At 37.3% G+C, this 72,089-nt stretch overlaps 1 protein-coding gene across 1 annotated transcript; it reads right to left on the reverse strand.

Moving 5' to 3' along the window:
• Positions 1-16,827: 16,827 nt before the first annotated feature.
• LOC149166668 (uncharacterized) lies at positions 16,828-19,895 on the reverse strand. The gene is made up of 3 exons (XM_089431385.1): positions 19,639-19,895; positions 17,695-19,101; positions 16,828-17,111 (listed from the first exon to the last, which is right to left on the reverse strand). Exons 1-3 carry the CDS (start codon positions 19,703-19,705, stop codon positions 17,077-17,079), a joined length of 1,509 nt encoding a protein of 502 aa, XP_089287511.1. The 5' UTR covers positions 19,706-19,895; the 3' UTR covers positions 16,828-17,076.
• Between the last annotated feature and the right edge of the window lie 52,194 nt (positions 19,896-72,089).

Consider the following 72,089-nt stretch of genomic DNA (forward strand, 5'->3'; position numbering starts at 1 on the left):
AATTATATTCTCTTTTCTTTTAGATATAATAAAAAATATGTTATAAAATTAAATTCAAATAAAATATTAATAAAATATTTTGATTGTAAAATGAGAAATGTTTTTGGGCATGTTGTATTGATGAGCCAAGGTATTAGCCCATGGTATTGTAACAAAGCCTATTAACAAGTTAATAATATATATGGCAAAGTGGATGTGAATATCCATGGTTAAACATAATGTTATATTGTAAATTTATTGTAACTATTAAAGTTTTAATGTGTTTATTAATTAAATTTAACTATGGTTACAGAATCATTATTCTACTCTATAAGGTAAATTGGAACTTAACTTATTGTTGCTACTTATATATTCTAATGTAATTTGTATATTATGATTTTTTAATCTAAAAATTTGTTCTTAATTTTATTAATAAAAAAAAATTACAATGTAACAAATTGAATTGTATTTTATTACTTTCAACTTTTTATGGAGACTACAACATCTCCCCCTATTGGGCTCTATATAACTTTTAACCAACATGTAAATGTTTACCAAGCTTTTACGTATTATAGATTGAGACATATTAATATAAATTCAACATATTAAGCCAACATATAACAATGTTTACAAGCTTTCTTACATTACACCTACACATCACCCCTACACTAGGTTCTAGATTGACAACTTGTCATTGCTCAATAAAACAATGCACTAATTCCCAATATACACATTTTTTTAAAATATCCCCTATAATATTGTTGTAGTGTTTTCTTCTCAATGATATATGAAAAGAACCCACTTAAGAGTGTGGATGGCAAACAGTCTCAACAATATAAATGGCTCTAGATTTGAGACCTCTGTGGTTTATATCTTTTAATTAAGAAGCCAGAGAACCCATAGTAATAACTATTTTTCATCAACGTTTCAAATCCCAACAGGGATCCATCATTAGGACATTCTTGAATGATGATAGTAGAAGAGCTTAATGAGGGTATTAAATAGTTTATAATAGTAAGAAGTGGGAAGATATGTTGGCTGTTTTTAATCATCATCATCATCATTATTATTATTATTATTATTATTATTATTATTATTAAGAATTTTAAATTAATTTTAAGAATTTTAAGGTTTATAAACATTACAGATCTGCAACAACTGATGGAAACAAAAGTCCTAATCTATACCACAATCATAGTTATACAACAAAATGGAACAATAATAACTCCAATAATCCAATGGAAACCAGATATGCAAAGAATAGATTTTATTATAGCACCTGGGAAGGGAACAAATAAATGTTACCAATCCCCCTCTATGGGATGGGTTCTTGGCTATCCTAAAACGTCTTCAGCATTTTGATAGAGTCTCTCTCCTCTATAATGTGTAAACCCAACAAATAAAATGTTTGAGCTCAATGGGAACTCAAATGGAAGAAAAATGGTGTTTGACACTGATAATAATCAGTTACACTAGTGAGTGCAACAATGAAAATAATCAAAAGTGAATATTGAATGGAAAACCTTCTATTTATGACAAAATATTGAGTTATCCTCGAATAATGAGCAATAATTAAATATTATTAACCCATTCTTGGAATATTTTATTATATTCGATTAGGAGGGAAAAAAATATTTAAACTTTTATTTAGAAATAATAAATAAATAAATGATTTATTTATCATCTCAAGAAATTGGTTAAGGAATAATAAACAAATAATGATTTATTTAATTATTCCTAAGGAATTTAGTCAAATTTGACAAGGAATAATAACTAAATAGTGATTAATTAATTATTCCTAGAGAAAAATAAGATAATTAATCATTTATCTATTGATTTTTCGTAATTGGGTCAAATATGACAAGGAATAATACTTGACCAATGATTTAATTAATTATTCCTAAAAGAAAATTAAATAAATAGTGATTTATTTAATTATTCTTCACGGGTTTAATTATAAATTACTTAACAAAGGTGGTTTATTTAGTAATTTCTCACAGTGAAAGAAAATTTACTATGGTAAAATTGGCCTTACATGGTGTACTTCGGTCCATCTAGTAAATTAAGCTAGATGATCAATTTTTTTGTGATAACAGATTGCCCCCCAATGTATGAGTGTTATGAGAAAAATGTATGACCGAAGTATGTTGTAAAGACACAATCACTAGACAACATAGTGGAGTTAGAGAGAGAGAGAGAGAGACCAATAGAGTTGAAGCAAAAGAGGATAGGGACAGAGGGGGTGAGACCAATGCAAGTCTCCTTTTATGTTGTGGTACTGGACCTCAATGAGGCAGGGGAGGCATACCTATACCCGCCGAGATAACTTAGTACAAAAATAATGGTGCGCCCAGAAACATAAAACTGAGCAATGAAGTACATGTTGAATGGTACATGACATGCTGGCATAACTGAGCCAGAAAATAATACAATGTGTCCCATATACATAATGCACCTAGAAAAAACATGAGCCAGGACTGAATACAATATCATCTGAGTACATGAGATATAAAGGCCCTTTGCTTGAAAAATGGGTGGGAGGGAGGGTAGAACAACCGAAGAAGCCCTGTTGAATAAGGAAGGGCTCTACAAAACTGAATGGATCATCTAAAGGAGACATGAATGCTATGAACACTTCGATCGGTAGGAACCGAACCCATTAAATATGCGGAACTACATCTCAGGCTGTAGCACAATAAGAATTCTTTCGAGCATGTGGGGGGCTACCTAAAGAGCCACCCCCACATGAGGTTTAAAACATCTCACACACACCCAGGAATCACTGGTACAATTTGCTGCATCACTGGACCATCAAGTGTATGAATCACGAACATGAAACAACCAAGTCAAAGTGCAATAATGAGTCCCTCTGCTCAATTTAAGGCATTGAACAAGAATGGAAGCTGGAACCAAGATACACCACCCTCTAGGCCATTCTTCTGGAATGAATAACAGAATAGGGCCTGTGATAGGTGAGGCAATGAGGATTCTCAACTAAGGCACGAGGGGAAATAGTAATGTGACTGGTGGACTGACACCAGGGACAATGGAAAATGTGGGACTGAGGGACAAACAAACAACTTCCCTTGTCAGAGCATAAAGTGCATGGTTGACCTGGCAGCGACTGACTCAACTCTGAAGGGGATGGGGACAGTATGACTGGAGGCCAAAATGGGCAACACAAGATGAATGGTATGAAAATATGGATGGAATATTGTGACATGATATAATGGGACGTGAAACAAACTCCATGGATGCAAAGGTGACTCATCACGGATGCTCTAAACAAGGGTGACTCGATGACGCTTCCACACAGAATAGGTTTGGTGGGGACCATGAAAACATGAGTAAAATATGGTTACTCATGATGAAAATCAACACATGGTATGACAAGTATTAAGGGAAGGTGGTATCTAAAGTACAAGTGTCATTTGTGAAGAAATTCGATTTTGAGAGGCGACGAAGTGACCCTTCTTGGAAAAATGAATTCCTGGTGAAGTGTCAAATCATCAAAAACTGAGGAAGACCCATTATAGTACTCAATGAGAGATTTCCAATGGTGTTGACGTTTCATCAAACTAAGCTACGATTTGGTCGCAATGGGCGATAGAAAATTGTGGATTTTTCTATGAAATGATGTTTTCCCTCCAATTTGAATTCATTTGCTAGGTGAGCTATGGTGAATTTGGAGAGGAGGAAAATGCCCTAAATCTTGTGGAGATCATAGCAGACAAACCAACCGTTGGAATTAGGATCTGCGACTTTCAGGTAGGTGGCCTTACTCGTCTCTTCAATTTTAGTGGTTTGATTCCTATTTTTTGACACCCGACAACTCCCTAGGAGACCCTTGCTCCTCTTCACAGTCGCATCGCACTCTTTGGGCCTAGAAGTGAAATCTGGCTCGCAGGAAACTGGTGAAAACCTACAAGCTCGCTCTTTCTGGGTAGAAAACTACGATTTGGGGTTGAAAAGAGGGGTGGTCTGCTAGCTTGGTGGGGGATGTAGGTTGATTAGTGTAGACCAGTGTTTTCTTCTCTGGACTGACAAGACATGTGGTGTTTTGCAGGCATGGCAAAGCTGAAAATCAAATGACATGAGTGAGACTTGGATACCCTTCAATCCGAGATTCCGATGGATCAGGGGGTTTGAGGGGCATTGACTGGCTATGGGGTTCTGAAGTTGGTAGAGAACCCATTGGTGAGGGCAGGTGAGCCCTTGCTATCGAGAACTATGAGCTATTGGGATCCAAACCAGGAGGCATTTGTAGTGCAGGGGCACAAGATTGGGCTCACATTACAGGATATTTATTTCTTGATCAAACTCCCTCCCCTCAAAGTGGTGGGGGATATCCATCTGGTGTTGCCTCGTGGGAGGAACATTACAGAGTTTGTGGAGTGCCATTATCCATGGGATGTGCGTGTGAAGGGCACGACCATCCCAATTATTGATCTAGATAGGCTAGAGACACGGGTTGTTGTCGCAACTATGCTATGGGTCTTAGGCAGCGAGGCGTTCCACCACATCACTAGTGGGAAGATGATGCTAGTTGAGAGTGTTTTGGCCAGGACCTACTATGGGTGGACCCAGATGATGTTGTCGTCGGTGAAATGATAGTTAAGTCTATGCAGGAGGTAGGTGAACTGTGACTGTGCTTTTGGTATAGTGTTGTGTGCATTCTTCTTTGAGAAGATACCCATCATCCGTCCTCATGTACAGATTCGAGATGGGGCGCACAGGGGCCCAGGATGTGTCGTTGGGGCAGCTACTATGGAGAGGAGGAGGAGGGGGAGTCAGATGGGTGTTCTGACCTGAGTTTTTCACACATTGGGATCAGATGCCCCTCTACATTGACGATTATCCTTATAGCAGGATGAACTATCAAGGTGATCCTGACTTACCACTTCCACCCAGGTGAGCATGGGGACCAGACAATAAGTGTTAAGTTACTATTTTTATGGTGCATTTCATATTTTTATCACATGTATATGGTATTGAGTGTAAAATATGTGGTATGCAGACATAGAACCAGTAAAACTGGCAGGATATATAGGACGAGCATAGCGCCCGAAGCTGCAAATCGGGGAACCTTGTCATCACGTCAGGGTCCAGAGGATAGTGCGCTACTCGCTAATATACACTATAGGTGTGAGGTACTCTTCATCAGAGTTTCAGAGTGCAAATGGCATGAGTTAGACGATCAATACATGGATGAGTGTACTACCTTCCCTCAGAGTGGTGAGGTATCATGTGGTGCATGGTGATGGCTGGTCAGGTAGTACGTGATCTATGTTCAAGTGGAGTAGATCCTTTGGTGCGGGATCCGCTAGACAGTGACTAGATATGGGGACATGTGGGTCCCTTTGATTTTGATTCTTGGAACATGTTATGGGCATGTTTGATGTATTTAGAGCTATGGGCTCAAAACACTTATATGTTTTATGTGATACATAGTATGATTATGCATTTTATATGACGGTGATGGTTCACCATGTGTTGTTTTTCATGGTTTTCTTATGTGGTATACATGTGATAAATGCCAATCTAGAATATTATGTGCAATGGTATCTACATAGTTATTTTGGGCTCTAAAAGTAATGGTTTCAAATTCATGTACCAACAACTTAACTCGTAGGTATTTTCTAAATAGGACTTGGTTATGCACATGATACACACCATTCAATTACATGAAAAATAGTAAGGAATCTAAACGAACATGAAGATGAAGGATGCAATGAGTGAGGGCATCGACTAACAAACCTATCACTGCATCATAGCTGACATGGTTATTGGTGGCAGATCCAATGCACACGTCGTTCGAAAGGACTAATGTATGAAAGGGGGTAAAAATGGCCCCGGCTGCTGAGGCTAGATTCCTAGAGAAGTGACTCACACTATCGACATGACTGATATACGGTGTGGATGGTGGATCCATATGAAAGGTGAAAAATACAACATATGAGATGATGTAGCCTACCTAACTTCATGACAGAAATAAAGACATGCAAATCAAAGGGATATGCTATGAGAAAAATTTCTTGAGGTAGAGTGCATTGGGAGAATTAGGAAGGAAATGGCCTTCAAAATCCTCCAAAAAATATGCCCCCTTGCCTAAGTGCAAGGGTAATCAAGGGTAGACATAGCTTCCATGATGTCCTTATCAAAATGGAAGATGGACGAACAGGAGGAAGACTGACTACATGATGCGGCGATGGTACCTGGTGCATTAACCTGAGAGAGAAGGTTCACATATGCATCATCTAGAATGGTAGACAGCGAGCTAGTAGATGGAGGATCTACGAATGTTGAGACCTGGGATTCTGCCAAAAGAGGTTCAATAGAAGTGTGTGCAGAAACCTCAAAAAGGTTTTCCTACGAGGAACTCAAGGATGATGACATGTAAATTATATGGCCCGTGGTGTCCATTATCTTGACATCAAGGGGAGGGACCACAATGGTGCGACTGGAGCCCCCTTGTTCTAGTTTACTAGTGGTACCAGAATCCATGGGTAGAGGAGTAGGAGTTCCACTACAAGTGATCTCGTATTCGCGAAGCACCTCACGGCAATCACAAAATTCGTCGAGAAGAGGGAAACACTGGGAGTAATGACCATGATGATAACATTAGGCACAAGGACTTCAGGGATATTTGACTCAGGGAATGTTTCATGAACCAAAGGTTTAAGATGAGGGAGTTCAGGGCAATTATTGGTGGCGTCCCCAACAACTTTACACAAAGCTCGTGGAGGTGACGACTTTGGGTCTTGGGGGTTGGAGGAGCTTGGGGAGCCTTGTCCTTAGGTTCTTTCCTCTTATTTTTTCCCCATGTTCGAATGCTTTCGCGGTAGGAGTGGGTTCTTGTTGAGGTTGTGATGGAACTGAAGCAACGGCAAGGGCTGTAGGGACTGGTTGAACCAGGGTCAAAGCATGATAAGGTCTTAACTGAAAAAGAGGAATGTTTGTAGGGGGGTCAATGTGCCATACTGGGATCCCCAAAGTCATGTTAGGAAGGACCAACGAAGCCATGACAGGGATAGAAAATATTCTTGGAGGGGGGAATAAGAATAGTATCTGAACTGCAGGGTAATGTCCCGATGGAAAAACTCCTGGATGGTTAAGACCTAGAGGAATAGTTCCTGGTGGGAACATAGGAGAAGCACCCATGAACGAAGGAGGTCCTGGGCGGGTGGATCTGGATGAATCAGCTGGGAGGGTAACAACAAGGTGCTGAGGAGCTGGCTATTGATCAGATGTACCAGACTTCTTGAGAGAAGCCCGTGATGCTTGTAACATGCAAACACTCGAAGAGTTATGCTCTGAGATGAGAGGGGGAGGACTAGGGAAAGCACCCAACAATGAGGAATATTTGTAGACTCTGAGTGAAACACTGGTGAGAGGAGTTAGAGACTGATTATCTGACACCGATGAGATAATGGACTCGAGGGAGGTCACGGATGTCGGCTCGTAGTAAGTCAACTGATCGATGGTAATGATTTTCCCTTCATGGGTGAAGCACATCTTGTGGAAACCTGCGGATGCAACGACTGTCATGGCATTTGTGTAACTACAACCCAAGAGAATGTTGTAATCTAAAGGGGCATAAATAACCTCAATGTCTACATGGGCAGTCTTTCCCACAACAGTCACTAGACAGTTGCAGTACATGCTGAGAGGTTGGGAGGAGTGTTCATCATAAGAACACAAAGTGATGATGGAGGGGTACACCTCAAGTGACTTAAGTTGTTCCCAAAGGGTAGTGGACATCACACAGGTGGATGCACCTTCATCAATAATGCATCAGGAGATGATGGCATTACAGACTCAGACTGGTATCTGGAAATAAATGGATGAAAGAAATGGTGGATGTTCTAATGTATCAACAAGGAAGATAATAAAACTATTGTCAGAAGGATCTACTGCACACAAAGTAGTTAGTAGAGCTTTCTTTTGAGATGGGCATGACTAGAGTACTTCCAGCGTCGACATGGCGAAAAGTGATTGCACCAAGTTGTCTACTATACTATATGGGTAGCTCAATTAGAAGTCGTGTTACGGTGTAATGGTACCTTTGGGATATTGGGAATTGCCTCAACTTGAGGGATCTGTAGTATATCATTTGGTTTCGTAAGAGGCTCAAAAGATGCTTTAGTTTTAGACTCAGTGGCGAACAAAGTCGATGGCTTGTCATATTGATGTGACCGAGTTTTAAGGTTGATATCAGGGGGGTTAACCTCATCATAAGGATTTGGTAGTCACTAGGACCAAAAGGTTGGGGGGGATGTGCTTCTTGACCTAGCTAAGGTTGAGAAACAACAAATCCTTGTTGAGGGAAAGGGTTTGTAAGCACTACGGTTGAGATGGTGCAGGATTCTGAGGCAATTGTTGACCTCTAGAAGTTGCTTGAGCTTCTAGACATGCTCAACTAGTAGAGATCCAAAACTTTATGGTCGCACTGGTAGAGGTCACAGTTAGATTATCTGCTACAACTGTGGACAGACGGGGCACTATGCACAAGATTTCTAGAATCCTACACACCTATCATGTCAATACTGCAGACAGTTTGACCATACCATAGAAGAATGCTCAGTGTTAATAGCTAATATGTAAGAGAAGAAGACGCAGCCTCAGTAGCATCAACATAATTTACAAATGATGAGGGTTGAGCCCTACAAGGAAGATCAAAGCATTAATATTGTGCTGAGAAGTGGAATGATGACTGGCACTGATAAAGGTAAACAACCAGAAGAAGATAGATAAGTCCGCAAAGGTCCGGAGAAAGAAGGCAGCTTTGATCTGGATCATGCTAAGGAAACATTTGTGGAAGCCAAGAAGAGCTTCGTTGAGGCCTCTACCTCAGGAAGCCAGGACAAGATGCAAGAAATCAACGCGCTTGCAGAGGTTGATCCTTTTGTACTCACTACGTTTTTGGAGACCTACATGAAGATGTTGTGTGATAGTAAGGTTGTGGAAGGATTGGAGGAATTAATAAATAAATGCAGCAGTAAATAAAAGGCCCCTGATGAACATCACGCAGTCAGAAATATTGGTAAGCATAAGGAACGAATAGGGCGAGAGATGCGGCTAACAGGGCAGATAGGTGATTATGAAATGGATCAGGTCATCTTGGATCTAAGGTCCGATGTGAATGTTCTACCGAAACGGACATGGGAAAGGATGGGGAGACCTACAATGCAGTGGTCTTCGATTCATCTCAGGATGGTGAATCAGCAGAAAATCATCCCCATGGGATGGTTATATGGAGTCACAGTTGATATTGAAGGTGCGAGTGTAGTAACAGACTTTGAAGTTATAGAAATAAATTTAACATAACCTAATAAATTTATCTCCCTTAAAACATGAGTAAATGATGGTTACTCATGACAAAAGTTGACATATGGTACGACAAGTATTAAGAGGAGGTAGACTTCAAAGTACAAGTGTCACTTGATGACGAAATTCGATTTTGAGAGGTGACGAAGTGACCTTTCTTGGAAAAATGGCTTCCTGGTGAAGTGTCAAATCATCAAAAACTAAGGAAGACCCATTATAGAGCTTGGTGAGAGATTTCCAAAGGTGTTGAAGGTTCGTCAAACTAAGCTACGGTTTGGTCGTAATGGGCAACATAAAAATTATGGATTTTTCTATGAATGGATGTTTTCCCTCCAATTTGGATTCATTTGCTAAATGAGTTGTGGTGAATTTGGAGAGGAGGAAAAGGCCCTAAATCTTGTGTAGATCGTAGTGGACAAATCGCCCATCAAAATTAGGAATCTGCAACTTTTAGGTAGGTGGAATTACTCATCTCTTTAACTTCAATGGTTTATTTCTTGATTTTTCGCACTCGGAAGCTCCCTGAGAGACCCCTGCTCTTGCTCACAATTGCATCGCACATTTTGGGCCCAGAAGTGCGATCTGGCTCGCAGGAAATAGCTGGAAACCTGTGAGCTTGCACTTTCTCATGAGTTGTTCACATGGCCATGAGTTGCATTGAACCCATGAAGACTTGAAGACCTCAATATACCCATTACATTTGTATCCTCTATATATGGGGATACCCCTTATTAGTTACTAAGTTCGATCACCACTAATGTGACTCTTTCACTACTCATTCAGAATAACAGTTAGAACATCTTCCATTTAAGTAGATTTAGAGATCCACTATTATATATGGTCTTCTATGACCATCATTGTAATTTGTACTTTCCTTTGACATTTACCACGAGAATGGAACATGCCTACCTTGCTTGTATCAAGAACTTATATGTGTGTGTGTGTGTGAATATGTATATGTATATGCATCTGCATATATGTATGTGTGTGTGTGTCACTTGTATGTACTAGTTTACACATATGATTTCTCTCTTAATCCCTTGGGTTTGTTTAAGATCTCACTCTCTCTCTCTTCAGAAGCTTCAATGGTTCATAGTTCAGTAGTTCCGTACCAGTGTCGTACCAGAGAGGGAACTGGAAATATAAGAGGAATGCTTTAAAAAGTGTCACGAAAATGGAATGAGATGCGGTGGAATGGTCTACATATCATTTTGCAATGTCTTTAGTGAGCGTGCATTGGAATAGCTACAGATGAATGGATTCATTGGTAATGGAGTTGGATGAACACCATTGTAGAAGGAGCAGACATGATTAGTAGGGTCCTCTCTAGAATTACCCTCAAAATTTGGGATGTCTGATGGAAGCTTAGTCGGCATAGAAAGACAAACAACGTCGTGGTGTATACGGTCATTTATCAACTCACTAAAATCCAGGAGACTTAACCCAACCATAAAAGGGAGCATGGGGGCTGCCAGAACAGTTCCTGGGACTGTTTCGCTAGATGTGACCACCAAAGTAGAACCAGAGCCAACACCAAGTTAGGTTCCTACCCCATCTGTGGGTCCAAACATGGTGACGATATGCGATGAAGGAGGCTTGAAATCAGATGAGGAATCAGATGAACCAGGAGAAGAGTCGGTATGGGGACTCGGGGGACTATGAAATCAAACCTTGTGGGGAGGAGTAATATGCCCAAGCGGAAATTGGGGATGGAGGCCTAAGAGTCTCCGCGACAAAAGCCTTGGTGGCGCAATGGTGGTAAGACACACGTGACATGGAAGTGGTGAAGGGAGATCAACAATATGCCTTTTTCTCTGTGAGGGGAGATAAATTTATTATGTTAAGTCATGGATTGGTGATGTAAACCAAGCTCCCTTCGCTTAATGTGTGCTTGTGCGTGCAAGTGTGTTTATTGATTAAGGCCAGATCATGTTTTGAAAAAAGCAAAAATCTTGTTGAAAATAAACTGAAATTAACAACAGAAAATGAACAACAAATCAATTAACTAAACCCCACTCAAACTAGGTTTGCAAACACTGTGCTAGTTGGTGGAGAAATGGACTAAAAACACACTAAAAAGGTCAAGATATCTAAGTGTCAGTGTGACTAGGATCAAATGACACTAGGCTACTAGAAAGTGGTACAACTACCACAAAAAACTAGAGAGGAAGATCGCTACAAAAAGATAGGGAGATGGGTGAAAAACCTAGGGAACCCAATGGGACCCTAACGCCAATGACCAAACAAGGTTTAATATGAAACTATGGATGGACACAACCTATCTTTGAAGATCTAAAATAGAAGAATACAAATCTGGAAAATATGGTTGAAAGTGCTGCAGAAACTCGGACTTATTACTCAACTAAACTCCTCCTATAAAGGTGGAAGTGTACTAGAAGACATAAGGGGCTAAATCCCACTTTGACAAGTAAATTTGAGTAGATCAAGGCCTAAGCAGGATGACGCAGAGGTTAAACAACCCAGCAGACAGCCCCAAGCAAAACCCAGAAATAGATCTGATAAAAACCCTAAAAATCACAAGTGCTGACCTATTTTCAAGGGGGGGTCGCTTTTTTGGGCTGAAAGGTGTGCTTTGGACTCCAGATCGCACTTTTTGGGCAGAAAAGTGCTATTTCTTCTTCTTGATTCCCAATTGGAAAATATCAAAAAAAATTGTCGTCTCTATCACGGCTGGTTCCTGTCATCTGCGGAAGAGACCAGAAAACTTGTGGAAGTCAGAAATTTGAAAGATCTAGGGTTAACAAGCTAGTAAAAAACATTAAGATACTAAAAAAAAGAAGAAACCCTACATTGAAAATTGAAGGTCACCCAAGTTTCTGGATTTGAAGTAAAATACTAGCAGAGTTGCCAATTTTTTTGTAGTGTTTTCCTCTCAAAGATGTACAAAAAGAACCCACTTAAGACCGTGGATGACAAACAATCTCAACAATATAAATGGTTGCTAAACATTGTAGATCTACAACAACTGGTAGAAACAAAACCTACCAAAGTCTTGATCTATGCCACAATAACAGTTAAACAATAAAATGGAACAGTAATAACTCCAATAATCCAATGGAAACCATATATACAAAAAATAGGTTTTATTATAACACCTGTGAAGGGAACAAATAAATGTTACCAGTCCCCCTCTATGGGATGGGTTCTTGGCTATCCTCAAACGTCTTCAGCTTTTTGATAGAGTCTCTCTCCTCTATAATGTGTAAACCCAACAAATAAAATGTTTGAGCTCAATGGGAACTCAAATGGAAGAAAAATGGTGTGTGACAGTGATAATAATCAGAGTTACAACAGTGAGTGCAACAATGAAAATAATCAAAAGTGAATAATGAATGGAAAACCCTTCTATTTATAACAAAATATTGAGTTATCCTAGAATAATGAACAATAATAAAATATTATTACCCCATTCTTAGAATAACCACTTGGAATATTTTATTATATTTGGTTAGGAGGGATAAAATATTTAAACTTTTATTTAGAAATAATAAATAAGTAAATGATTTATTTATCATCTCAAGAAATTGGTTAAGGAATAATAGACAAATAATGATTTATTTAACTATTCCTAAGGAATTTAATCAAATTTGACAGGGAATAATAATTGAAAAATAGTTTAATTAATTATCCCTAGAAGAAAATTAAATAGATAGTGATTCATTTAATTATTCTTCATGGGTTTAATTATAAATTACTTAACAAAGGTAGTTCATTAAGTAATTTCTCACAGTGAAAGCAATTTTACTATTTTAAAATTGACCTTACATGATGTACTTCGACCCATCTAGTAAATCATGCTAGATGACTAATTTTTTGGTGACAACAAATATGTTCAACAAAATGAATATATATATTCTAAACTTTTATTTTTAAATTTGTAAAGAGATAATGAACATTCTCTTTTAAGAGTTGTTTCTCTGTTATTAGCATTGCCAATACTTTTAATAATTATTTTTATTTATTTATATTTATTTAGCTGCTTTTATTTATTTATTATTTTGTGATATTAATACAAAAAAATTGGAATGTGAAATTAAGGCATTGCTATAATCTTTGGTAAGATTCAATTATTCTGATATTATATAACTATTCATTAAAAGAAGCGAGTACATTATTCATTAAAAGAAGCGAGTACATTCTTCTAAAGAGATTATTATTTTGCAGTTAAATTGTCAAGGTTATTAAATTGGGTTGAATGACTTTACATTTTATATTGTAATATTGACATCCCACCTTTTTACAAGTAGTGGATACTCATTATTTAAAAAATTTAGAAGCATAATTTTTCAGCTTAGCGTTTTTGTCAATTTTAACCAATCAAGGTTTCTAAGTCCTAGAATTCAACCACTCTTTCACTCCTCATACATATTTTATGACCAATAACATTGATAGTATTCAATATATATGAAACTACTTAAATGGATATAGAACGCATAGGGAATTTTAATTATTAATATTTTTATTTGTACCTATTCTAAAAATGGTATGATTACCATGATTGTTAAATTTGAAGTCAACATGGGTAACCTGAATTGGTGAGATTCATGCGTTCTTTTTAGAGACATTCATGTTTAAATGCCATGGAACACATGTTTACGTGATAAGGTCAACAAAATATAATATGTAACCAAAAGTGATCAAGACCAATTCAGTTAGTACTTTTCGAAGCTAATTCCTCCATAGCATGATGTTTATAAGCATGATTCAAACCTTTGAAGAGGGATTTTAGTCAATGTGATAAACTTTGTAACATACTTTGTTAAGAACTACTCGACAAGTATATGCACATACATTATGCTTCATGGATAAATGTTCCACTTTTCTTCATGTTTTCATATTTTTATTCATGATCATCCAAAAGATTTGAACTTACAAGAGTATATTTTTCTGCATGACTAACAAGAAGCTAGATTCAATATTAAATTACACAAAGAGGGTTTTAACCAAATCCTAAGATCCATTTTCTAGGTTATTGAGGCACACCTCCTCCATGGCTCTCTTTCCTAGTCAACTCCTTTATCATTGCCTTCTTTTCGAGTGTCCTCACACTGTAGAGAAACTCTTTATAGCCTTGGAGAGTTCTTACACAACATAAGGAATTTTTGAAGCAAAGGAAATGATCTTTAGTGGTGAATTTTCACTTATTGTCCATTTTTACCATATTTTTCAAAAAATAAATTCATTAATTCACAATATTTGGTTTAAAAATTCACTTTTTTTATATAAAAATGATTAGGTTAATAATATGCATAATAATTATAAGTACTAATAATAAATTTTATATACTTATTGAATATACGCTACAATTTGTATGATTTTCAAATCAAATTGTTCATCTAGAATACTATACATAGATATAATACTATATTCCTTAAAGTTTTCATTACCACAGTTTTCTATAGTAATTTCTTCTTAAAAAACAATTCCCAATGCAACATGGATATGGGATTATAATGGGTTGTCCTATTTCTTTATGAGGGTTTTATGGATAAAGTGGTGAGGGGTTCTTTCTCACATGCATCCAAATTAGAGATTTTTCCAAAGAAGTTATGAAGTGGTTGTAGAATGGTAATGCCTCTTGTAAGGGAGGTTTAGTCGACTCCTCTACAACACTAAAAGCTTCTGCCTCTATCAAGGTTATCTAATGTAAACTAGTATCCTTTAAAGACATGGTTTTATTTTTAAGATTGTCCTCGAACTGTGCTAAGGCCACCACTGCTCTAACACCCAATAATGCCCCCTTTCCCTTTGCAATGATTGTTATCTTGTCATTCTATGCAAATGCCAATGTTAGTTCTAGTTTTCAATCTTGATCATGCATAGGTTAAGGTGAAAGAGGATTATCTTCGTAAAGACAAGATGATTTCTATATTTAGTGGTGCATACCATCAATGAAAAATTCTACAGGCATGGATTTCATAGTCCTATAGTTCTTTCTCGAAGGATATGGTCGCAATCCATTCATATATGAAGGGTTTCTTTATTTGGGCTTTTACTTTGAGTTATATCATTAATAAGATGTCAATAAGGCACCTTGGTTTATGGACAAAGTTGGCCTCTTTATGTTGTTGTGGGTGTCAAGTTTATTTTAAATTTGGAATTGTTATTAGAGGTCTCAATTTGGAACGATAAACATCCCTTTTCAAAATTGCAGCTGCTATCTCGTTTTCCCATTGGGGACACCCTAAGTAAGTTCCTTGAGACAAAAATATTATATATGCCCTTTATGTTGAATTAAGCAAAAGGCTTCCTCATAAAACTGCATTTAAAAGCAATAAATGCAATTAATCATAACCACTAGATTATTAACATATTACTTTTTGTTAAAGAGTCTATTTCAAGTATAAGCATGGGGTGGCTTATGGTCTAAAGAAAAGACTCATCAAGATTAGAAAAGGAAAGAATAGCAAATCCTCTTAATGGAAGGACTCATTATTAATTCATAATTCATTGATAATAAAATGATCGTATCACACCCTTAAAAGTTGTGATAGAGCTATTGATTCAAAGATAACTCATTAGTTAATCCATTTACTACTAATATTCTTATTTTGTAAATTAAATGTTTTTTCTTTATTTTACAAAAAGGTCGTCTTATTTGACTTTACAAAAAAAACTAAAAGAATGCATAAGATAAAAAATTAAATTGAGATTAAAAAAAATTAAAGAAGAAAATAACAATCCATTAATATGTATGATCATCCTTAACAGGCCTATTTAGAAGAATGTTCACATATATATATGGTCAAGAATATGTAATTTCCCACAAACAAAAGATGTAATGAATCATTATAATAATTAAATAGTTTTTAAAAATTCAAAATTTTAGAATATACTAAGATTTTTAATAATTAAATTTAAATACAATTATCATTTTGCATAGTTAAATAGACATGTAACTGTTCAAAAATTTAGAAAAGAAAGTAATTATTTTATTAAATAAAATATTAAAATGTGTACATTTTGAAAAGTTTCAAAATATATTTTTAATAATTAAATTTTAACAAAAAATTATTTTACATATATTGTTAAATAGAAAGAAAGAAAGAAATTATCACGAGGTTAAAGATAATTTATGGGACAGTTTGTTTTTTATTTGGTTGATGTATTTGGCCTTTTACTTGTGAAGTCTTAGAATAAAATCTCCAAGCTTCTCAGCAAACCCTTAACTAAATAGATTATCTCAAGAACTAAATGCCAGAATATCTGAATAAGTTTCCTCTTATCTTTGAAAGCCTCACATTCTAAAATAAAATGTTTTTAAATTTCAATTTTTCAAAAAAAAAAACAAATATAAAAATATTTTTTATTAAAAAATTTAAATTATATATATGAGATATATAAAAGCATTTAGCAATTATTTGTGTTCATAAATATGAAAATAGCATTGCCATAAAAATACCTTATTTAAAATTTTTCATTAATAAGTTCCTTTGCAAAATTCAACATGAATATGAACAGATTTGCAACACTCTGAACCAGAACCATTCACCAGCAAAATGAACTATTTGAATATTATCTGGTTGTTTATAATTCTCTTGTATTCCACATGTCTAAGAAGGTCACGATAGAAGGCATTCTCCATAGCCAAGATCGTCCTCTTATTGAGATCACACAATTCCACATCAAAGCAGGGATTGCCTGCTTTAGCCGGCCGCTTACATATAATCTTTCTTATATATATCACAAAAATAATAAGAATGGATTGCTTCACTCATATATATACTTTCTCATTCCTCCCAGAGAATTTCACAAGTTATAAACGAAATGGCAATTGTCATAGCCTGCAAGGTTGTGAGAAACAAAGAAAACAGTGTTTAGGGCTCTTTTTCTTGGAAAAGTATGAAAATAAGAATGTTAATAAAAATAATTGTTGTCTGTAAATAAATTGCGTCACAGTTTGTTTATGATAAAATGCATCACAGTTAGTAAAAATTGTGGAAACAAAAACTAATTTGAATCCAAAACATAAACAACCACCTATATTACATAATGACACTAATCAAATCCCCAGTCAGTGTACAGCGAAGAATTATCAAAATCACTAACTCACACAAACGCATTGATTGATCTTTAGCAGGAATACCTCTCGGCCTTATACTGATGAGGGATTTGATAAGTGAATACCTCATCAAATCTCTGAACAGTGTAGCATGGAAAGGTGTTCCTTTTTTGAAACCAATCAATCTAGGATTGTGCGACCTACGTTTTAATAACTTGGCGCTACATTAATCAGGGATTTGATAGTGTTAGTACCGCTGAGCACACTCAGTGAGGGCAGACTGATATTTTAAGAACCATTTCATTAGATTTGGAATGGTTTAGTTGGAAATAAGTAGAAAGCAACAGTGCAGATTGTGTTCTTACTTGGATCCACTGTGACCACCATGGCTGTCCCTGAAAAGTCGCAAGTCGCACCAGAGGCTTTGCTCATCTGCCAATAACTGTTGAAGGCATAGGAAGCATGATTAATCACTGTGTCGGGTGAGAAGCAGGCACCATTGGGTTGGATAGCTTGACAGTCAGCACCAGCACCACAGGCAAAATTCATAGCCTGCTCGATTTCAGATGCTGGTATTGTAGGCTTGGCCACACACCAGATTCCTTGACCTGGCGGTGTAGATGGAGTGTAGGGAGGAGGGGGGTAGGAAACGGTGGGAGCAGGAAATACACCAGGAGGAGATGGTAATGTGGGATTGGTTGGGGCAGAGGGAGCAGAATAGGGAGCGGGAGTTGTAACAGGAGGGGATGGTATTGTGGGATTCGTTGGGGCAGGGGGAGCAGAATAGGGAGGGAGAATTGTAACAGGTGGGGATGGTAATGTGGGATTGGTTGGGGCAGAGGGAGCAGAATAGGGAGGCAGAATTGTAACAGGAGGGGATGGTAATGTGGGATTGGTTGGGGCAGGGGGAGAAGAATAGGGAGGGAGATATGTAACAGGAGGGGATGGTGTAAGGGGAGTCTCAGGGGGGGATGGCATATATGTAACAGGAGGAGATGGTATAACAGGCGTAGCAGGGGGAGGGGACATATATGTAACAGGGGGGGATGGCATATATGTAACAGGGGGGGTTGGTGTAACAGGCGTTGTAACAGGGGGGGATGGCATATATGTAACAGGGGGGGTTGGTGTAACAGGCGTTGTAACAGGGGGGGATGGCATATATGTAACAGGAGGAGATGGTATATATGTAACAGGAGGAGATGGTATAATGGGCGCAACAGGGGGAGAAGGCACGTATGTAACAGGAGGAGATGGTATAATGGGAGAAGAAGGAGTAGTAGGAGCATTGTATGGAGAAGGAGATGGCATATATTCTACAGGAGGAGATGGTATAGCTGGCGTGGTCGGGGCCGGGGGGCTAGTATAAGGTATAGGAGTTGGTGGGTTTGTTATGACTGGTGATGGGAGAGGAGGTGTGGTAGCAATTGGTGCAGGAGGGGGCATATCACGATCATGACAAGGAGGCTCAGCAATTACGGTAGGAGAAGAAGGGGTGGAAGGGTTAGGGGGTGGAGGAGCAAAGGCCGGAGGAGCCGGGGGATTGCCTGCAAAAGGTGTTTGGGAACCCGATGGGGTAGAGGGCGTTGAGGAAGAGCACGGGGCGCAGGGACTAGTATTATACCACTTCTTGGATGTTGGTGTGGATTCAAGGAGCTTCATCCTGGTCAGTTTGAGGCCTTCTGTGAGCCTGGTAGCTTTACGAGTCGATGCAGAATTATCCCTGGGATGATTGTTGGTGATAGCCATGGATACCCCTCCTCTCCCAGCCTCTGCAGAGAAAGAAGTTAAAGGCATTCAAAATTAAACTGTTAAGAAAAACATATACAGTAGCATAGATCAAACTCCTGAGGTCTGAATACCCCAGAGACTTGAGATACATTGAGGTCCGCTAGGTTAAAGATGAATCTATCTAGTGGCACTCATGCTATTATTGTAAAAACTCATTTGAGGTTTGTATCTAAAGGGTTAAATAGGACTCTGTTAATTGCATTTGTAGAACCATTTCAAGATTGTATTGAAGGGTTTGTATCTAAAGGGTTAAGTGGGTATCTGTTACTTGCATTTGCAGAACCATTTCAAGATTATATTGAAGTTTTCACTTCAAAGTAAAGATGGATTTATACTAATAATAAGTTTGACTTTATACTGATTATAATATCTTAACAATTACCATAACATACTGATATCTACTTGTAAAGATAGCTCTGAGAATGGATCTATCATAGTTGCAGTGACACAACTATTGCAAATAAACCAACATAAACTTCTAACAGACTGGAGAAAAAAACAAAGGAACAGATGATTACCTGTGCAATGCAGAATGGTTGCTGCACAAGAGATGTAGAGCACAAATAAACAAATCTTCCTGGCCATCCTGGAGTGCAGTGTGCTAGGCTACAGGTTTTTCCCTACTACCCAAAGATCCTCTCAAACTCCTATATCCTTTCTTCATGAGCATTCCAGATTAAATAGGCACTTGTTCTACCAATACTATTAATCTCACATTACATGGGGAAAAGCGTTTTTAGACCAAAAAAAAAAAAATCACCATAGGAGCTCCCAGTGAATGCACACATGAAAGTCTTATTCTTATCAAACTTTACACTGCATGACAAAAGCAAATCAATATTCCGAAAGTAAAAGAGACATCCACTGGTACTATAAAGAAAGAAGGAATAATTAAATCAGAAAATCTATCACAACCTTATACGCATATTATAGCGTTACAGACTGAAACCTTTTCTATCTGGCTTGTTCCCTGCAATAATTCCAGCTAGCTGGATGGGAAGATTCTGAACAAATTTGCTACGAAAGACAATTGAATTTGCATGTAACTCCCCAACATTCCTTAAGTTTTATATTTAATCAGTCCTTGGCAATTTAATAATTGAGATGGACGGACACTAAAGAGATTCAAAGTGAAAAATCCAACTTCATTTAGGCTGATTGTCTGCGAACTTCTCTATGTAGTTGTATGGAAGATTGTAGAATGTATTGAAGTTTATGATACGACCGCTTTTTACTTTTCTTTAGTACGGCCGATGGCTTAGAATGTTGGCCAAGGATATATGCTTGCTTGTTTGAAACCTCTATCCATATCTCTTTTAGTTCATGCATGCATTTTGTTATGCTATCAAGTATATTCCTAAAGAACCGCAGTGTTATCTTAATAAGAATTTTTTCTTAAGTCATGCATGCATTTCGTTATGCTATCAAGTATATTCCTGAAGAGCCCCAATATTATTTTAACCAGAATTTTTATTATTTTAACAAGATTTTTGTGTTACTGAGATCCAGAGAGGAAAAAATAGTCTTCTTATATATATATATATATGATCATATAGAGCAAATTAATTCTCTCACAACTTAATATTTCCATTAAAAAAATAGTTTTAAATAATATTTCCATTAAAAAAATTTGTTTTAAAAAAAGTTGGGCATTGTCAATATCTAGGTTTTTTTAACACCAGTTCAAATCTCATATCTATCATATGAATATGGTATATTATGATAAAGTTAAGCTTTGGAAATATAAGAAACTTGAATATAAGTGTTGGAGTAAAATTAATGGAATTAAGTTTTGAAATATAAGAAATTTAAATAAAAGTTTTGGAACAAAAATAATGGAATTAAGAGGTGGAGGGTTTGGTTGATGTTTCAAGATGGTTTATGATTGTGTATCTTTAATGATGTACTTAGACAAGTGTTTAGTCTTTTCACAATAAATTTGGTTATTTTAATGATTTTTTATTAATAGTTATATACCTAAATGTTATAAAGTATATATTGCATTCCAGCATGAACCCTTTTGGTTATTTTGTGGTCTACCTATTAATATTAAATCATTCATTTTGTTTTGCTTTGTTGAAAAGACATATTTTCTTAAACCAATTCATCATCGCAGTTGGATCTATAAAAACCTATTATTCATTTTCTCCCCACGAAGTTAATGGATTTTTGTTGATCAAGTAACCCAATTATCTTACCCAGTTTGGGTGGACATTTATGGTGTCACAATGCATATTCAAACTTTTTAAAAGCGAATCTCAACCCCCATTTATGGTGTTATTTATTATGATCTTGAATTAAACCCTAGTTGGCATCAACATAGGGATTGTCTCAAACTTAACCTACCCAAGTACCTAAAGGATTTTGTCCTCATTAGTGTAGGTGATAAAATGATAAGACATCCAATAAGGTATGCCAATTTCCCAATATATATTTCCAGTATTAAAGCTTAAACCATTGCATTTGTGGTCACCCATTGATGTCTTAGTCTAACTACATGCGAACTTCAACCACTCTAGTTCCTTAAGCACAAATAGGTTCTCAAAGGTGGATAGATCCAAGTAACATGTTGCAACAGGAATAATAGGCCTTAGAAGGCCTTGGTGCAAAAGGATTCAACATCAACTAATCTCAGTAGGTATCAAACTCCTGTAGTTGACAAGCTAGTATTGTGCCAATTCAAATGCCTAGTACTTAACGAGGAGGAGACCAAATGACCCATACCCCACATTTGCTACTAAACATGTCAGTAGATGACTCAATGGATGACCATTAGAAAAGGACAAAGCCTATTACTTTGGACAAATATTTTTTCCTAGGAAAAGTATAGAATTTTTAAACCATTATATTGCCCTCGAAGGCTTGAAGGATAATAAGGAAGAGATGTAAGGCATGGTAGGTTCCCAATCAAATTTGCATCATGGGATGTGAGAAGTCTAAGTGATCCTTGTAGGGAACATACATTATCTCAATAAAGACTTTGATTGGTGGAGTGGATATTTTATGTTTGTAACATGTCAAACTTATTGGGTGTCTATTAAGTACGGTTGTATCAATCATTTGGTTAGGTGTTGCTTATTTTTCTCAAGCCATACCAATGGTAAGGGTGGATTTTTCATTTTCATCTTGTCTTAGTTAGCTTATGTTGTGGTTGGGTGGGAACATACCATACTAAAAGATAAGTTTGGTTACACCTAAATTTAGATGGTCATTTGTTAGGGTTGTCCAACATATATGCCTCTAATAATGTCATTGAGATATCATCATTTAGAAGATGGATGACTAATGAATTTCTAGAAACCCAATGACAGGGGAAATTTTAAGGATATAAATTTATCTTAAAGTGTAGAAATTATGGTGAATCTTATTTTTCCTTAATATGCAAATTGTGTTGGGAATCAGGATAAAACTAAGAGGGGGAATGTTATATAATCTTTAACAATTATTTAACCATTCAAACACATTCAATCACGTCACGAAGCAAAATTCACATAAGATGTTAAACACAAGGAATTAACATGGAAATCCATGTAGGAGAAAACCACAAATTCTTTGTTATTATGATGTAATTGCAAGCACCAAATTCATATTACATCAAGTTATGTAGGCACCAACCTACAAGAGGATCCAACCCCCTTTTCTTTGCAAGCACCAACTTGCTGGAAGCACCAATTCCCATTGTTTGTAGGGACCAACTTGCTGGAGGCACCAACCCCCTGATCTTTATAGGCACCAACTTGAAGGAGAGTCCAATCCCCTGATCTACAAGAACCAAACTATTGCAACCTCTTAGATCCCCTTTTAATCTCATTTTCAAACTCAGATCAAAGGCCATCTTAATTAAAATATTGCACTTGCATAGCTGTTAATACTTAACACTTTGGATAAAAAATTCGCAAGCTCACAACAACTCCAGATCTCAACATATTTGCACACTTAGCCTTTAACCAACACTTGTCTTCTGCTTTATCTCAGTTCTGCTGCACATCAATATATTGTTCGACTCCCCTTTTCTCTCCTCAATCAATTCAAGTTGTCTGTGCTTCTACGTGTTATAGTAGCTACAATTCTTTCATCAACATGGGAACAACTACACCTTACATTGTGTCCTTCTTTCCTTTTATAGACATTTCCAAACTAAATATTTAATTCATTCAACCTAATTCACTAAATTTGGCGTCCAAAACAACTTTATGCTCTAACAAAATTTGGTGCTCGAATGTCGAATTTATAGTCTTGTAACCCTTGATGGTTAGCTTCCAAGTGCACACGTCCGCGAGCCCGAACCATAAGCTTAAGCCCAAAAGGTGCTCAACCTTGGTCTGTTGTGGACCATCCACTGGTTAAACCAAAAACACTTTCTAGAGCTCGCCAGAACGATCTTATGAGTTGATAATATCTAATGACATATAACCCACTTCACGCCCCCCTTATTTTCCAAGATTTAACAAAGGAGGGGGGGCTTGTGATTTGTCACATATGCAACTTAACTCATCAATTCATTCCCCAACGGAATCAAGAGATCTTGTAAGTCGATCAAATCTAACTACATAGAACTCACTTCGACCCCCCCAACCTTTCAAGCTTTATCAGGGGGTTTGTGATCTTTGCCGTATTCACCTGTGCAATGTGGTACCATGAAGAATAATGGGGCCCACTTTCCTAGCACCCAGTATTCAACTTTCAGCCACATCGTTTACCACTGTTGAGCCTTAGAAAATTTCTCCTTAGAAGAAATCTCAAGATTGCTACCTCACCTGGTAAATCACTGCCATGTCATCTCTGCCACCTATTGTTCCTCATCACTACCACATGTCACTTAGAAATGGGCTACTTGGCCACCCAAAAAGGTCAAATCCATCTGCCATGTGTCACTACCTTAGTGTGCTACATCATCACCTAGAACCACGTCATATTTTTTTCACTGCCAGATGTACTAGGGTCCACTTCGTTTTGGTGTTGGAAACTATGTCATCTAGCCTTTTTCTTCGTGTCTCGCTTTTTACACCTTTATGAGACTAAGATGCCTGGAAGACATTGAAGCACGGTTAAATCCAAATGATCGAGTGTTTGGCTATTCTAATTGTGTGACTAGTGAATGCGCCCCTAGAGGCTCAGATGTTTGGATGCCTTAGTGCATATTGAATGAGTTTGGATGCCTAGATAAATTTAGATGATCCAATATCTGACTGTTTCAGCCACACAAAAATTGTTTGCACCTCAAATGTTTTGGATGCCCTGAATGTCTGGATTATTCTAACATTTGCCTAGTTCTGCCAGCTTCCAACTGGTTGCACCCCGAATGACCTGAAAACCTAGATTTTTTGAAACCATTTATGCCTGCTAACACTGCCTTTAATTCAAAAATAATTTTCTCCTCATTCCTTAATATTTTGATCAAGTGCCATATACCATTGGAAAGAACTTTGAGAGGGCTATCCAACCAAGCACTTTTCATGTTCTTTTGAAGTTGTTACCTATAAACAAAATTCTTTCAAATATAGGCTACACATCAAGTAGCTAACAAGCACAACACACATAAATAATAACATCAACAAGCTCCCCTTGAACTTGTCATCACTTGACATCAAAGACAACAATTGCCAACTTGCTCAACAAATTGTAATATGTCCAGTGATATTGTTATAAAAATACCCAAATTTCTAAGTATCTTATATAATTTCTATAAAATTTTGGTGACTTAAGGTTAAATAATTTTATCCTATATAATTTGGGTGAATATGTTTTAGAAAAAATGGAAATTGGAAATGCTTTTGGGAAAAAGCATGGACATTTTAACATGGTAGAAAACTAAGAGGATAAGGAATGTGCCCTATAGATTCAAAATATACATGGATAGAAAGAAGCCTATGTGGCCCTAAAGGTTTAACAGGGGATTTATGATCCAATAGGTTTTGGCATCATGGAGATGCAGAGTTGTGGTTTACTTGGAACAATTTCCAAAAATGCTAAGGAAATATTCTTTAAAAACCAAATAAATTTATGCTTTTTAAATAAAATACTTTCAACTTTGACTATTTGAGTGGGAGGTTTCTCCATGTAAATGGAAAAATACTCTATCATGTAATTAACCTATTTTGTTCATATATCATGGTTTGATAAAAAAGAATTGCAAGGACATAAAGTGATTCATCTTGAAGTTTTTGTACCTATACAACTAGAGTTGTATAGATTGCATCAAACCATTTAGAATTTATTTCCCAAACCTTAAGGAGAAGACATGTGAATTATTTGGTTGGAAGATGATATCTTCAAGATATTCTCATTCCATAGAGACTATGGTCAATAAATAGATTTATCTTACACGACCAAAAAAGGTTATTTGAAAAGAATTTGAGACAATTCATGTTTTCTAAGAAGTTTGAAAATAAATCTTTAGAAGTCAATGATTTAGAAGTGTTTAGAATCATCATTGTGCTCATTTCTTTGATTTCACATTTACTCTTTTTACGTAGGTAAACTCTGTTTCTATAGCTAAATGATAGATATCTTTTAAAGTAATTCTTTATAAGTAGTTTAGAAAGTAAATCCCACATTTATTTTGCATAACACTTCATGAGTTTACAAACTCGGATTGATGATTAAATTTAATAGAATTCTAGAATCAAAAGAATTACCGACATTTTTTATGCCACTTCTGGGGAAGTTTCAAAAGGAGTTAGTTTCTAACCTAAGTATCCATTAACATACAATTATTTGCATAGGAAAAGCATGATAAATAGGATGCATTAATAGGGAAAGAGATTTTAGAGGTAAATATGTTAGAGGTAGAATCATCCCAACAATTCATCCACCAATCACATCAAACAGTTCAAAATGTGGTGCAATAAGAGCCACATCAAATTAAACATCATGCATCCCAAAATTTGTAGGTAGAAGAAGGTATCCATAGGAAACTTCACAGTTCAGAGGAAAATTTAGAAATCAAGAAGAGTATTCAACATTAGTTGTATTTTATTCACATCCAATAGGAGAGGCATTCAATGGACAACAATTGGAAATACCAATTGAAGAAACTATAATAGAAGAAAGTTAGATGAAGAAGAATAAATCCAAGAGCAACTAGTTGAGAAAAATCTAGTTGAGGAACCTACATACTCTCATTCATCAAAAGAATTGATGGTTGATAATAGGCAAGAAGGCATAGGAGAAACATCCATTGGAAGTAGACCAATAGGAGGAGGAAATGGACAAAGAAGACTAGTACATCATGAATATGAGGAAGAAGAAGAAGAATAATTTGGATTTCCTATTTAAGATCCAACAACCAATGTGAATATGAAAGTTATCTCACCATCGATAATACCCAATTTTCATGGTTTGAGAATGGAAGATACTAAAACTTTTTTTTTTGAGTTTGAAGTATTATGTCAAAATTATGGTTCTTCACTAGACACTCAAAAATTAAAGTTATTTCCAACCACTTTTAAGGATGGTTTATGGGGTTGGGTACAAATTCTATTAGAAATTAAGATGAAATGCATCAACTTTTTCTTGAAAAATAAAAATACTATTGCATAGATCATGATCTTAAAGAACATGTTTTTAAATTGAGTCAAAAGGAAAATGGACCTCTTGAAGATTATGTGGAAATATTTTCCTATAATGTTAAAAGATCTAAACAACATCATATAAGTATTGATACTCTTATAAATATTTTACTTAGAGGCATTAGAGATGAATGTATAAATCATTTAAATCTATTGGGAAAAGGAGATGTATTTTAACTAAGTTTTGCAGAAATTTGTGAATTGTGTAAACACATTTCAAGAGGAAGATCAAAATATGATAAGGGACCTATAGGTCCTACCATCTCTAGGGTAAGTAAATCAACATCAGGTGGGGTAAGTAGAGCTAAACTGGGTAATTTACTTGAAAATTTTAAAATAGATATTCTTGGAAATCTTAGAGAGAAATTAAATACATTGAAAATCCAAAATAAACAAAAAGAAAAAAAATGCAGCATTATCAGTTTTTTGTCCAAAATGTAGAAAGAATTATCCTTTCCATGAATTCCCTTTAGATAACAGTGAAATATGTACACGTTCTATGTGCAAAAAAACATGCAATAAATGATTATCGATCTTTGCTAGGATTGAACATAGTTTTTTTAGGAGACAATGAAGAAAATGATGCTTTAGAGCAACTTTTCTATGTTGCACCAAGGGGACCTTGGCAACCTTGAGATTGAGGAATTACTCAAGATCCCACACAACAATTCAATCCTTATCAATAATATCCACAACATATTAGTAATACACCTTTACTTTGGCAAACATGACCACCACAAACCAAAAACCAACCTTGGAAACAAGTATGGTGAGGGGTCCCTTATGGAAGTATGACAAATTTTCTGCAATGTCCATAAGAATAGCCCCAGTATCCACAAAATCCACAAAACCCACCACATTATCCTCAATATTCTTCTCAACCTAAACAATCTTATCCAAATCAACCTCCTTTAAAATCACAAAATCCATAACCACAACAATTACAATTATCTTCTATCCAACCTTTACAATTTCCTTGTACCCAACCTCATCAGAGGCCTACCCAACTACCTACCAAGCCCATTTCAAATCCAAATAATAAAGTATCATTTCCTGCCTACAACACTGAGTTACAAAATTTTCCAACCTATATGATTACCCCTATTAATATAAATGACATTCACCTTATATCATAAAGGGTACTTGATAGGGATTCACATATTATCATCAAAGAACAAAATGAGGAATAAATTCTTAATCCAATAGTAGATGATACAACAATAAAACAAACTTCCTATACTCTTCCAATAAATCAACCCTATACATACAAAGATCCTCCTTTTCTATAAATATTACATATAGAGAAACAATTGAATGTAGAGCAACAATTAATATCGTCTGATTATGATATGTTGGATGAATTAAGGAATGTTTGTATTCACGTTCTGTTATTGCAAGCAACAAAAGATATTCCAATTTATGCAAAAACAATAAAGGAATTATGCTTAAAGAAACTAGGAAGAAAACAAAAAGATCCACAAATGGTACATACTATTGGTCAATTAGCAGATATCATGATGGGAAAAACATATATTGAAAAATACCTTGATCTAGGAAGTCCCATAGTCCAAATTCACATTAATAATGTTGCAAATCCAAATACATTAATAGATTTATGTGCAACAATAAATGTAGTGACAAAAATTATAATGGATCATTTGCAATTGAATAATATTTATTACACACCAACTATCTTACAATTAGTTTATAGATCTACTATTAAACCATAAGGGGTGTTAGAAGATATTCAAGTCACCTTAGATTCTATTATGATCTGTGTGCCTTAAAAATGATAAGAAACCAATAGCTATAGCCAAATTCAAGGGAGAAACTTCCACTTATAATAAACACAATTAACTTGACAATATGTTATGCTCCTAAGACTAGGTCTCCTTAGTATATATATACTAAGGAGACCTAGTCTTAGGAGCATCAAATATTGTCAAGTTAATAGTATTTATTGTAAACAAAGGTTTCTCCCTTGAATTTCACTATAACTATTGGTTTCTTATCATTTTTAAGGTGCAAGGCTAATAAAAAAATGTAACATGACATGAATATCTTCTAACACCCCTTATGGTTTAATAGTAGATCTATCATCTAATTGTAAGATAGTCTAATATATATATAGGAGACAAAGGGTACAATTATAATAAAATGGGACCATGAGACATTTTAGCCTACATGTGAAGATGAAGGCAACTCTAATTTGTAAGCCAAACTTCCAATCCTCTGCAACACCTTATAGAGGCCACAATTCCTCGAAACTAAATTATTTTCCTTCTTTTTTTGCTTTATGGACATTTGTTTATATGCTTGTAGGCTCACAAATATCCAATCCCCCACTTCAAATTCCATTTCACTATGATGTTGATTTGCTTGTTGTTTCTTCTACTACTTGAGCTTTTATAGTCCCTTTCAAGGGTGATGAGATGGATGGAGGATGATAACCATATAGTTCCATAAATGGTGACATCTTTTATGGAGTATGGAAGGATGTTCCATACCACCATTCTACCAAGGGAAACCATTTGACCTATTGTGTTTTTTAATTAGATGCAAAATAACATATATATCCTTCACATTTATTCACAATCTCAGTTTCTCACCAGATTGGGGATGGTAAGATGAGTTGTGAGCCAATTGAGTACCCAAAAAAGAAAATAATTTAGTCCAAAAATTTCCAATGAAAATTGGATCTCTATCACTTACAATAATCTTTGGTATTCCATGTAGCTTTTGGATTGTTTCCATAAATGCTTTTGCCACAATACTTACTTTAAAAGGATGAGAAAGAGAGGAAAAGTGGGCATAATTTATTATTCGATCTACCACTATCATAATGACACTCTTTCCTTCATATTTGGGTAAACTTGTAATCAAATCCATTGAAACTTCTTCCCAACGCTGCCTTGGTATGGCGAATCACTGAAGGAGCCCTAGGGTCTTAATCATCTCTCCTTTATTTTGTTGGAATACCACACATTCTGCCACAAATTTTTGCACATATGCTTTAAGACCTTCCCAAAAAAATATTTCTTGATCCTATGGTATGTCTTCAAGAACCCTAAATGTCCTCCTATAGGAGAAGTGTGTAATTCCAATAGGAACTTCTATTTGAGTTGAGAATTCTTACATAAGTATAAGCAATCTTGATACCATAACAAATCATTTTTCCATGTAAATTTTTCTATTGCATCAAGGTCCTCCTATAACTGTTGAATAATCTTGCATATATTTTCATCTTGCTGCCATTTTATCCTTTCTTCTTCCACCCAGTCAGATTGTGGAATGGAAATAACACATAGTAAATTATTAGTGTCTTCCTCTTTCCTTGAGAGTACATTTTCCATGATATTTTGTTTTCCATTTTTATAGATAATTTTAAAGTCATAACCCAAGATCTTTGTGACCCATTTTGGTTTCTATTTTGAAGATAATATTTGTTCTAAGAAGCACTTCAAACTATCATGATATTTTTTTACTTTGAAGTGTCTGGACACCATTTCTTAATTACATGTAATATGACCAACATTTCTTTCTGATAGATGGGCCCAACTAAGTTCTTTCCTTTAAGTTCAATATTTTCAAAGGAAATGGGGCTTCCTTATTGCATCAAAACTACACCAATGCCATGGCCTAAGGCATCACATTCCACAATGAATACTTTTGTGAAGTCAAGTGTCACAAAGAAGGGAGTTGTACACATAGCCTCTTTAAGTTCTTCAAATTTTTGGTTTCTTCTTTAGCCCAAGAAAATGCTTCCTTCTTCGATAATTTTGTTAGAGGTGTTGTTATTTGACCATAATTCTTGACAATTTTTTGATAATATCCCGTTAATCTTAAGAATCCTCTGAGTTTCTTCAAGGTATTAGAGATTGGCCATTCCCTCATAGATTTGATTTGTTAGGATCCACCTTGACACTATCATGTGATGAAATATGACCAAATTATTCCACTTCTTGAACCCCCAAAAGGAACACTTGGAAGGATTTACATATAGTTATTTCTCTTCCAATAGTATCAAGACCATGCCAACATGTTGTACATGCTCTTCCAAAGATTTGTTGTAAATTAGTATGTCATCAAAAAATACTAGCACACATTTTCTAAGGAAGGGTTTGAAAATAGAATTCTTCAAGCTTTGAAATGTTGAAGGTGCATTTGTAAGTTCAAATGGCATGACCAAAAACCCATAATGATCTTCATGTGTTATAAAGGTTGTTTTAAGAATGTATTCTTGCCTCATTTTGATTTGATGATTTCCAGAACAAAGATCCAGCTTAGTAAAGAAAATTTCTCCATCCAATTCATCTAACAATTCATCAATCAAAGACAAATAGGAAACTTATGTTTGATTGTCATTTTGTTGAGTTGTCTATAGTATGGACACATGAGCCATGAACCATCATTTTTTATAACCATCAACACTGATGAAGAGAAAGCACTCTGGATAGGATTTCGTTTCTTGCCTCTAATATTTCTTGAATTGTACACTCAATGTCACTCTTTTGTGCATGTGGATATCTATAAGGTTGAATGTTAGGTGCTGCACTTCCAAGTAACAAATGAATAACATGGTCATGATCTTGGATAAGTGGAAGACCCTTAGGCATTGTTGGCCCAAAAGGCACACTAATAAGGGGAGGTGAATTAGTGTGAAGTCAATTTTACAGTTTATCAATCTCAATTAATCTTATATTCATTTAACTATGATCATAAATATAATGTCATCATTTATCACAATGCATTATCACATAATCAACATAACTATATACAATACAAGAAGGCATCACATCACAAGGATACAAATTTTTTTAGGTGGAAACCAAAATGGGATCAAACCACCAAATCTTCTTTTGATTAATCTTCAATTATTTACATCAATTTCCAGGCCCTAACATGCCCCCCAAAATATGCAAGTTGCCACTTGTGGTAGGCTACAACCTGATTGAGGCACCAACCTCAAAGATGTAAGAAGTTTCTCATTGTAGGCTACAACCTAATTGAGGCTCCAACCTCAAGAAAGTGTAGGATCCAACTTAATTAAGGCTCCAACCTCTATAATGAGTGGGCTCCAACCTGCTCTAGGCTCCAACGTTAATAATGAGTGGGCTCGAGCATCCTTCTTCAATTTCCTTGTGGACCTCTATTATTTTACATGTTCAAACTGGATCCACTATCATTATATACCATTGAATCCACATATAAGGAAATTGTCACAACTTGCAAACACAACTTGCAAACATTGCCACTACCATAACCACTACAATTATCCCAATCATTGTCTCTGCAACCTACACATGTTGTCATTGTCATAAAAATTGATGCTAGGTGTCATATTGTTGCCAATAAATTATTGCATTCAATTCATCAATTTGATCATCCAAACCTCTTTTTTGAACTTGTTTACTTCATGTATCCAAGATACCTACAATATGCTCATAATCACTCCAAATGCACACAATAACTTCTGGTCATGAAATAAGAGATAACATCATTCCCCTTTAGTTGCATCCATCTCTGAACCAATTTGAATAAACAATGACACCACAAACTCTAAATTTCCAAATGCAACTATATAACTAATTAAATTCTCTACAAAAGAGGACTTCTTGTGCACTTTTCCGAATTTCGACGTCGACCACTGTTAACTACAAATCATTTTACAAAATAAAACTATGGCTGAAAAATAAAAATTAATTTAACCACCGAAAGATTGAACCCTTGACCACACATACAACATACATTTCTCACCAACTACATTGTAGGATGTGACCTATAATAGAGTCGACCCGATTTTATTTTGTTTTAAGTAATGAGAACACAAAGGAAACCACAAGGAGATTTACTTAGGAACCCACATCACGATTCAATATAAAAATATATCAATCTCAAATTTGTTGACCTGCTACATATGCAACACAATTTATAACTTGGATCAATCACTATGTGACTTAACATTGACTCGACTTATGAGTTTTTCACCCAACGTGCCCAATCCACTTGGAACCTTCGTCGTTTAATATACCTTATTCATATTCAAAAAATACAGTGATATGAGGTTCAACGGTAAGTTTCCGGGGTGTAACCCGCAAGATGAGGGTTCAAATATCATTGAGTATATATATGACCTGTTGTGTCTTGGCTAGAAGAGTAGGCGACCCCATAGCGGACGTCTCGGCTCTTGTTGAGGCACACGTTTCCTGCTATTGTGTAGCTTGCAAGCGGTTGCACGTAGCCTAGGTTTATAGTGGCAACCAGTTAGATTTGATCCTGGGTCTATTCAAGATAACTCTCACCAGTTACCGATTGTCTTAGATTTAAATATATATATATATATATATATATATATATATATATATATACCTTATTCTCATAATGAGTTTATCACCCAATGTACCCAATTTACTTAGCACCTTTGTCATTTAATACACCTCAATCTCTCAGCCTCAGTCTCACCTCAACCTCAGTTGAAAAACCTCCATTGTACTTTGCATAGTTCAACCTTCGTTAATAGATCCCTCATGTGCTTTTGACCTTGAGAAATAGACCTATATCATGCTTGGTATAGATCTGTCTCGACCTTGCCCTCCATCATGCTTGGTATATTTATGTCTCATCCTTGACCTCCGTCAAGATCAATATAGTTGTGTCTAGGCCTCGACCCTCTGTCATTCTTGGTTTAGTTATGTCTTGGCCTCAACCCTCTTTTATGCTTGATAGAATTATGTATCAGCCTTGAACTTAGTAAACAAGCCTTTTTCATGCTCAATATTGTTATGTCATGGCCCCGACCTTAGTGGATAGACCTATTTCGTGATTTTAGCCTTGATCAACAAACCCTGGTATTTGCTTGGCTCAGTGAAGCCTAAGTGAATAGACCCTCATCTTTTATTGGCTCAATTGAGAATCGACCTCAACTTTGGTGGGCATACATACATAGCTACACATCGACCTTCTTCATAACCAACGCATTCATGCAATTGATTCAAAGCTTGGAAACACATTTCACTTCATGACGAAGACTCATATATATGGTCAAAACTTGGTTGATTCAACCATTCCCTCACATGATATGCAGTTGATGCACAATATAAAAATATTGCAATCCATTAGTTGATGAAATCAAATTTACTGATCCACATAGCTTATTTCATATTCGTAGTCTCTTGAGTGATGCCATCATTGATCAAAATGGTATTATGCATCATGCTACGATCATAACCAAGCCATATAAAAAACACACTCCATGATACTACAAACATAAACCAGAGTGAAGATAATATAACCAATCTCATAATTCAAACATTTTCACTTCAAATCGGTTAATTTCACGAAGGCACGAACATGGCATATATAATCAAATATCAGGTTTGGGATTTCTTGCGGACTAACCATAGAGTCTTTCTTAGAGTTTCGAAGGTTGTAACCAAATGACCTATTCATGCTCTATGTCTAGCCCTACAACCACAGTTGTTGATCTAGCACATTATTTATTAAGGAATTAGACCGTGTCTCACATTTGACCATCAAGCATGACTTTTAATTAAAAAAATTGCCTCATAAACATTAATAAATTATTGGTGCATAAACTTTAATAAAAATATATTGCCCCATAATCTTTAAAAAAAATATCGCCCCATATTTGGGTCTTCTAATGATGTATTTTCAACAAACCATGATTGTTGTTTTGAGAGGCATTTTTCAAGGTATAATATATCATTGGAAAGGTCTTGATGGAGCCTATCCACTCATGCTACCCATAGACTGATTAGAATGCCATAGTTGGATCAAAAACTTAGTTGACTTCAAGCTCCTTTAGCATCATTTATTACTTCATAGGTAATCCTACTAGTCATCATAGGATCACTTCTATCTCATACATATCTTTTGACATCAATGACATCTTGTTTTCATCATTGACAACACTATATGCAACAGAAATTTCTTCAAATACCTTAGCATGATTGTTGATAACTTTTTGAAGATCCATGGGAGAAGATCAAGATATAAATGTTTGAACATCCAATGAACGCAATTGCACAACTACACCTTGGTGTCCTTTTTTTAGCAATTTTTTCATGCTATTAGAGCTTATCACTTTACTGGATTTTCCTTGGATGCCTCTAAGATTAATTTATTTTCCTTCTAAGAAAACTCTTATGAAAAGATCTTGGAAATTAAGGGCCATTGTTCCCAATGATTGTAACCATTGGACCCATAACAAAATATCAAAACCACCCATTTGGATTGTAGTTATGGGACTAAACAATAAATATTCCCCCATATTCAACTTAATATTATTGCACTTCCCTAAATAATTTATGGTACCTCCAACTACACTTATCACTTGAAATTCTAGTGTTGGATATACATCGAAGTTAAGAAGTTTGTCCATTTTTTAAGTGATGAAGTTATGGGTACTACCTGAATTAATCAACATTATTACCATTTCCCTTTTGATATATCCTTATATCTTGAGGGTTTGTGGAGTACTAATGCTGACCAATGCATAATAAGAGATTATTGGAGCAATCTCTTCTAGCTTTAGATCTTGTGAAGTTTCCAGTTCTTCATCTTCTTCATCTTCATCGTCTACGTCAAATAATTTCTTTTTACAACAATTATGCCCTTTACTATACTTTTTGTCACTATCGAAACATCACCCATTTGCTCTTGTTTCATCCATTTTCTAAGGATTCAACCTTATGAGTTTAGAAAAGGGAGAATGAGTTTCTTTATAGTTGTTAGTGACCAATTTTCTAGTGGCCATATTTTTACTTTCGACTTTCTTTTCCAGAATGAAATAATGCTCTAGAGATTTAGGTGCAAAGATAAACACCTCATGTTGGATGCCTTCATTTAAAGTTCCCATAAATAGGTCTAACAAGGTATCCTTTGAAATATTCTTTACTCTCAAACTCAACTTTTGGAATTGTTCAATGTGCTTTATAACTAGAACTTTTTTTCGAGGATTTACCAATTGACTAAAGAATGTGCTACTCTTACTATCCCCATAATTTGTTATCAATTCCTCTGTAAAAATGGACCAAGATATAACATAATCCTTTTTTCTTTCACAAAGCCATTGATACCATACATGTTGGTATTGTTCTAAAAACATGGATGCAATATTTACCTTTTGTAAGGATGCCACTTGGTGTAGATCAAAGTATTGATCCATTTGAAATATCCATGTTACATGATTAGTTCCATCAAATTTCCTCATATCAATCTTTGAAATGTAGTAGTTCCTCAGTGCTAAATTGAAGCCCAATGTTGCAGATCTTGGATTGAAAATTCATGATTATGGTTTTGCGATTCAAAATTTGTGCTCTCCAATTGTGATAGCATACTCCCCATATGAGATTGATTCTCAAAAACATGCTTCTCCTTATGTTCATGATTTCCTTGGATCTCCACATCCCTTTTAGGAAGCCTCTCCAAGAGAAGATTTTCCATGGAAATCATGGATTTTTGTATTTCTTCCTTATTTTCATTCATCTTCTTTTCCATTTATCTTTTAATTTTTTCTTGAGAACCTAAGAAATCCACCTTTTTCAACATAATACCATCCATTTAATTAAATTTATTCTCTAATTTAGATAACCTAAATTCTAAGGCTTCGCTTCTGTAATAGCCCTGGTGAAAATTCCATGTAATAAAAGTTAATAAAGGAAAAATAATAACCATGGTTGATGGGACACTTATTCCAAGATGAATGTTAGGAAAAATCCTAGTGATGGAGATCACTTGTGATTGATTAATGGCTAAGGAAATTGGCAAAGGCAATGACTAAGGATTTGGAAAGGCAAAATGACATTTTTGGCACATTTATTTAAGAAAATAATAGAAATTAGGAGAAAAGGGAGGTGAAAGGTCATAGGTTGCATGTGAGGAGGAAAATGAAGAAAATAGAGGCCTCATTAATAAAAGGGCTTATGAGGATCATTTGGTAACCTTTTGTCAGTTCCATTTTGGAGCTCTTTCATTATTCTCCCTCTCTCATACTCTTGGGTACTTAGAGTTTTCTTGGAGCACTCTTGCAGGGTGTGTCATACTTGGATTTTTGGAGCAAGAAGTAAAAGGAAGAGAAGGAAAGCGCAAGAGGACATTGGGATCAACGGCTACAACAAGATTTTTTTGCAGGTACCGAGTTGCATGTGTGTCTTCCTCACTAGTTTTGGCATGCATGGCATATGCATGTGGATTTTTGGTCATGATCTGTCACTGGCATTGAGGATTGCCTGGATTGGCAGTGGATTGCCTAGCCTTGCCATTTCTTGGATAGCGATGGAGATTGTGGGTTTATTTCATTGGTTTGTTTTGGTTGGTTCTCATGTTTCCTTAGCTTGGGTTGAGTTATTAGTTCCTAGAAGCCCTGGTTGGACAACTGCTCTAGAAGCTCTGTAACAGTTTGAGTTGAGTTAGTAGTCTGGAAGCCTTGGTTGGACAAATGCTCTGGAATCTCGATAGTAGTTGTGGATTGAGTTACTAGTCCTGGAAGCCTTGGTTGGAACAAATGCTCTGGAAGCCCTGGAAGCCTTAGATAGAGACCAATCTGATGATGGTTTTGTGATGTCCAAATGTGAGGTGGAATCATTGTTTGATGGGTTGAGGTGGATGGCCTCTGGAAGCCCTAGATGGTTTTTGATTGATGTGTTCTATGAGATCTCATATTCATTCTTAGAATATGGAATGGGGGTGAATGGATGAAGAGAGATTTGGCTCAACCATTCTATGTTCGGGTGGAACGTGGAAGTCCCATCCCAAGTTTGGATTTTGCATCATCAATATGAGATTATTTGTCCTTGTATTTCTATGAGTATTATAATAGTTTATATGTGGATCATATGGTTGTGATTTCATTGGTATTTTTGTTGCTATTATGCTGGTTATGTATGTGTTTTATGACAGTAACTATGTATGGCTTTCATCATGTTTCTACTTGTAAATGAATGGAAAATGTATCTATGACCTAAGGATGAAATAGTAGTTGATGTATCAAGGCATCAATGCTACTTAGTGATTCTTAGTACGTATGAGACCCCTATGCTCATATATGTTAATTACACCTGTAGATTACATATTAGTGATATGCTTAATGAAATTCCTGTCATGGCTAGTAGGGATTTGGTCAAGTTATTATTCAAGTAATTACTTTTACACTTACATTTCCCTTTTATCTTACCGTTCTAAAGATGTCATTCTATTCTGGGCAGTGACCTGGGCTTTGGGCCTGAAAAAGTGGCTCAAATCTCGAGGATGCTAGCACAAAACTCTGCAAAAAATTTCCTGGACACTGGCTTACAGACATGTGAGAGCGTCCAGAGGTCCCTGGACATTGGTATGCCCATAGCATGAGAGCGTCTAGAGGTCAAGTGGTCCAAAAGCTTAGTGGGACCTAGGGACAGGATTGCAGAAAGGTTGGATTGGTTCTTGAGGGCCTTAATGTTGATATTTCTTCAGCAGAAGCAGAGTATCGTGGTGTTGTAGAAGCTAGTAAGGAAGCCTTGTGGCTTTGTCAGATCCTGTCAGAGTTTGGCTTTCAGCAGCAACATCCGAATACACTTTGGTGTGATAATCAAAGTGCCATTCAACTATGCAAAGATCCAGTCCAACATCAGCACAACAAACACATTGAACTGCACATGCACTTCATCGGAAAGCTCATTCACGACCATGTTCTTGAAGTGCAATATTGTTCAACAGATGATCATGTTGCAGACATCTTTACAAAGGCTCTCACAAAGGCGAAGTTCACTAAACTTTGATTTATGGTTGGAGTTCAGGAAGTTGTCACTAAGGGGGGATAGGCTCTAGTGCCTCCTTCCTTCTCCTATTGTGTCATATTTGTAAATCCTTCAATTCTATCCCAAGTTGTTCTTAAGGGGGGATGTTAGGATATTCCGACACATAGGAAATAGTTAAGTATAACTTGGTCTAGTATAGAGTTAGGTAAAGTGTGTTTCTTTACTATGTACATTTTGTAACTTACAATTTGATGGTCACGATATGCAGTGAATTCTCTCCTCGGTATTATCAACACTTGATCCGTGGCTTAACACCCGATTGGTCCATGATCTCTATTTAAAGAGCATGCAGGGTCATTTGTAGGTTAACCGTTCATGAGAGAAGCTTATGTAAATTTTCATTCTTTTATTAATAAATTGCCTGAAGTGGCCGCGTTGGCTCAGGTCGTGGACTGTTTCCCTCTTTGAGGGTTTTAGCCATGTCAAAAGTACTGGTGTATTGATCTGTGATCTATTTGTGAGTGGTGTCCTTGGGTGTTCTGTCTGAGGAACTTACCCTATAAATTCCTACACCTAACCAACCATTGGTTGGGAAAATGGTTGACTCGATTCCACCTTTAGTTGATCGCACCTTTCCCATAGAGAGTGAACTTCATACCACTCAGTTTCTTCTTGTTTCTTTAGGATCCAATGAAATGGGGGTAATCTTCCCATTCCAGTGGCACAGAGGGATAGTCCTCCCACTCCCATGGCATAGGGGGGAATCCTCCTATTCCCACAACACAAGGGGGTGGTTCTCCCATTCCCACGAGACCACCGCCAAGTAGTATGGTGACTTCATTTAATTTGAGTCAACTGGCAAGATATCATATTCCCCCTTACGTGCCCTTCCAGATTATAATACAGGATTATAATATGGCCATATCTAGCACATTCATATATGAAGGCGCATCTGTTAGTATTATGTCCTCAACTACTTAGAAATCTTTAAGTTCTATGCAGCTTGTGCCCGTTATGCAAAATTTGTTGGCTTTTATTAAAGGAAACAATCAACTGTTAGGGATCCTTCCTTATTTACCCATTACTTTGGGAAGAAATACTTTCTATATCAATGTGATGGTATTCCAAGGCCCTTTTGATTTTAATTCACTCCTTGGGTGTGACTATGTTTATGACAAGGGAGCTCTTATCTCTTCACTCTTTCGTGTGATGTGTTTCCCTTATGAAGGAAGGATCATGACCACTCACTAGTTTTCATTTGTTGGTCCTCATTTGACTCCCAACCAACCAACTTCCCTAAATAGTCCTTATATGAAAGGGTTATATCCCCCACCATAGATTAATCATGTGGAAACCTGTTCCATGCCCGCGTCAACTGATGGTCTAATAGGTGATGTAGTTCATCATGTACTGGGAGCATTGGAGCCTGATCTTTCCATTGGATCCCTTTATTCCTTCCAATGCATTTTTCTTCCATTTGATGAGAACCTCTTGGAATCCATGGCCTCCTGTAAGTCAGATCAAGGTCCTCGAAGCAGAGTTCCTTGTCTTGTGCCAAGCTCATTAAAAAATGAAATAGGGTTCAGAGTACAGTTCCTTTTCTTGTGTCAAGCTCGTTAAAAAATGAAACATGTAATCATGAGCATAGTTATTTTACTATGTCAAGCTTGTTAAAAAATGAAATATATCTGTTACAAGGAAAAGTGTCTATTTAGAACTGCTCTATCCCACTAAGGTGTGACAGCTGCCTTAGAAACAAACAGAGAAAAACTACTTTTGTTTTTCCTTTATGAATTATAGATAGAGAGGAACAGAAAGACCAACCTCTGTCTTGCGCTAATCCTTCGATTCGATCCCTCTCTTCTTTGATAGTCCTCAGCTACCTGCTCCCTTGCACACCCAGCTTCACAAAGTACCTGTAAGATCACAGAAGCATAGCACTATACAAAGACATGGATCTATAATCATAAACAATCTAGGATCAGATGTAAATTGACCATACAAATGTAACAAGCATCAATGTTACAAAAGCATGGAGGAAAACTCAAATAGCTTTTATTGATAAACAAGAAAAGATCCAGGAGGATTTATAACCAGTTGTTCCGACCCAGCATCAACCTCCCAGCAAAGAAGCCGCTCTTCACCTCAAACAAAGCTTAGATAACCCAACAATCTGATGTTTGTCTCTAGAAACCAAAATCAATTCCTTACAATATGCAAAATTCCAGCTTCTGGATCTCTGGGATGAGGGATCCATATATAGATATCTGTAAGGGGGATGAGTCAGCTTGTGATTTGATTAGTGTCTTCTCTCTGATAGTTCTTGCTTCCACTTGGAGACTGAGGGCCTCTTACTCATCCTTGGTCGAATTCAGTGAGGCAAGTGTCACAGGAGAAGATTCTGGAAGCTTCCATTGCCTCTCCACCTCGCGGAATGACACTGCCATTTGTCATTTCTCGCCCATCGCACCCCACAGAAGGGACTTTTGAAATGCAACGCACCCTCACAGTGTATTTATGTGAGATGCAACATACTTAGCCAGTGGAGCAGCTGTAATGATCCTGTTTTGACCAATTCTGAGTAGTTTCTCATGGAGAACTTCTGGGAGAAGCTGTAATCTGTTGACCTTGTTCCTTTAGGGGTTAGAACAACACTTTTAGGGACTTAGGAGCCCTTGGTTTATGGACATTTCATGCTTGGGGTTGTAGGGCACAAAAATGTCTATAACAGTTGCCCCCTAAAGTATGAGGCTGTTAACCTTTTGGTGTTGGGTGAAATGCTTTATTATGAGGATCCGAAGTTCTTTCAATGCTGGGAGGAGACCTGTAATAAGATACAATACAATACATTATCTTCATATTATTTTCATGATCTAGCTGAGGCGGGCATTCCCATGCTCAACTTTATAAATTCATTTTCATGTACATAGGACAGACAATCGTCTGAGTGTAGACTGATGATTCTGATAGAGCCATCATCCTTTTGAGTGGATGATTATCTGTGCAGCAATGATGTACATTTAATGTCTTTATTTCCCTGAATATATATCGCAGCCCGGATGGATGAAACTAGATCCGGGGTCTTCAATCTCGTCCGATCTTCACTCGAAGTACAAGTTAATCCATGTGAGAAATGTTTTGAAGTCGAACATGGAAAGACATCGCTTGATTACCAGTCAATGATGTAAACTGTTAACAAGCGCGAGAGGAATCACCGATAATGATAATGACCCTCAAGGTACTGCAGTACAATTCACGTGGTGTGAATAAAGTACTTGGCGTCGAACACCACGCAAAATCTTTCGATCAAAGGCCATTGATGTAAACCTGTCGCCGGAAGTGAGAAACTTGCCATTGAGGCATGCAAGCTTCAAAGTACTGAATGGGGTGTTCCTAGATCAACTTCTTGGATAATGAGCTGATGTCGACAAGAACTGATCCGTCACAGGAGGGCCTTAATGAATCCCACATCAATGACACGGAACGGAGCAAATGATTTTAATGGAGGTGAAAACGATCTGGTGATATAAGGTTCAGGGTGGCGGTCATGAAAGAATGGAGTATAATGTATGGTAGTGGGTGAGACATAGTTGAATTCTCTGAATGACTTCTCTTGAACATATCGGCGACACTGATGTGATGGATCGGTAGCATTAACCCCAAATGTGGATGGTATGGCGTGACCATGGTGATGTGACCGGTGAATGAAACAACCCAACCCGACTCGGACACGGAGTGGAAGTGTCATGTTCAAGAGCGACTTGCTACCAACAAAGTTTCTTTGAGTTTTCTTCCCAATTTTCCCCAGTCATTGCTGACCAGTACCTCTTTATTTTTGTCAAGCTTGAGGAGGATAACATATGCTTGTTCTATAATTTGCCCTTCGGGCAAACCCATCGCTACGTTTTAACGAGCCTAGCGATAGTGAAACTCGTTCTCGTCTATGGACAAGTTTGTCGCTATTAATCTTTTTAACGAGTTTAACGACAAAGATAACTCGGTCCTTTTCAATTTTAGAGAGTCTGAAAAGGAACGTAAAGGTAACTCCAAAATTCCTTTTTCGTCATCTACTCCCTTAAGTCCGAAAAAGTATAAAACAATACAGAAGGGATGAATTTTCGATACTTTTAACGAGTCGAACAAAAAAAGCGCTCGATCTTTTTGTGTAATAATCCCTCAGGTCCAAAAAGATTAAAATCTAGAGGAGGGATAGCACTTCCTGTCCCTTTAACGAGCTGGAGAGGCCAATGGCTCGGCAATCTTTTCATATTTTACGAGTCAGTTGAAAAGAGCTTAAAGGAGACTCGTCTTTTGAGGAACGAGTGATAACACGGGTAGCAGTTGATTCCAGGTAAGGTTTGGAATTTTCCAATCACGACAGTGTCACAAGGATGGCTAGTGAAATCACTCTTCGTAGCTGTTCCTCAAAATGGGTAAACAATCAAATGGAGGTGAATGATCGGCCAACGAAAAGGTGGAGGTGACGGTGCAAACATGACCAAGGTTTTAACGGCTGAAGTACTACATTCACGATGGTTATTTACCAGGGAATAGTTCATTTTTTAATGAGCTTAAACGCGGGGGGAAACATTTGCTCATGTCTTATGTTTATTTTTTAACGAGCTTGAACTATGTGCTAAAACTGCTCGATTGAATGGTCCCATTTTGATTTTACCATAAATAGCTTTGTTCTTTCAAAGATTGTACTGTATTTTCAATTGCTTCATCAAACTAGTCAGAAATGAACAATATATGTTTGAAAACGAGTTAGAACACCAATATTTTACTTTGAACTACGTAAAAAGTAATGAAAAAGTGTTTTTACCTCTCATTTTACCATTTCATTTGAACTTTGGTTTGTTGGAGCTTTGGAGGTGCTTTCCCCCCTTGATTTTCATCAGCTGATTTCGGGAGATTCTGTGGACGATTCTCAGCGCCGTTTGGACTAGGTAGGAGCTAAACCTGAGCTCTCCCATTTTATGGTTTCCATTTTGCATTTTGAGCTTGATTCCTAGTTTTTCTGAGCCCCTGGGGTTTGAAAAACTCGTTCTGCCTTCAGCGCACCCTCTGTGTATCGAAAGGTGCGTTGAATGTTGGCCGGTATGAAGGGCATCTGACATGCAACGCACCCAGAGCACTGCTATAGGTGCGATGGGCGCAGAGAAGGAATTCTGTGCACAATTTTTGATGGAAATTTTGCCCGTTTCTTACCAAAATCAGGATCTAACTCTTCTCTTGTTTGTTTTTCAGAGATCTTTGGAGTAAGATGAATATTACATGGCGAGAACGTGAGCATGAAGAAGAGGACATGCTTGCCCTACATGATCCAGTTACAGTAAATGCACTGCGGAATTGTGGCTTGCTAAAGTTTTTCCGCATTTCTAGCATGAGACAACAGATCAACTTACTGCAGTATTTGCTCGATGCTTGGGATCCTACCAACCAGGTTTTCCAGATCAGGGGAAAATCTATCCCTTTGACCGTAGTAGACATCTATTTCTTGACTGGCTTGTCGAGGCAAGGTGCCCCCATCTCTTTATCAGGTTCGGCCTGGGGAGGCGACTCTGTGAGAGATTATGTTCGCCGGTACTGCAGAGAAGGATCTCAACCGAGTAAAGACGGCAAGATCATCATCCGTGATGTCACTGACAGGTCCCTTAGGACTATTCTGTTTACTTTTGGTAGGATGGCCGGTGGTGCAGCTCTTCATGTAGCCAACCGATCTTATATGCAGTATGCCATGGAATGCCTCCAACCGAAGGTGTTCAACTAGCGCGACGCAGTACTTCTTGTGATGAAAGAAAAGTTGACCAAGATAAAGAGCGGGAGGTTAAAGAACTTTGGGTATGGTTCTATTTTGACCGCCTTTGCCTTGGAGAAGATACCACTGATGTAGCCGCAGTATATTGCACTCGATTTACCTTCTCCTACTGAACCACGTATGCAGAGATGGGTTGACCATATGTCTAGGCATGCTAGTCAGTCTCAGATTTCATTTTCTGATACCTTCTTCAGGTGGTTTGATCGTCAGGAAATGGTTTATTCCGAGTATCCATATGCTGGCATGGACTTCCGGGGTGATCCAGATCTAGTACTACCGGATGGCGAACAATGGGGCGCCATTGGTAAAATATTTGACCATATTTCTGTTTATCGTTTTTCCATTTATAATTTCCTTGTGCTTTATTCTATAAAGACTTTAATCAAACTCATGTGTACATGCAGATGTTGGTTCTGTCCATCCAGCAGTTCGCCTGAGAGTACCAGCTGCTGCCCTAGCAGGAGAGGCCGTCGGAAGGGCTATCCTTCGTGACCTCAACGTGGCCGAGACTCTCACAGCATTACAGGAGCAGGTTGAGGGCCTCACTCTTGGTATTCTAGATGTGAGGACTGACGAGCTACCTTTGAGGCTACAACGACATACTACTGGTGTTCCAAGACGATGGACTCGTCTCTTACGCATGATCGCACAAGCTGTGACTTGCTATCACGAGCATAATTAGACTAGGGTGCCCCCTAGCATTTTGAGTTTTTGGGTCACTTGACCGATTTTGTCTTGGTTACAGAACATTATGTGTAAACCATAAACAGTTATATATATGTTTTTGATTTTCGGAGTTTTATTTTGGTTAAGTTACATGATCCAAATGCAAACATTGATGATATGTTTCTTTTTATAAATGTTGCAAATGTCTATCTAACACATAATTTGCTAATGAGTCAGTTAATGTGTTTAAGTTTCTGGAAATATGTTGATATTGAATAAAATCAAATTGTCTTTCCAAAATTTTAACCCTTAGGAACATGCGATAAATAGCTGGGTTTCAGACAGAATATATACCATTGAGTTGTAGTATTACGAGTTGTGAGTCTAGCCTGACAATTAGTCGGCGTATACCATGTGTGATGGCATCAGAGAGAAGTTCTATCAACGTGCTATATTCAGCGATGTTATTTGTTGATCGACCAATACATACCCCTCTGAAACTTACTAACTCGCCGCTTGGATCAAAAATAGCCCAGGCTGTGGAAGATAGGTTCCGCGAACTACGACTCGCTCCGTCGGCATATCGAACACATGACTCCAATAGGTTTGACATCTGCAACAAATGTAAAAAGTGGATTACTTGACCAAAATAAACACTTTAGCGAAAACAAAAACATAACAAAGCATACGGGTACCATTACGCATAGTAACGCTTGAGGTACAACCCATTACGAGGTTGCGCCAGTGGAATTCCGTCATAATCCATTAACTCGTAGGCTCCTTTTGCTAACACTCGTTTAACAATATAGAGGCCCATCCATAAAGACTTAAATTTACCTGCCCCCAATTTATCGGATTTTTGGTCGTAAAGCAAGACCAAGTCACCTTCTGAGAAGACACGGGGTTTGACATTTTTGTCGAACTGCGCCTTGACTCGTTTCTTATGAGCTTCGTTAGCCAAAGCGGCATCACGACAGGTTCCATCCAGTTGGATTAATTCCAAGAAACGAGCTTCTTCTTCTGAAGTTCCGGGGAGGAGATCAATTGTGATTTTGAGAGACGAGATTTCGCACTGGATTGGTAAGACTGCTTCCAGGCCATATACCAGCTGGAAAGGTGTAGACCCGATTGCATTCCTTACCGATGTTCGGTAAGTCCACAAAGCTGAGTACAGGATTAGGTGCCATCTTCTTTTGTGAACTCCAATCATCCTTTGCAGCATGCGCTTTAGGACCTTGTTGATTGCTTCAACTTGTCCGTTGGCTTGCGGATAATATGGAGTAGAGCTGTCGTGAGACAACCCTAGTTTGGCAGCTAATTCAATCATCATGTGATTGTGAAAATGTGATCCATGATCTGTGACTATAGCCTGTGGTACGCTGAATCTAGCAACTACATGATTGAAAAAGAAGAGGACAGCTGTTTCACCAGTATTATCTAATGTAGGCATCACCTCGGCCCATTTGGTAAAATAGTCAACTGCGACTATGATATACCCATGCCCCCCGGTCGAGGTGGGGTTACATGTCATGAAATCGATGCCCCATTTGGCGAATGGCCCAACAACCACTATTGGCTGGAGAGGTGCGGGCGGTATTCTGGTTTTACTATCGAAAATTTGACAAGCATGGCAACTTCTGACTGCAGTTATGCAATCTTTGAACATTGTTGGCCAGAAGTATCCCACATGCGCCTGAATGACAATCATTCAGGACTTTTTCGGCCTCCTCATGGGTGAGGCACCTTCTCAGAACTGTATCGATACCACGACGGTAAAGTGTATCACCGACGATCATGTAGTCTTTTGCTTGGTATCGAATACGTTTTTGTTCGGAGTGGGAGGTGTTTGGCCTGTATTTTTGGGTTTGGAGATAAATGATTATATCCCCATACCACTCATTGCTTGCAGATATCAGAAACAGATTTTCGTCCACGATTGTTTCTTCGGATGTGTCATCGTTGGACGACGATGGGAGATCGCACAATAATTCTGCGAAAACTAGAGCTTTCTTTGATTTGGATTTTACAAATTCCAGATCAAACTCTTGTAGGATTGCTATCCATTTTGAATATTTGCCCCCCAGCAACTGTCGCGACAATATATAAGTCATGGGGTTGCAATCTGACATAATGGTAGTTTTCCGAAAGAGGACATAGTGTCGAAATCTCTGTATCGCTTGAACCGCTGCAAGTGCTAGCTTTTCAACGTAAGAATATTTGCTTTCTGTATCATTTAAGTTTTTACTTAAATAATATATAGGATGTTCAATTCCATCGACTTCTTGAACTAAAACCATTGCGATGGTCATATCCGCTGCAGCCAGATACAGGTTAAAATATTTTTGATAATCAGGAGCGTACATTAATGATGCTTTCATTAGTGATTCTTTTAAAGCATCAAAGGAAGCTTGCGCAACCTGATCCCAAACAAAGGGCACTTCCTTCTTCAAAAGATGTGTATAACCTTTAGCAAGTTTGGCGTTATTTGGAATGAACCTCCTCAGAAAGTTTGCTTTCCATTGGAGTTTCTGAATTTGAAGCAAATTCGAAGGTGGAGGCAAATTTATGATTGCCTGGACCTTACATGGGTCGAGACGAATCCCGTCCTTCGAGACTACAAAGCCAAGTAACCGACCAGAACTAACGCAAAATACACATTTGTGTGGATTGAGTCGTATCTTGTAGTGTCGGCACCGTAGAAATATCGCTCTTAAATGCTGCGGATGATCAGTCCGCTTTCGTGAATGAGCCGGAAGGTCGTTGAGGTATGGTTGAACGATGTTTTTGATGTCATGGAAGGCATATTTCATTGCCCTCTGAAACCTCGCCCCTGCGTTCTTTAAACCAAAGGGTAACTTTCGATATGCGAATGTGCCCCACGGACAAATAAATGCAGTCTTTGACTGGTCCTGTGGGCGGATATTTATTTGATTATACCCGGAGAATCCATCCATGAATGAAAAGATTTCGCATCCGACGCATTTATCAACTATCTGGGCAATGAAGGGTGTAGGGTAGTTGTCTTTTGGACAAGCTTGATTTACATCCCTATAATCGATGCACACTCTAATTGTTCCTTGTTTTTTCATAACAGGGACAATATTCGATACCCAATCGGTTAGAGGAACCGGGTAGATGAAACCAGCATGGAGAAGTTTTTCAACTTCTGCCTTAATGGCAGCAGCTTTCTTGGGGTGCACCTGCTGTAGCCGTTGTCGTATTGGTTTGACATCTGGATACATCTTAATTTCGTGTTCAACGATACTCGAGTCAATGCCTGGCATTTCACTATATGACCAAGCAAAGACATCTCTAAATTCGCGAAAAAGAGCGTTATATATTTCCAGTTCTGAAGGAGAACAACATTTGCCAACATGAATATTCTCTACAACATCTGTTTTGGTCAAGATATTTATGGCGATAGTCTCTTCAATGTTGGACAAGTTTCGCTCGGAATCCACCGTGTTTACAGTATTTGATAGGAAATCAAAGACTGAAGGATAATAAAGGCCATCTTGAATTTCTTCTCCACAATCGAACGATGGTGGGAATCATTCCATGGTGCCCCTTCAATTACCATTGATTGGACAATCCCTTCGTCGGTGACATGCACTCGCGACCAAGGATCTGAAGGGGTACCATATTCTTTAGACCTATCCATCCAAACTCTTGATGAGCGTTGATTTGGGTTTGCTTCCCATGCTAGGAACATTGATTGCTACAATATTTCCATTGGGCTTGGGGGCAAAACCATTGCATGATCCATGTCAATATCGTTTTCTAAGATCTTTTTAGAAGATATCATGTTGCAGGTTCCTATCGACGCTACTTTCGCCAGGTTGATTGGAGGTGGAAGGGCGAAAGTTCCCATTAGTATAGGATCTTTTAATAGGCCTACTCCGATATTTTGAAGCGAATGGGGGCTTCCATGGATCATGGGAATGCTTCCTGTAACTTGAGAACCATTGGGGAGGAAGTTTTGTTGATCGACGATTGTAATCCCTCCTTGAAAGGGAAATGCAATCTTCCTAAAATAGGTTGACACAACAGCCGCCATAGCATATATCCATGGCCTTCCTAGTAGGATGTTGTAATCAAGATTTCCATCGATTACTTCAACATCTATTTCTACCGTTTTCCCTCCTAGTTCAACTTTCAAGTTACTTAGAATACCATATGGGGTATATGTCCTTCCGTCAAATGCTTTTAATGTCGTCGAAGATCGCGACAAGGTTGGAGATCCTAAAGTTTTCTAGCAACTCATCGACATAATGCATGTAGATGCCCCCTCATCAATAATTGTTCGATGAACAGTTTTGTTGAGGGCTTTCACTTGAACAAGGAAAGCTAGTTGAGCTGGTAATTGAGGATCGTATCCTTTATGATTGAAGGATACAAGATTAGAATCCTTTGGGTCTATCCCACCAATGGCTGATAATAAATCCTGCCTTTGGGATGGATAATTCTATAGTACTTCAAGAGTCGACATAGCGGATGGCGATTGGGCAAATCTTCCACTATATTATAATGCTGTGCCACTCTAGCGCGGGGATTAAATGTCGATTTGTGTACTACTCCCTTTGGTGGTTTTATCGTCAATTCAGGAATGGTAGGCGGTGCAACTTTTGTCGAAGTCGTTGTCGAACTACTAGGTTGATCTTTATCCTTGTTGTTCGACAGCTGTGGATTCCCATAATCTTTGTTCCTTGTCGATATCAAAGCATCAATTTGTTGTTTTGAAACCGATAACATTAGCACTTGAGATGGGGAAGCATTTCCACTTTCAACCAGATTTGTTCCTGGATTGGGAAACGGATCAGTTAACACTGCGGAGGTTTTTGAATTCTTTAAGAATTTCTTAAGCTCAGCTCTGTGTGGACAATTTGCGGTCCAATGATCCTCATCGCATATGAAGCATGGATTTTTTGGTTTCCTATCTCCAGGAGGGTTTGAAGAAGATTTTTCAGGTGATGATTCCTCCTGTTTCTTCTTCTTCCCTTTGCCTTTCTTCTTGCTTCCTGGTTGTTTGGTTTCTTTGCCTTTATCTATCGATACGACATTTACTTCTGAAGCAAGAAGTTCATCTTTTGCATTTTGACTTGAAATCTTACGGGCCTTTTTGGACATAGCCTTTGTCGATTTCGTGTCTATTGTGCCAATCACGCCATCGCCGGCATGAGAGTCATTGTTCGATTTAGGAGGGGGAGGAATTGAGAATTCCGGTCTAGGGACGTCAGGTATTTTATCGTAGAGTGTGTCGGACTGAGTGTAAATCAAGTCCAGATATTGCGCATGAGCGATAACTTGCTCTTCTGTTACGACTCCCCCCTTTTCCACATCTTCCGTGATGGAAGACAGTAATGACTTGATAAACCATTCAGCTAAGAGCTGATCGGGGACATACGTTTTTACCATTCTACGACGACGTCGCCACTCATGTATATGATCAGATATGTGAGTGGCCGTTGTCTGTTTGAAGTTGGTAAGAAGTTCTGTTCCCATCTCGTACCTTATTGGTAACTGAAAATGGGTTAAAAAGGTTGTGGCTAAGGTACTAAAGTTGTCAAACGAAGCTCTAGGCAATTCGATGTACCATTTTACCGCCAGACCCATTAACGTCCTCTGAAAGAGGCAAAGTCTTATCGAATCATCATTTAGGGTGTTTGACGAACACCATAGATGAAAGGTCATCATGTGATTCGATGGATCTTCACCTGGATTTCCATTAAATTTAGGAATATCTGATGGAATTTTATGCGGAATCGCTGGCCACCAAGGGGTGTAAGCGATTGGATCGTTTGTTAACCGATTTAAATAAGGTAACTTCAAATTTGCCACAAAGGGTAACTGTTGATTCAGGTTAGGGGAAGCATACCCAGGATAAGATGGGATTGCCTAAGTAGTTGGTCTTTGCATACCGGCATAATGCATTTGATGCTGGTATGTTTGGTAAGGTTGGTGGGCATGACCATTGTAAAATGGTTGATTTTGACCGTTTTGAATGTACGGCTGTCCACTATTAGCAAAGATTTGTTGCTCAGAACCTTGGTATACTTGTTGGAATTGTGGTTGTTGGTATTGTACTAGCCATGGTTGTGAAGCCATGTGCTGTTGACCAATACTAACAGTTTGACCAAGATGAGGGGTAATTGTACCTGTCTAAACCTGTGTCATTCCACTAGTCGGTGATTGTGGTTGAGTCGCAGGGTCAAGGGGCTGTTGCATTACAACCTGAGAAACCTGAGGTTGGCATACAACAGGTAGCGCTTGAACTTGCGACACCGTCACAATAGCTGGAGTAGTTGGGATATTTGACATAGGTAAGCATTGTTGCATCGAGTATACAACTCTTGGTTGTTAAGGTAGTATAGGTACCCAACCGCTTGAGGTAATTCCAGTATAACCTGAATGTGGTTGTGAACTCCTGTATGGATATTCTCCCGGAGGGGATAATGAAAGGGTATACTGCCCCCCATACGGTGGTAATCCAGAACTCAAGGAAATTGTTTGCCCTTGGGGGCCGGACTGCCCAAATTGACCTTCAAATGGATCAACTTGTTGAGACTCAACATAAGAGTTTCCAGATATTATTCTGGATGAACAAACAGGAACGGACCATACTATCGAAATAGCCCCTGAGTGGACTCCTTCTAGCGGTTGAGAGCTAGTTGGGACAAATGGTATACCGGCGAAAATTGTCGGAGTGATAGCAGGGAGTTCTGTCGTCGCTGTGTCAGATGACACAGTCCTAGATGTTGATGGTTGTTCAGACATTTGTAGTCTATCCAAAAGATTACCTAGCGATTCTACCGGAGCTTCCGCTGGTGGTAGACTAACTTCTGATGAAGAAGGATATAGAGTGACCCAGACTCCAAATTGCGTTGGAGTACTTGTTGGAGGATCTTCTACAATTTCTTCTATGGCAATCAGACCAAGTGGAAGGGGAAGACCGTCAAGTCCGTAGAATATTTCTGGTGCCGAAGAATGTGTGAAATCGGCAGCGACAGATGTTTGAAGAGCAAGACTCTCTGAACCGGTTGTGGATGGAACTGGTTCGGTAACACAAGTGTTTACTCTCAGACTAGGATCAGTATCACTGTCCTTCTGTGGTTGCTGAACTTCTTCTGTAGAGGCAGGGATTCCATAAATGTTTGGAGTAACTGGAGTCTCTGATGTCGTTGGAACAGTTGTTCTAACTTTAATAGGAGATTTGGAACCGGTTAAACGAGTTTGCTTTGTCCGTACTGGCTTCGATTCCGGAGACAAAGACGGTTGACTCGTAAGCCTCTGCGAATGACGGGGTTTCAATTGACTTTCTTCCACAATTGTGGATTACTCGATCAACTAAAATAAAGGGGAAGTATGTTTCCGAATTAAATGAATTTTAGATGCTTTGACACAACTTGTTTTTTCAGTTTTTAAGAGTCGAGAAAAAACAAAAGATGACTCTAGTCTCCTTCGGTTTTTAATGAGCCTGAAGTGACAAGTGATCATATGGACCTTTTCTGTTAAGGAGTCTGAAAAGGAACGAAAGGGACTGCTCTGGAAATCTAGGTAGAGGGAGTACCAAACCAATCGCAAAACTGCAGAATACTTTTTACGGTACGACAGTCAATCTTCCCGAATGCTGTGTTCAGTGCATTGCGATCGATAGGGCGGCAGACACAGCTTCCTATGGATAAAGGATTAAACCTATTGGGGTCTCCCAAAATATACTCGACGGTACATGGGAGCACAAGTCCGTACTGGCACTTATCGTCTCAAAGTGGAGGAATCACCCAACCATCAGTGAGAACAACAGTTACCAGGCTTTACGACGCCGGAATACGTCTCTAGCCTAAACTTCTAAATGTTGTGTGTTAAGTTCCAAAGCGTTGTTAGATTCATTGAATTTATTTTAAGTTGATCTTGTTTATGAAGTTTTCCTTTCAGGTTCACCACGAGATGTAGATGTAATTCCTAAAATGCAATCTAAGATGATAAACAAACTTTTTATCTCTTTTATGCAATGAAAATCCTAGCTACTAGGGAAAAGAAAGACAGAATCTTTTCACAAAGAGCAAAGAGCACACTCTAAATGCACTTTCCTAAATCAAGCCAATCAGACTGTCTATATGCAAATGCACATGCATGTATTTGTTTTCGACTTTCTTAGTATATGGATGCTAAAAAGAAAGTTGATGCACAAATCCGAATTTCTTTTCAAGCGACAAATATCAACAAGCTTCTTTTTCGAAATAAAAAAAATGGAGACGATTACAACACCTTACGATTTTGAAATGAATACTTGTTCTTGGCACTAGAAAATTACAAATTCAGACCAAAAGCAATAGTAACAGGATAATCAACCATCAACAGCAATCAAACTTTTTCCTACGATCGAAATCGACACTTGCGACATATTCAAATCAAAGGACGACAGTACGACTATGCTACTTTTGCAAAGGAGAACTGTAAATGACTCAACAAACACACAAAAACATCTACAGTTCTTTTGTACAAAGGAGGCGGAATAACAACAAGGAAAAGGGGTTTCAAACAGACATATACTAATCACAGGCAACAAGATTCAGGAATAGAACTGGAAAGAATGAATCACAGAAGCCACAGCTACACAGAGCTAGTCTGATCAGCGCACCTATAACACAGAGAATCTAAAATGCTGCGCAGGTTGTCCACTCGGGAAGTGCACTGAAATTCAGAATCTCTGAACAGTACCTGCGCTGGGCCAAAAACGAGACTCTGTTCGGGTTCCGGGTCACAGTTTGCAATTCAGTTCTTGGGTTTTGGCCGAGTAAAAAGCAATCAGTAATGCAACAATCAGGGGTAGATCTAAGGAGGATCTAAGAGCTATCACAGGGGCAATCAGATAGTTTATGAATCAGTTGTTTAAATCATAAACAGATCCAGTGGATGGACTGAAGTAGCAGTTATCTACTTTGCATTTGTTATGGCAAATGCAGTTCGAATGCTACTTGTAAGTTTATGAAACAAACAACAAAGAATGATAAACAAACAAACTAATTACTTCCCAAGTGGAGTTGCCATTTTGTTACAGGGAAAAGTGTCTATTTAGAACTGATCTATCCCACTAAGGTGTGACAACTGCCTTAGAAGCAAACAGAGAAAAACTACTTTTGTTTTTCCTTTATGAATTATAGATAGAGAGGAACAGAAAGACCAACCTCTGTCTTGCGCTAATCCTTCGATTCGATCCCTCTCTTCTTTGATAGTCCTCAGCTACCTGCTCCCTTGCACACCCAGCTTCACAAAGTACCTGTAAGATCACAGAAGCATAGTACTATACAAAGACATGGATCTATAATCATAAACAATCTAGGATCAGATGTAAATTGACCATACAAATGTAACAAGCATCAATGATACAAAAGCATGGAGGAAAACTCAAATAGCTTTTATTGATAAACAAGAAAAGATCCAAGAGGAGTTACAACCAATTGTTCCGACCCAGCATCAACCTCCCAGCAAAGAAGCCCCTCTTCACCTCAAACAAAGCTTATATCACCCAACAATCTGATGTTTGTCTCTAGAAACCAACAGCAATTCCTTACAATATGCAAAATTCCAGCTTCTGGATCTCTGGGATGAGGGATCCATATATAGATATCTGTAAGGGGGATGAGTCAGCTTGTGATTTGATTAGTGTCTTCTCTCTGATAGTTCTTGCTTCCACTTGGAGACTGAGGGCCTCTTACTCATCCTTGGTCAAATTCAGTGAGGCAAGTGTCACAGGAGAAGATTCTGGAAGCTTCCATTGCCTCTCCACCTCGCGGAATGACACTGCCATTTGTCATTTCTTCCCCATCACACCCCACAGAAGGGACTTTTGAAATGCAACACACCCTCACAGTGTATTTAGGTGAGATGCAACGCACTTACCCAGTGGAGCAGCTGCAATGATCCTGTTTTGACCAATTCTGAGTAGTTTCTCATGGAGAACTTCTGGGAGAAGCTGTAATCTGTTGACCTTGTTCCTTTAGGGGTTAGAAAAACACTTTTAGGGACTTAGGAGCCCTTGGTTTATGAACATTTCATGCTTGGGGTTGTAGGGCACAAAAATGTCTATAACAATATCCCCTTCCAATTCAATTCTTTGATTAGACCTTGTAAATTCTCAATCGGGTATTTCACTTGATCTCATAAATAAACCTTCATTCCATCCACCTGTTAGTAACCAATAATGCACTTAGGTAAATGAAATGAAGCTTGGTGGCATGCCCTTTGAACTAAGTCATTATGCTGGGGGCATGAAAACTTATATCAGGCATAGTTTTCCTTTGTTTCAAGCTTATGTAAAAATGAAACCAATTTCAAGCATAGTTTCCCATGTTTCAAGCTTGAGTAAATATGAAATCATTCCTACTTTACCTCTCGTGATTGCCATTTTTATCAGCCTATTTATGCCATATGAGCCTTGGTTTGCTCATTCCATCGTCACCATATTCTTGTCTAATCATATGATTTCACTTGGTTGTTTTACCCTTTTCTAAGGAACAGTTGCGATGAGTGGTCTTATTAGCCAGCCTCTTGACCTCTATGTGTTTTGAGTAGTTCCATTATGACCGAAACCAATTTCTACACTTTATACCACTCGTCCTTCCAGGAGGAGTTCTCTTTCAGATCTTTTCAGACTCCCTAAACATGAAAAGATTGTCGATCACGTTTCTTTTCGAACTCGTTAAATTAAATGAAAAGACACCTAATAAATATTAGTTTAACCCTTTTCCAAACTGAGATAGATAATTTACAAAAAGGGGATAATTTAGTCAAACATGGCTAAGAGCTTCTCCTGAGTATCATTTTATGCCTTTTCAGACTCAAGAGACTGTTTATGAGATTTAACCTTTGTATTTTTCTTTTTCGCCTCTTTTTCAAACTCTCTAAACATGAAAAGGAGCCACGTTAGACCTTCATTGGACTCGTAAAAACATCAAACAATGATGGAATCATCAAACATGATGGGATCGAACCACTCCTTCTCAGGGTTCATTGAAGATACTCAAAGGGATTCATTCGAAGGATTAACTTACAAATAAAGAATATGTTATCCTCCTCAAGCTTACTTTACCTATTAATGGCAGTGAGTCACTCTTTAACATGAAAATCTTCCATTTCATCTATGTGGTTGTTGGGTTGGAAAATTTGCTTCTTTTTTGGTTCATTATACCATATCAAAGCATTCTCTTTCAGTTTTGGGTCAATTTTTCTAGCTCCATAAAGTGTCGTCATTATGTTCAAGAGAAGTCCTTTATTTCATATCTTCTACGATACTCTTAAGCCTTAATTCCATGTCTTTCACTCTTGAACTAGTTCCACATCAACATCATTTTGTCTCAAATCATGATACTCATTTCGTGTCATTGATGAGGGATACATCAAGGCCCTTATGCGAGGGTCGCTTCCTATAGACATCAGCTCATTATTCAAGAAGTTGACTTAGAAACTCCCTTCAGTACCTTGGGGTTTGCATACATCAATGGCAAGTTTCCTCACTCTCGGTGACATGTTTTCATCATTAGCCTTTGACCGAAATATTTTGTGTGGTGTTTGACTTCAACTCATTCATTCACACCATGTGGATTGTATTGTTGTATCTTGAGAGCCATTAACATCATCGGTGGTTTCTCTCGAGTATGTTAATGATTTACGTCATTGATGGGTAATCAAATGGTGCCTACCATGGTCAAATCCAACTCCTTTATTCACATGATTAGACTCATACATTGGATGATTGAGTGGACGAGATAGAAGACCCCAGATCTATTTCCATTTATCCAGACTCCTATTTCAGGATTAATGCAAGATTAAAAGGCATGATGGCTATGATCATACAATACAGTCATTCAATCATTGATCCACTCTTTGTCATCAGTGGACATGAATTCTTGATCATTTTACATGTAATGATAGCTTATGTGATGAGCATGGGTATGCCTCCCTCAATAAAGATATCAGGATGAGAGTTTATTGTAAAATATGATGATCTTGACCGATTGTTCTTGATCCGAACTTGTCACAATGTAAAGCACTTCAGTCATCATCCACCATTTTTTACTTTTAACTTTAGGGGAAATATGCTATAGGAAATTTTTTCACATCTAGTCAATATGCCTGCAAACTAGATCAATCATCATCTATGAACATGTTGTCATCATCCCTACACAAAGCCCTAAGCATGATCTTTCCATATAACTAATTTTATGGGTCTGACTACTTCAAATCAGTTCCTTTAAGCCCTAGTGCACCCTTCCCCTTTAGAGACGTGTTCAACAGCAGGTTACTCCTTAATTCACCAGTGTTGCTTAGCAACAGCTTGCTCCTTACTGGGGGTGCACTGATTCTAGAAATTTAGGAAATTTAAAAATAATCTTGAAGCTTTCTCTTCTAGAAGATTCCAAGAGTTATTCTAACCATTTACCTTGGATAAGAAGCTTGAGTTATATCTCATCCTACCTTGGAGACTTCACCTCTTATCCCTTGAGCTCATCTTCCCCTCTTAAGTGGATCTCAAGCCTATATTGGTAAATGGATAAGAATTCCTAAAATACCATCCCTCTCTTATAAATTTACCGCCATATACAACATCAATGTTGGATTTTGGATACTGGTCACACCCTCATGTTTCTTCCTTGAATCCAAGGCAGTCATTATTTTCATGCATTAGGGTGACATTGAGGTGTGCTTTGTGACAAGGAAGGACAAGTAAACTCAGGGATATATCTACAAGATAAGCTACTATTCTTGGTTGTAAACCCTCTCCTATTTCCATTAATACAAAGAGTATATCATTTTCCTATATGTGTTATGTTACTTTTAAATTCACATATTTCATTGCCTCATTGATCCGTTGAATAAAATAATTGAATTGTGCTACGTAGATGTTGTGAATCCTTGGTTTGTTTTGGTTGTATGTGCAGGTGCTAATTATAGTATTTTGAGATATGATTGGATCTTACAAGTCGGGAGGAAAGTAAAGCTTGCGATGGTTTCCAAGTAAGCATATTTCCCATTCTTCAATTTCTCTAAGGGAAACTCTATATTCTTTATTTTTTATTGTTCTAGACCAATCCACTAGGTCTAGGGAAGATACTTTTATCCACAATCGTAAATTCCGCATAAATCCAAGCATGAAACCCATGCATTAATAAGTCATTTTCTTTAATAATAAATTTTATGTCGACAAGTACAATTAAGAAGACTAAAGCTAGTTACATTCTTCAACACTCCCTCTTAACTAGGGAGGTATTCATAATTACATATACATACAAGTACATGGAATATTTCAAAATGATCTTGAACTATGAAGAGTTATATCACACTCAGTGTTTCAAACTAAATTCTTGACGAGGGTAATCTATCCAAGTGGGACTAAGATGGACTCAAAATTTCATCCAATATAGGTACCTTCAGGCTTACGTACTAACCATCAACCCAGTGATCTAGGTGTGTATCCAAGGTAAGAGATCCATGACAATTGCCACCTTCCCTATTTTATATTTATACATAAACACATAGGCCGATCAGATGTCCTCCCAAGCATCCACCATTATATGCTTCAACTCACCCTATCAAACTAGATATATCCATTTGTCCAAGCATGCTTCTAGAGTGTTCAACCTTCTTATGGAGAGATTTAGTCATACAAACATAAACCCCAATTAGCAATAAACTTTCAAATATAAGTAAACACAAACCTTCGGGGTCCTCAAGCAATCTGATGTTACTTTTATCATCAAGTTATCCATATTTAATTTGTCAGAATCTTTCCTCTTTTTTCATTTTTTCAGCAGCACCAAATACTTTTGCAACTTCATAAACATTCATCTATTGTACTTTTTCTTAATTCAAGGTATTTACTGTCATAATACACCCTCCCCCTCAACTAGGGATATATACCTTTTCTTCTATTCAGGCTCCCTCTCAACTTGGGGAGATCAACAGTTTCATAACATTGGAGAAACTTCATTCTTTCAAGACTTCATTTCTTTCTTATGGAATCAAGGTCATCTTGATCATAATACATTCTTATAGCTTCCTTCAGCATGCTTTATACGAATATCTTCATTATCCTGAATATAATGTCCCTGCACAACTTAAACCACAAGTACAACAAAAAATAAATATACATAAACATGAAGTCAAAATCATGTTAATACTATAACGGAAGCATTAGACTTTAGACATCAAACACGTAAACCTAGTTAGGCTCCTAATCAACAAGAGAAACATACTTGACTTGAACCTCTTGCTAGGGTTTTGTCGTAAATCCTAAATTCCATCTTCGAGATATAAAGCCTTAGATATCAGCAACTCAATAACAATCCAATCATAGTATTATACATCTAGGGTTTCAACAATATGTTGTTATAATTTCATATCAAACTTTACTAGGGTTTGTTGCAAACCCCTAGATTTTATTATCAAAGCTAAATCATATTGAAAACAATATCATCAATCTCTACTAGGGTTTTGTTACAAACCCTAGATTTCACAAACATGAGCATCAACAATCATGTTAGCATACTCGCATATACATATCTACGATTCATTTCAAAACAATATCTACTAGGGAAACCCAAGACATAAACATTAATACATCAAAGTTAGATATACAACAATTTTTATTCAAAATAGGGTTTCGATCATATGGACGAATAAACACCTAGGGTTTCATTCCTAGGATCTTACTATAAATGTTTTGTTCACAAACCCTGAATAACCAAACCTTAAAAATCTAGGGTTTCACTATATAACCTAGACATTAACAACAAACCCTAAAGGACTAGGGTTTTTACCAAGACATTATCAAAACCCTAAACATTTAAAAGAATGGGATTTCACTATATGTTCTAGACATTATCAACAACCCTTAAGTAGACAAAGGTTTCAATATTACCATTGATATACCCTTAAGTTAGGGTTTTATAGCGAACCCTAAGAATTCAGGTTCCACAATAATGATAAAATGTTATGAAACCAGCTCACAAAAATATAGAAAGATAGATCAATGCCTTAGAAATAAGCCTCTTCAAGGGGCAACCTCCTTTACATTACACAAATGAACAATTCTTGGATGATACAAATGAAAATACCTCCTTTCTATATATAGGAGTCTAAGGGGTCATAATATAATCAGAGCTGACATAACAATAATAATGTAAGGGCACAATAATAACAATAGTGGGCTTCTATGGGGCACAATAATAACAATATGGGGACTACATGGACACAAAAATATAATAAGGGGGTTGTACTAATAACAATAAGTGGTTACACTAGTAGTATAGGGACCTAACATGCCCCTCTCCTTCAAAAAGTGTTGTTCTCAATGCTTGAGTAGTTCTTGATGCTTCTGTATAAATTCTTGTTCTCCCATGTGAAATATTCAGTGGGTAAGTTCTTCCACTTGATGAGATACTCTAAAATTGATCTATTTCGTAGCTGTTTATTTCTCGGTTCTGTGACTGCTTCAGGTTCCAATATGATTTTTTTCTTCCTTGTCAAGTTCTCGCAATACTGTTTGAACTGGGATCCTTTGCAACTTTTGAATGAGTTCCCACTCCTTTGGGATATGGATATCTGTAAGGCCTGATGTTTGGAGGAACACTTCTTGGAATCAAATGGAATAGCATGATCATGATCATGAATAGGTGGGAGGCCTTTGGGAGTCTCAAATACCTTGGAATGATTGTCCAAAACATTTTGGAGATCTGGAGAAATACATGATTTCGATGTGGGATGCTCTAGTGAACATAATTGTGTAATTGTGGCCCGTTGTTCTTTATTTAGAAGCTTTTTCATGCTATTAGAGTTGATTATCTTTCCCGGTTTCCCTTCAATACCTCTCAATTCAACTTCCTTTCCTTCCCAAAAAAATTTCAAGAAACGTTCTTGAAAATTAAAAGCTATCATACCCAAAGATTGTAGCCATTGGACTCCTAGTAAAACATTAGCACCACCCATTGGAATGGAAAGCATTGGGCTATTCAATACATATTCTCCCATGGACAGCTGGATATTATGGCACTTTCCAAAGAAATTTATGGTTCTGTTGATGCCTCGAAAATTGCTGCAACAACTTCGGGGATAACCACTCGGTCCGGACCTTAAAGGCAGCACCTTTTTCGTTTGGTGTGGTGGCTCCGACTAGATATAATGGGACCAGTTTCCCAATGATTGGTAAATAGGATGGATAAATGATTGATTCTCTAATATATAATGATAATGGATGAATGATTTAATCTAAAAGTAAAATTATAAACAACTATCCTATCCCGGGAAATTGCTGCTTTTAGCGTAACTTTTGATGGTCTTCATCCACAAATAGGCATATAGATGACTCTTGTTGGTAAACAAAGATATTTATTCATATGATAATTACTAAGCCCAAATAGTTGAACAAAGCAATCAAGCAAACATTATTACACTATTCCTCATATATATCATAGACATAGATATGATTGAAAGAATAACAATCCTTAGACATTCAATAGTGAAAAGTACAAGGATTGTTGTTAAAACACATACATATATTCAATGATAGAAAAATTTAAACGAATGTCGATTCACATAAAAGAATGACACAAGAGCATAGATAATAGTACCATATGTTATTTGAATCACTCCCGATATCAACCGCATTCAAATTCCTTCTTTTAACTTAGAAACACTTCCACAAAAGGCAATAGTGCACATGTCATCAAAGCTTTCTTCGTCAAAATTCAGAATACTGGCCCAGTCTTCATAAAAAAAGATCAGAAGCACAATAGTGTGACTTACTGATTTGAGTTTATACAAAAACTGAGGACCCTTTCCAAATGCATGAAAGGGCCTATAAATACTAATTAAGCTAACTAATTACAAAATAAAAGTGCTATTTAATTGGTACAACTATATTATGAATATCTCTTCAAAATCAGCTTGTCCTCAGTCGGCAGCATGATTCATTGTTTCGGGTGATCTCCCTTCAGCTTGAGCTAGCAGATATCTAGCATTGGTTGCAATTCTGGAGGGCGACTTAGACGAGAATTCAGTTGGGCTGAATATGTGGCATCTTGGATCTCGAGAATCATGCAACTGATGGCATTAGTTAAAAATTTGAGTGCGGCCCTCTAACTGTATGGCTTGATTAATAAAAACCAAAAGGCATCCCAAGTTAAACTTTGGATGCCGGCGATTAGTCTTCCATTCTTTTCCAATTCTTGATTGCATGTTTGTTCCAAGGCTTTGGCCGATGTCAATTTACCTGGATTACACTGTGAAATCATGTTAGACAGATAAAGAGTGTCATTGACAAATTCAATTAAATTGCTAGTAGATAACCGACATCTTGAGGTTTCTCTTTTTGCCTTCATTAGTTGCGATTGCCATTCTAGGAAAAGGATGTCTTTGTGTGACTCTAGAATTTTGGGCAGATCCGAAGCTTGTCCTTCACAGGAGTCTTGCCAAGCAAGAAAGCTGGTTAAGGTCTCATCGGCCTATTCTAAATCCTGCCTAGCTTCAACTGATTTATCCACTATTGATGTAGTAATCTCACAAAGAGGTTCATCCAGAGAAATGTTATGACATAGTAGTTTTAGTTGCATAATCAATGCCTTATTGATTTGTAGAGCTTCGGTTTTGAACTCTGCTACTTGAGGAAGGCTCCTGAACTTTTCTACTTCTTGTGACAGTTGAGCGATTCACTCATCCTTAGTCTTGCTCATTTGTTCATTCATCGCCTTTAATCTGGCCAATGCTTCGGACAATTCCCTTTGTTTCTGTACTGCACTCGAGTCTATCCTCTATTTCTCTTTGAGCAATTTCTCATTTAATTGACTATTTGTCTGCAGCTGTATTGATAGTTTTTGTTCTAATTGTTCTATTTTTTGCTGTGCTTCAGACACCTGCGACTGCAATGAACCAATCATTTGATCTTTTTCCTTAAGGATATAGCTCACTTCCGAGGCTTTATCCATGGTGGCTGCCAAATACGCTCCGGCATACTGGGATAATTTCATAAGGTCATCGGAAGGGTTCAATTCCTCCTTCCACACCACATTAGCCATCTCTGTTTGAGCTGGCAAAAGGGAAGATTGATCAAGTCTCCTCCTTTTCCTCTGTCTTTTCACCACAGCCTTGTGTTTAGGACTGTAAAAGACATCTAATGGTGGTATGTCTTCTATCTGTAAAACAATCTGATCAAATGGATCTTTAAGAATTATTTCTGCATCTTTGCTAATGGGTAGGTTGCTGGTTCCTTCAATTGGAACCATAGTCGTGGTCGTTTCTTGACTGACTGTTACTTGGGGTGTGCCGAATCCTTGTGAAGTCTCAGGATTGTTTATAATAGGGTCAAATTGTTGCCACTCCTTGAGGAGTTTGGGATCAATTTGAGTCTCTAAATCAATAACTTCATTGTCCTGCTTCTTTTCTTTCTCCTGCTCTGTTCCTGCTCTTTTCCTTTTTCTGGCTCTTTTCCCTTTTTGGGAATTTTCTTTGTAGCAGGAGGCTCGTCAATACTCTTTTGTTCAGGCTCGCTTGACTTAGTTGTTGGTGTAGTAGCCAATAAGTCCAGAGGCAGAGTTTGCAACCTCTGTTCTCTGAGCCTATTGAATTCTACCAGTCCTTCATCATTATATTTCATCTTGGCCAATGTTTTAACCTGAGACAATGATTCTGCTGAAGAAAATAGGTCGTCAAATTCATCTTTTTCATGGTCAAACTTAGTAAGTTTGGCCTGTTCAAGCACATTATAGGCAACCTTCCGGGGATCGAATTGCCTGTTAGGGATGGTCGCAAGATTGAGCATATTTATTTTTCCTGTCTCCTTCTCAGCATGTTTGTAATCAAGTAGGGTATAAACACCGCATCTCAAAGGGAATATGGGCCATGACTGCTTTTTAGAAGTCCTAAGAGTTTTGGATGTTCCAGTGGTTGTTATTTGGTAAGCTAACTCTCGTGCCAACAATTTATCAGGTACATACAATGGGAGGACATGGGGTCTTCTGGCGCTACCAAACACCCTTATATATGTGAACTTATCTTCCCCAAACCAATTCCCCACAGCAGTCAAGTCATCTTCTGCCTCCTCGGAAATCCTTGGAGCAGGCTTATCAAAAATGGCATAATAGATAGGCAACATGAAACCATTATAGTTTTGATACAAGTGGTCTTTATAATGTGCCTTCCATAACATCTGATGATAGATGTGGATTGGCTTAGGGTCCTGTGGTGTCCACCTCCACCCAAGTATCGGGTATTCAGAATTAAAGCAAAGCATATCCATAACATAAGCACTGTAATAAAAGGGGGGAATAGTCCTGGTGGTTTTGCGTGAATTGAATCTAAAATCAAGAATTACAAAGGCTAATTTATCAGACAATATATTCACCCAATCCATGACATAACTATTAATAGCCGCTTCCATTAAAGAAACCATTTCGATAGTAAATTTTGCTGAATCATGCATTCCCCATATCCTACATATCATTGCCCCATTGTAACAGTAAGGAGATGAAAAGGAATCCACGGAGTACTTACCCGATGATTCATGTTTGTGCTTTGCGGGATTCTGTCTCCATTGTCTAATCGGGGCTGATTCCGTCTCATTCTCCTCTGCGAATTTCTCCAGAAAAGCTTTGTTGTATTTCTTTTCAGGTTCGGGCAAATGATACATTTTCCTTAAGTCGTCAGGCTGAAATGAACCAAAAACTCTTCCATCAACTGTGTAAAACGTCCTATTAGAAACAGGAATTTGTTCAACCACCCATCTGACCACATCAGTGTAAGGAATAATTTTCTCCCGAGCTGCTATCCTATGCAAAAATGAGTCGGCTAGATCTTTCAGGGAGGCATCTGATTTATTAGTTGAGCCTGCAGTAGCTTCTTCCGACACTTCCTCCGGTTCTTCTGCCTCAATTAAATTATAGATGCTTTTCCAGCTTGTATTTCCAAGGCCGAGACATGTAGTGTCTGAGATTAGGCCCTTTTTGCTGGGTCCTGGGTCACTGGTGGGCTGGATTGTTACTGCAGGAGCCGTTGTTGCTGCAGATCTCTTGGATTTCTTTCCCATTTGCTTAAAACTTGTTATTTCGACAAAATTCTGCACAGGGAATGAAACCAGCGTGATACCGAGAAATAGGTAACATGAGCCAATATGAAAGAGTTATATCTATTAGTGAATAATCAAAGATCATAGTGAAATTGCCGCAGATAGAATCTAAGTGGAAAATCTCGACATAACTGCTTCATTAATTGGCCGCTTCACTTGTCAATCATGATAAGGGAGCTTTTAAATATCCATCATAACATCTATATGGTGAATAATTGATTCAAGCGTGGCTTAGATTTTTGGCGGCTAATCGCATTTGATGATTGGTGACGTGAAAGGGAGGGTTTTAATAATAGTCCAAAATATCGTTCAATCACCAAAGGTGATATAATGCATGATGATCCTTAATATGATTAGGAACACGTGCCTTGATTTAATGTATCACAATCGGGACAGGGCTCGGGTCACTTTACCTACGCTATTGTGAAATCGCCGATCGCCGATGGCGATATGCCTTATCGCATTGGAAGATTTGAAGGTGTCACAATTAATGAATTGATTACCACAGCCGATTGTCGATAGCGATACCTTTTATCGCATCGGAGGAATGGGGGGTGCCTTATATATACGATGCGCTTTGCCTTTCCTCGATATCCGATAGCGATTTCCCTTTTCGGATCGAAGTAATTCAATGAGTTTTTCTATATGTTTTTCTTATTATTGCGATATGCGATGTTGCAATCACTTTATCGTAATAATAAAAAGCTTTATGATTTGTTTAAAAAGACCTATTTTATCATTGTTTAAAAGGTATATCATATTTTAGTCGGACCTTTTGATGAGGGTTTTTTCTAAGTTAATACCAATTTATTCACACATCCATGTTTAAAAGGGACCCATTTCATATTATGATTTTTAAAGAAAAATTTTATGAAATGGGGGGTTGTTGTATAGCACAACAATTGGCGATTCACTGGGAGAAACAGTTATCTCTGGGAAAAGTTAAAATACTTAAACTTTTTAAATCTGAAAATCTTATCCGAGCGAAAAATTCTAATATAACTAGGCAAACATAAATTCTGAATGTAATGATAACTATTTCTGCTATCCTCTTCTCATGTTACAATTAAATACATTCTATGTTTCAAATTAGCCTTAATTGGTTGCTAATGATAAAACGAAAAACTTTTCTAACTTAGCTTTATAATGACTCCTTTGTCATAGGTAGAGCCTCTGCTGCCAGCAAACGTCTATAGTCTCGACATGGATACCTTTTAACCATTTGATAGTTCATTATCCCATCCATTTCAGAGTATAATTAAAAAGAATGAATCTAGAAATATGTTTTCATATTTTTGTATCATTTTTTTCTTTTTCTTTATTTTGTAAGATAAAAAGCCATTGTCCTGGTTTGGTAGCCAGCTATTTGACAATGCCATTCACTGGTTGTAATTTAACTGAACAATCTGGCTCGTGATGAGACCCCTTGTCTTATAATTATAAGCCATTACTCTGTTTTGATATGCAGTTTTGGTAATGTCAGTTGAATTATTTCCCTATGGTCATGGTAAGCAGGCTTGTAATAAGACCTCTTATCTTTTACCTCAAATATATTTTAGAATTACACTCTGAGTAATTATAACCCTTGATGAATGGGATGAACAATTTTCTCCTTAAGAGAAGATGGATGCTAGGATAAGAGTTGAAGATGCTAGGATTGAATCAGTATCTGTTTTGTATTGATAACTGTTTTCAGGCTGCTTAAAAACATTAAAATGGTTTACAGTACTTCTAATCCTTGAGAAGAGTTCAAAAAATAAAATGGGGTTTTAGAATCTAAATAAGCCTAATTTCCTAGAAATCTTCATTTCATTTAAGGCTTCCATTTTAAAAGCAAATATTATAACTGTTTCTTTTGAGAAACTTTTCAATATAGTAAAGACCAATGGAAGGCTATCTTTATTTTTCTACAATCCTAAAAATCTAAGCTATGTTTAGCTGAAAATTGAATATTTACAAAGGGAGAAGGGGTTACCTCCTCAATTGAAGAATTTTTCAAGATAAGGCCGTTAACAGGAAGAGAGTCTCTCTTTCCTGATAGATCGTGCAGTATGAAAGTAGAAGGGCCTATCTTCTCATTGATTTGAAATGGTCTGAGCCACATTTTCTGGAACTTTGTGTGTTTTCCTTTATCCTTATGGGCTTTGTCCCATTTCAAAATTAGATCACCAACTTGTAATTGTTTTTAACTGGTTGAAGTTGTATCAAAAGATGATTTGATAATTTGTTAATGTTTTGCATGTATAATTCTGGCTTTTTCCCTTTCTTCTTCTAGTTTCAAAATTTGATCGTGTCTTAGTTGAATAGAAGATGAGAGACTTTCTTCAATAAACTACACTAAAGCTAAGGATGGAAGCACTAAGTCGGCTGGTATGACAGCTTCCTTTCCATACACTAGATTGAATGGAGAAGTTCCTATAGAGGATTTTTGAGTTATTCTATCTGCCCATAGTGCAAATATCAAAGATTTATGCCAGTTTTTATGATTATGTTCAATAGTTCGCTTAATAATTCTAATAAGGTTTTTATTGGTGGATTCTGCCAAACCATTGCCCTGAGGGTAGTAATTTCCCTAATACCTCAATTTAAATCCTCTTTTGATAGCGAACTCAAACATAGAATTTCTAGAGAAATAAGATGCATTATCAAAAACAAGAGCGTTCGGGACACCAAACCTAGTAATAATGAATTGGTCTATGAATTCCATAATCACCTCAGAGTTTGTTGTCTTTAAAGGAATTGCTTCAACCCACTTAGTAAAGTAATCAGTGGCAGTAAGGATATACTTATGCTGTTTGGATGAATGTGGAGTGATTTCTCAATGATGTCCAATCCCCATTACTCAAAAGGTTGCTCAATGTTGACTGGTTGCAAAGGGAAAGCTGGATTTCTTTGTCTTCCACTGAATGTTTGACAACTTTGGCATTTCCTTACATATTCACGAGTATCTCTGAACAAGGTGGGCCAATAATACCTAGCATGAATGATTTTGTGAGTTGTGGTGTCAGCTCCAAAATGTCCTCCTGCTGGTCCATCATGAAGTTCCTACAAAACTTTTAGTGCTTCAGGTTTTTCTAAGCATCTTAATAAAATTGAATCATAATTTCGCCTAAACAATACATCATCTATAATTGTGAAGTTTTTTGCTTTCAATCTAATGGCACGTTTGTTTTTATAGGAGAGATTAGAAGGAGCGTACCCATTTTTTAAATAGAAAATCATATCTGTATATTGCGATTCAGGACCTATGGTACTTATCTGATTGATTTCTTCAGTATCCTCTGTACTTTCAGGTTCTTGAATGTTGGATGCTCCTGCTAACAACCTGCAAAAACCTTGGTCTTTGACAATCTTTGCTGGCTTGATTTCCAAGTCATATTCTTGTAATGCTGTGACCCAATTCGCTCTCTTTTCTCCTAATTCCCTTTGAATTAGTAATTGTCTTACTGCTAAAAAAGGAACTATAACTTTTGTGTGAGCTTTTAAGAGGAAGGGCCTGTAGTGTTTTATGGCTTTGTATACAGCAAAAGCTTGTTTTTCAACTTTCGAATAATTTAGTTCAACACCTTGAAGATTTCAGCTGTAAAACGAAATTGGTGCTTCCAAGTTTTGATCATTAATTTGAGTCAACACTGTTGCATATGACGAAGCAGATGCGAGGGTATATAGTATGAAATGATTAGAAAAATTGGGAGTGCTTAAAGCAGGGGCATTAATTATTGATTGTTTAATGGAATCAAATGCCTCCTTTTCTGCAGATCCCCATTTAAACACCGAATTTTTCTTAATCATCATTTGCAATGGTAAAATAATCTAGGAAAAATATGGAACAAAATGTTTAACAAAGTTAATTTGACCCAAAAATGAATGCATGGATTTTTTATTATGAGGGAATGGAATTTCAGAAATCTCTTTAATTCTGTCTGGATCAATAAAGATACCATCTTTTGAAACAATGAAGCCTAAAAGTTTTCCTTGATTAAGGGAAAAAAAGGACTTCTTTGGATTAAGAGAGATACCATACCTTCTACAACGTTCAAAGATTTGTTTTAAATCATGTAAATGATTAGACCTTTTCTTGAAAAATATAGTAATATCATCTAAATAGAAAACTATTGATTTATTGAGCAATCCTTTGAACGCTATGTCCATGGCTCTCTGAAATGTAGCTCCTGCATTGATGAGTCCAAAAGGCATTTTTTGGTAGGCATAAGTTCCCCACTTAGTTCTGAAGGTAGTTTTAAGCCTGTCATCAGGATGAACCAGAATTTGGTTATATCCTGAAAAACTGTCTAAAAAGGACATTAGTTTTGAACCAACTACCGAATGTAATGTCTGCTCCATAGTAGGTAAAGGGAAGTTATCCTTTTGGCTTGCCTTAATAAGATTTCTGAAATTAATGCAAATCCTGATATCGCCATTTTTATTTCTAATAGGCACCATGTTGGAAACCCAGTTTGAATGTCTCACAGGAAAAATTATCTTAGCCTTCAAGATTTTATTTGATTCAGCCTTTATTTGTCTCTCTAGGTTAGGATGAATCTTTCTTAACTTCTGTTGCACTGGTTTTTGTTTAGAAAGCATTAGAATAGTATGTTGAATGATTGATGCATCGTATGTTTTCAAATCATCATATTTCCAAGAGAAGACATATTTGTTTTTTGTTAACATCCTAATGAATGTTGTTCTTTCTTCTAAAGAAATTCCTAGTCCCAAATTGATGTTTTGAGGGTTTTCCTCAGTACCTAGGTTTATCAATTCAAATATTAAAGTGGAACTCTGGAGTTTTGAATTGGTCACCCGTTTAAACCTGTCTTTAATATCATAGAGATCTTCAAGCTTGACCACTGGTTTTGGTATTGAGCTTTCCTCTTGCTTTTCTTTCATCTGAAGGTCATGATCACTTTCATCAATGATTTGGTCGTCGTAGGACTTGTTGGAAGTCAAGAAGTTTAAAATGTATTCATCATGATTGAACACTCTCCAATTGGTGACATTATCGGGAATTGATGATCTAAAGATTAACTCTACTAAAAATCTATCCAGGTTGTAATCTTCAAATGGTAGGAGTCTGGAAGCATAGGAGTCTGGAAGCAACATTAGCTAGCAGGTCTGCCGCTGCATTCTGGGACCTAGGGATGGGAGAAATATTGAATGCTAAAAATTGAGATATGAGTTCTTGTACCAGAGACTGATAGTGTTTGAGATGACCAGAAAGGCAATGAATTGAATTTCTAACCTGTTTAATAACAATTTCTGAATCACCAAACACTTTCAGATATTGAACCTTGAGGCCAATTGCTTTGTAGAGTCCTTGAACTAGGGCCTCATATTCAGCTGTGTTGTTTGTGCATTCAAATTCCAATCTGCATGATAACATAGTTTTTTCTCCCTGAGGACTAACTAAAATACATCCTGCTCCTGAACCTTCACTAGATTTAGACCCGTCAAAATATAGTGACCAAAATAAAGAATTATCAACAATTTTATTTACAATTTCCTCAGCAACATTAACACATCTTGACCTATTTGTTTGTGAAAAGCTTTCAATCTGAGATGTGAGATTATTAACTGGGAAAGGAGATGGTTGGGCAGTGAAATTTCCAAAGAATGATTCAGATGAATAATTCCCCAAAATATTGTTATTGAATGCTATTGGTTGGTTTTCTTGTTCAAACTCGGTAACTGTATGGGTCATCTGTTTCTCCCGATCAATCTTGATCTGATTTGGTTTTCCTTTATAAGGTAACCACATATGGGACCAATCGATGGAAATATAACCATGGAGTTTTTCAGACCAATCTCTACTTAAAATCAATCCATAGAATTCAGGTATATCAACGATCAAAATATCAATTCTTTGAACCACTCTAGGATCAGCTGATAACCTGATAGTCACTGAGTTTATTTCCCCTAAAACCTAGACCTTAGTTCTATCCAACTGTACAATATGAATTGCAGACTTTTGGGGTTCGATGTTCAGTTTCAAACAAACCAAAGCTGGCATTATATTAGAGGAAGCCCCTGAGTCAATCAAACAGTTGTGTAGATTTCTATTATAGATCTCATAGGTTAAGAGGAAAGGAGGAGTATGAGAATTTGATCTATCCCCAATTAAGACCGCATCAGTAGCTTCCACTCTACCAGAAGGTGGTTGGCCTGAATCATTAGCAGCTTTGGAAAATACAACATTAGGAAGAGGTGAAGAAGGAACGACATTTAACTCCTTAAGAAGTAATTTCTGTTGATGTTTGAGTTTGCTAAGTTCAAACATAGTAATATTCACCTTAGTCTTCTTCATATCTTCGATAATATTGTAGTCCATAGAATCTGACACTACCAATGTCTTAGATGTTGAAGGTAGATTTGAAGATGATGGTTGATTTTGGGATGGTATCGCCGAATCTTTCTTTGTAGGAATCTTTTCTTTGGTAGTAGTGGAACCTGCATTCCTTTTCTTCGAAGTTGTCTGGATAAGTTCAGGAGTAGCTTTACTCCTGGTAGTCATAGGGAAATATTCTTGTTCATTTTCTATATCGGAGGTAGGTAAAATAAAATCCCACATCCCATGACATTCGACAGTCTCCTCTTCTTCGGGTTCCTCAGATGGCAAGACTATTTCATCTTCTTCTTCTTCTTCAGGATCTGAATCTGCGTTGGATATAGCATTTGGTGGTTTTGATTCAGGTTTCTTAAAATTTCTAAATGGCCTTTTTGTTGAGGTTTTAGCTACTTGCTTATTGATTTCGACCATTTCATTTGACTTAGTCTTGAGGACTTTTGTAAACCTTCCATATCATATGGATCTTTAGGGGTTTTCTTCTTTGAATCATCCTTGAAAGAAACTTTTTTGGATTTTCTATCTTCAAGAGCAGCTTTCTTTTCTAAAGCAATAATACGTTTCTCTACAGCAAGCACCTCTTTCATGTTTTCATCTAAAGTTGGTTTTGCAGCCTTGTCTACAAAAATAGCTATATTTGAGGGTAGGGCAGTTATATACCATTCACTTCTGATTTTCTCACTTGGTTTGGAGGCGGTTGGA

The sequence above is a fragment of the Pinus tabuliformis genome, chromosome 5_1 (assembly GCF_031772625.1).
Source record: "Pinus tabuliformis cultivar Carrire ecotype Pingquan chromosome 5_1, CPIR1, whole genome shotgun sequence".
NCBI lineage: Eukaryota > Viridiplantae > Streptophyta > Pinopsida > Pinales > Pinaceae > Pinus > Pinus tabuliformis.

Excerpts from the sequence above, each read along its gene's own strand:
- LOC149166668 (XM_089431385.1), bottom strand. The coding sequence starts at position 19,705 with ATGGCCAGGAAGATTTGTTTATTTGTGCTCTACATCTCTTGTGCAGCA. Across the intron at positions 19,102-19,638 it reads AACCATTCTGCATTGCACAG|AGGCTGGGAGAGGAGGGGTA; the intron begins GTAATCATCTGT and ends CTTTCTCTGCAG. Across the intron at positions 17,112-17,694 it reads GGTGGTCACAGTGGATCCAA|GCTATGACAATTGCCATTTC; the intron begins GTAAGAACACAA and ends ACAACCTTGCAG.